The following is a 60,948-nucleotide window of genomic DNA, read 5'->3' as shown; positions in this document are numbered from 1 at the left end:
CATATGATGTACATATAACCCTTCCAAGAGAGGTACAGATGAGTTCATTTGTTGCTAATGGCCATAGTGCTCTTATAGTGCATTTGATAAGGAGAGGCACAATAATACTAGAATACCGATTGGGCCACCTAATAAAATACATTTAAAAAACCCCAAAAATTAGTATGTATGATCAATTTTTACACCTTAGAATCTAAAGGTAAACTAAAAATAGATTAACTTTGATTTGAAGAACTCAAAAATAGTAATTATTATCATTTTCAAACTTCTATATTATTACTAAAGATAACTCACCTTGGGATTAGAGAATGGAAGAAGAACAAATAGCCAAAGAGAAGAACTGTGAGGATAGTAAAGTCAAAACAACACTTGATGTAGAGAATTCAAAAATAACTAACTTGCTACTAAAAAAGAGAATTAGAATTCAAAATATAAAAGTACTTTGTACACTAAACAAGTAACCAAAGAAAATAAGTTTAATAGTGGTAAACTTGGAAATTATGCATTAACAAATAAGTATTTTTCTACATATGTAGGAGAAATAAAATATATCTGGCCACATGTATTTCCTTACTTCCTCTTTATCCACATTTTTAAAAAATATTCCAAGCCCAATACACTGGAAAGTCTTGATACAAAATGGTGTTATCCTTGAGATATAGGTGATTATAAGTAAACCACTCCATGAGAGTTGTTTTTTTAGCATTCTCATTTTGGGCCACATTGTAAATATTATCAGAGTCACAAAAAGTAACATTATTTTCTCCAAATGCATTCAAATTCTATGAATGAGTACTCATACAATTTGAATGCATTGACTATGAGAGTCCCCATGTAGAAAATCCCTCTTTACATTCATCTGAAAAAGCTACAAATGTAGTGTAGGGCCATCATTTTGAGCAACCAATGCTAGTACAAAGCATAGGGTCGTCATTATGACCACAAGAGAAAAGACTTCATTGAAGTAAACACCATGTTCTTTCTTGAAACCCTTAGCTACCAATATGGACTTATAAGCTGACTTGGGGTGTCCAGGGATACTTTTCAACTTGTGTACCTACTTGCATAGCAAGGCCTTTTTACCACTAGGCAAAGGAACCAAATCTTATGCATACTTAGTTTGTAAGGAGTCAAACTCCGATTGCATAGTCATGTCCTATGAGTGACTATCATCTCTATGCATGGCCTCATCATAAGAGAGAGACTCACCTATATTTGTTACCATAACATAGTCCATGGAGGGCATAAAGCACTCAAGTTGATGTCTAGCTCTAGTAGAGCGTCTCAAAATAGACTGATCCTACATAACAAGAGGATCCTGGGCCACTAGAGCATCAACTATTGCAGATTGTTTGGCTAATTGTACGAGAGTAGGAGACTCCTCTTGAAAGATCACCCTATGTGCCTCAACTACTTGCTCAAGCTACTTATGCATCTTTTCCTCATGGAAAACTACATCATGGATGTGGATAATCTGGTGAGTCTGCCAATCCCATAGGCAATAGCTCATCTCACTTGCATCCCCATAACCAAGAAAGATGCATTTAAAGGACTTAGGATCTAGCTTATTGTGCTTGTCCTTGGGAAACATGGTAGAATGTCTCACAACTAAAGATGTGCAAATGAACATATAATGGAGGTTTCCCAGTCCATACCTCCTCTGCAACCTGGCAATCGATAGCAATGCAAGGGGAACTATTAATCAAGTGCATGGTAGTAGTAACTACCTCAGCCCAAAAGTGTTGTGGTAAGTCTACCTAGGTAAGTATACTATGGACTCTCTCTTGAATTATCATGTTCGTGCATTTGGTAATACCATTTTGGGGAGGGGTATAAGGGACTATCAAACTAATGCTTAATAGCCTATTCATCACAAAACTACTCAAAAGCTTTCAAGACATACTCATCCCCTTTATTTGACCGTAGGTATTTCAACCTATACCCAAATTGGTTCTCAACAAGAGCAAGGCAACATTGAAAGGTAGACAAGACAATCGATTTTGGCTTAATAGGATAAGCCTAGACCTTATGGGAGTAATCATCAATGAAGATGACAAAGTACTTTGTGCCACCTAGCGACACAGGGCATGGGACCGTATACATCTAAATGAACAAGAGCCAAAGACTCACCCATGTACTTCATGGTAGACTTCTTATGCATACTACATGTCTACCTGCCATATAAACAATGATCACAAGACTCAAAACATATATAGTCTGGGGGTGAAATATACTACAAATTGGTAAGCATTTTCATTCCTTTCAAAGACATGTGTTCAAGGCAGTGATGCCAAAGAAATACATGTGGAACTATAGCCACAGCCAAAACATGGTCAACTTACCTAGGTATAAACAAGGGATAGAGAGTACTAGACTTAGCACCATGTACAATAACAAGATTCCCACATGTAATCTTCCATGATGAATCATCAAAAGAGATGACATAACCTAATTATCCAAGGTGCCAACTGAGATAAGGCTCTTTGTGAGAGTCCGTACATGACATACATCATAAAGAGTAAACATGCTGCGTAAACCACCTAATACCAACTATCTTCGATACCATGTCATTACCCAAATAGACAGATCTCTAGTCATACTACGTTAGGAGTGAAACCACTCTCTATGAGGGGTCACATGAAAGGAAGCCCTTGAATCTATCAACAACACTGAGTATATCCTAACAAAGCATTAGTCAACTGTGAAGCATCCAAGGAAGAAGCTGCCAATATAAGATCATCATATACATCAAGTTGCACCACATTAATCTCCTCAATCTTGATAATGGACTTGTTAGGCACAATGTTGCGATCATCATTCTTGTCCTGCACTTTATTCTTTTCGTTGTCTTCGTGTATTTTATGGCACTATGGTCAAATATGACCTGCTTTTCCACACTAATGATGTGTATGACTAGACTTACAGCCATGGAATTTACTGTGAGACTGTCCGCGTGTCTTAGATTGAGACCTTTGAGAGTCTCTGCCATGGCCATTTCCATCATTTTAGTCTCTCATAGTCAATATATGTGATGTATGGGAAGCATCTACATTCTTTTTATTCACCTCTTCTGTCAAGAGGGCACTTTCAACATCCTACAATTTTAGCCCATCCTTAGCACATATAGCCGTACGGAAAGTTTTCCACGACTCAAGTAGAGTACCAATAAAAAATGAAGTATTCAATGTCTCCTTAAAATCAATCTTCTACATAGCTAAATGGATGATGATAGAGTAAACATCATTCAAATGTGTAGACATAGAAGTCCCTTCCTTCTTGTGAAGGCCCATCAACTGTTTCAGCTAATACATTTGAGATGCAGGACTCTACTTATTATAAAGATTCTTAATCTGTGTCCAAAGCTCATATGCAGCCTAATTTTCAGTCATCACGACACTGTAGTGAACCTACTTAAAGAGTAATAAAATGATTGTTGACTTGCATAACTCATCCCAATCCTCAATTGCAATGTTTTTAGATTTGGCACTCACATTTTTGAGTGGTCTAGCCTGTAATTTCTACACTAAAACCTACCATATATATGTCTTCCAATAGCTATAGTTGGTCCCATCTAATTTCTCAATATTGAAGATAGCACCGTCATGAGGACCACAAGCCATAATGAGACCAAGCAAGTGCACAAAGGGCAAAACAGGTTGATGTAATATCTTGCAAATGAGTTGTAAAACCATTGCTAAATCAAGAGGGAGACAAGAGATACTGCCAAAGTAATGAGGTGTCCACAAACTATATGCAAAAGACTGTCAAGACAAGGTAACTGCTCTCATAAATAGTGCAAAGAACTACAATCACAACATACTAAAAATAGAGTACAGTAGTAAGAAATCAAAGCCAAGTATGAGCTATCGCTGATAAATTGCAAACTGTAACTACCAAGGATATCTTGCGCAATGCAGGGTATGTATGAATAACTAGCAATCACAACAAACATGTGACCAATACTACCCAAAGTTGTCAACCTCAGAGTGTCAGAGGGGAATACATCTAATGGCATAACAAGCATGCATGTAGGAGGTCTTACGAGTAACAAAAGAGACCTACCAAAGGCAAACCTAACGGAGTACTAGTAATAGAAGCTCAATACATAGCCATGTCAAGTGTATGCATCACTAGCAACAATTTGATAGAGGTAGGTATCGGCCCAAAGACAAATGTCGGATTAGCCCACTAGGCATCCACTGCACACATACAATATGAAGAGAGTATAGACATGAAGTGAAGACCCCAGTGTGTCACTATAGGGAGCTTAAGCTCAACTGTAATCCAATGTGTAATATAACATCCAATGTCAAGTAAGAGACTCGATACATTAAAAGAAATAGCTCCCACTGAAGCAAAAGTTGAATGCCAAAATTGAGCAACAAGCTCAATACATCAAGCGAATAGCATCCAGACATCCAATATACATGTAGCATAAGTCAGAAGCATCAAACCCAGTAATTATATTCAAGCCCATAAATGTAGCATCCAATAATATTCAATACAATGAATGACTACCAATGTCAAAGCATACAAGCTCCAATCTCAGCTTGAGAGCATGTAATAAATATGTCCATGGACATACATGACAACCAAAGTATTGATACATCCAATATATGGTACTCGAGTAGCTTCAAAGCATAATGAGCATATTTTTTGCCAAATAACCGTTGATTGTCCACTATGAATAGCAGTTATATGATAGTCAAAACTGAGTGAACGCGAGCTCAATCAAAGCCGAAAAGCATCCCCAAGCATCAATGTAACATCTAGGTGTCAATGTCAAGCCCTAAGAGTATCACATGAGTAAACATAAGCTCAATGCTTGCTGTCCATAGTTAGTATATAGCAAATTGTTGTGAATACACAATCAGTGGTGGTTGAAGTTGGAAAGTTCAAATCCAATCCCAAGAGCCAACCAAGTTCTAGATACCACACGGGAGGCAGGAGAGGAGCCCAAGTTGCTAGGAGTAGGTGCTGCCCAAACTTGTGCAAACATGCCAGTTGATTATGCGTAGGTTGTTGTCTATGCTTCCCACAATATATCCCAAAACAATGGTCAATGTGGCTAGGGGAATTCTTGGAGCAAGCCTTTGGTCACTAGGAAGGAGAAGAGCACCAACTCATACCTCTCCAAGTTGAGCCATGGTTGCCATGAAATCTGTGAACTTTAGGTATTCTCCACAAGCTCAAGCAGTGAGCTCCTTAATGCTGGTGCAATGATTTTGATACCAGTTGAAGGGAGAGCCTAGAGTGGAAGCACACGAGTGGAAGCAAGAGCTATGATGGAAGGAGCAAGAGCAAGAGAAAGAGACAAACAAGGTGTGGGAACTCCAACAGTCATAATGTTTAACCGGCCTTTCCTTATTCAAATGTCACTAAAAAAATAAAGAATGAAGTGATAGTGATGGGTGCTTGCCACATGTAGCGTACAGGTGTGTAAGTTAGTATAATTAATATATGGGTGGCTATGCACATGCACCTTTACCCCCAACAAATAGTTTCTTATTCACTATTAAATTCGTCATGTCCTTATGTTTCTCATGGAAAACTTGTGTAGTTAAATCTAGCTAATCATGTGTAGATTGCCTAGGCAACAAAGCATTTGTAATTTCTTGCCACTTAGGATTACATATCATAGTAATAAACAAATCAGGCTTTCCATTGCTATGCATAATTGCCATAGCATCCTGATATAATTGGTACATGAATCTTAGTCCTCCTATAAAAGAATATGGCAATACTATTCTCTTGCCCACAATAACTCCACAAATATTAGTCCTAGTTACATCCATTGTATTCACCATATCTTTCAACCCCTTATACATTTCAGTTTGCAAAATTGTTTGATTATGACAAGACCAAGCTAATATACATGCTTAATACTATAATAAGCATCAACAATGTATTGTGATAGCAAGTGGCTACCATATAAGATACATGCACTAGTGTCATTGTGAATGTGAAGTTGAAAAGCATAATACTGCATTTGACTAACATAATCTTTGTTTGTGAAATATACAAGAAAGACATATATGCCTTATGTAGGTTAAATACATTAATCAAATGTTTCTAACAAGTGCAAATTTGGATATTGCAAAGTTCAAGTGTGTCATCATCACCTTGTCTAGGCATAATTGTAGTAACTTCACTCATAGTTGGAACAAAATACTATCTAGAAGTAGACTAACTCAAAGATTTCCATTCTTATTTCCCTGGAGGGATTTGTTTGCAAGTTTTCACCCATTGGTCTAAATGCTTGGGTATAAACATGCATCGTATGTTAAAGCCCCTTTAATAAGTGTGGCAAAAGCACAAACATAACCCCATGTGATTTGATAGCTCATGTTAAGTATCATAAACATAAAGTTGCACAAATTTTGGTACATGCCACTCATCCTCATTTGGAAGTAAGGAATCTATGTAATGATATATTGATCCATAAACACAAAAAGTATAATCACTTCCATTTTGAGACAAAAGCTCATCAAACTTTGCACCCATTGAAACCAACGCCAAAGCACTATTGTATGCATATATGTTTTTTTTTAAATTATGTGCACTATGGATGTGAGGCATCCAATGAACTATGCAAAGGTAAAGAGGTAGTTGTAAAGGCTGTAGAAGCATCTTTCCACCTTTACAACAATGCTTTTTAGTTGAAATAGAATATATATTTTTTGTTTCATATTTTTCCAAACTTAGCCATGCAATGCTCACAAAACCTCACAAATCGTACCAATTGCATGTGCATTTGGTTCTTTAAAGAGCAAAATCGTTGCTAATGGATGAACTTCCAAATTAGGTTGCATATCATGAGGAAGTGAACAAAATCTACCACTTGCAGGAAGAAACACAAGAGGGTCATTCCCATAATGCTCACAGAGCATCTCAATATTTGTATTATTTGTAGTTGAATCATTCTATTAATAAGAAATGGGAGATGCTGATACTTCCTCGGATAGGAATTCATCTAGAGAACGTCAAAATCACTACTAGCCATTGGGGGGCTATACAAGGGGGTTAAAATATTCAAGCGTCACTTATACGATGATGGGGCCGTCACATAGGTGACTATGTCATCGTATAAGTGACATAAAAAAATTTGTGAAAAACTTGGTGTCGCATAAGCGATGACAAAAGTTGGCATCGCTTAAGCGAATTTTAAAAGCAACCCAAAGAGTGACGTTTACACACTGCTTTGCATCGCTCAAGCGATGCTACAAATTTGTATTAATCGCGAGAGATCATTCGACAAGGGATCAATTCCGTGTGCGGGAGATCATTGGACAAGGAACTTCATTTGACAAGCTGGGAGCTTCACGAGAGATTATTCAACAAGGGAGTAGAAAAGTAGGTCAGCATCCACAATTCTCTCTCTCTCTCTCTCTCTCTCTCTCTCTCTCTCTTGCATGGAAATAATCAAATACACTTATTCCATGATTTTGATATTCATTCCAAAAATCATATTTTCTAGCATGAAGATCCTTTCCCATCATTACAAATCGCAACAATAGCATCCACAATTGTCTCTCTCTCTTTCTCTTGCATGGAAATAATCAAATACACTTGTTCCATGATTTTGATATTCATTCCAAAAATCATATTTTCTAGCATGAAGAGCCTTTCCCATCATTACATATTGCAATAATGCCAGTCCTTTTGTCCTTCAAGGCAAGACATGTGATGAGATTGATAATGATACGAACTCTTGTAGCATCGATAGAATGTCCAAGAGACACTACTCCACCACTAAGAATACTTCCTTTGCCAAAAAACGTAGTGGGTAACCCATAGACTATTTCTATGATGTGAACAAAATCTTTATTCTTTTGCAGTTTGTTTTCCACTCCCAACTGATTGATTGCATTTACCATTGTTCAATGCACTATTATGGCCTACATACAATTTTATTTTCCATTGATATCCTGGACTAAAGTGGCCATCTCTAACTTCATGTCACAAGCAATGGAATTGTTATGGAAAACTCAATCGAAGAGCAAAGCTTTACATTTGTTGAAAGCAACTTGGAGATGTGGACGCATCTTGCTTGGAGTTATTTGGTCAATGTTTTTTATTAGATAGATTGAGCTCTCCTTTAACAATGCATCTCTAGTCTGACATATAGTTTTTTTAAATATATAGATACAATGAGTGACTACACCCGTAAAGTGAAGTTGGCGATCATCAAGCTACAAGGCATTGGACTTTTTGGAGATACATTGTCAAAGGCCATGACAGATTATGTGGAGATGGATGATGTTGGTTTAGACAGGGCCATTGAGATTCTTGGGAGATTCAATATGCGCTTATATCTTGGAGAGGGTACATCCTCCCAGCCACATGCAGGAGTGGAGACTTTTTCTCATGCACACACTACAGTGCATCGGTAAGCTTCTCGATTGATAAAATAGTAATGTCATCATTTTTTTACATATATAATTATTAATATATATATATCTTTTGATGTCTTTGTTTGCTTAGGACTCCACTCCCAGATACATCACATCATGAGAGTTAGTGGCTTACTCCTAATGTACCTCCTCCTACTCAGGTGACACCTGATTCACAGGCTAGTGGCCGTTAGTCCCATAGGTATATCTTTTATGGTGATTACGGATTAAATATTAAGTAGTTTTTAAGAACTCACATCGCAATGTATCGTATGTTTGTATTGCATGTAGGCGTCAGCGGTATAGTAGCACACCACCAACACAATCAATTGGTGAGACACAACCAGTGCCCTAACCAGTACCGATATTGCACACGTGCACTGGCACTTTGGGTGTCACATGTGACATCACGCTTGATGGGGGTATCCTTCATGTCAGAGTCAGCATCACCTTTAGACTTCGGATGAGAGACCTCTACATGTCTTATCTACAGCGAGTTCATGTACCATGGGAGTAAGTATTATTTAACATAAAGAATATGAATTATAGATTTTTATTTGAATTACTAGTTGAATTTATTTTGCAATGCAGGGATCAGCTTGAGAATGACAAGAAATATGTCATCAACACATTGGAGACGGAGTTTGGGACATGATGGAGTCGGAAGTGGTTGCTCAAGAAAATGTGCAAACTCATGATTCATCAACATGACAATGCATGGTAAGTAGAGAGAGAGAGAGAAATGAAACAAAATGAAATGCTATATTTACATCTTCAAAAGGCCAAAATGACATATGAGACCAAAAAGTTACAACCAAAGAGCTCTAATACCAATGCCAGGTAGAATGGCGGTACTGATGGTTTGCTGCAGAACAAGTGTGAGATCATACATACATGTGGTCTCTCAATCTATGTCCATGAAGCAGCTAACAAGCATGGGGCCCATACTACTGCCGCATACATAAAAGCGGGGTGACCATAGTGTCATAAAGAGAGAGAGAGAGAGAGAGAGAGAGAGAGAGAGAGAGAGAGAGAGAGAGAGAGAGAGAGAGAGAGAGAGAGAGAGAGAGAGAGAGAGAGAGAGAGAGAGAGAGAGAGAGAGTAGGACTGGAGCAGCAAATGGGTAGTGTGGGGGTACTACAGCTAAGGGTATTGCAGGTATTCACTGAGGGTACTGCTGGAACTACTACCTGGAAACGATAGAAGACTACTAGCTTTGATGGTCTACAATTAGGCCAAGTCGATCTAAGAAACAATGCTTGATTGTAGGTACCGAAGGTTAAGATGCTAATACTGGGGTTGAAATGCGAGATAGAAGCCTTGGTAGAGGAGCGGAATTGAACCCTGATACGAACTTTCTTTCAGTGAACTTGAAGCTAAGATTACCCTGTACATAGCTAGAGAAAGAAAAACGAGTCTGAGGGGAATCGAACCTTGACACTAGCCATATGAGGCTATCACCAGAGACTCCCCACCACCCACCCTTGTTAGTAAGTTTTCAAAAGAATAAAAATCATGACTTCACAACAATGAATTATTTTGAGATTAAATCTTACCGATCCATGAGTTGACACGTAAGACTAATAGTCCTCATCGTCATCTTTGAGATTAAACATCAATAAAATTTAATCTTCATTATCCTTGTTGACTTCTTTGAACTCCTCTGTCGTTAAATCTGTGTTGACGTTCATTTCTTCCATAGGCTCGACATCCATTATTTCTTCCTCTTCTATGTCTGTAGTGTCAGATTCTAGATCGTTTTCATTCTCATAATCTACAATGTCATCATGATCAGAAAGAAGAATTCTACACCTCTCTAATGTCGATGTGTCTAGGTTCGAGGACACAATCAATTCATCCTAATCCGCTTCTTGAGGATCAACGCTATCAAACAAGTGTCAACCTCTAGGTTGGACATGCACAACTTGCCACCGTGGATGAGCATTTGTATTCTTCTAAAAGAATGCTTGTTCAACATGAGTTGGCAGAATGTAAGGCTCTTTTGCTGCACACAATAAATTTGAGGAGTCGACGGACCAAAATCCCGACCGTTCTCTTTTCATTGTGGCATTATTTCCTTTATACTCGGCATGAAACCAATCCACCTTCAAAATCACATGTCAAAATACATGAATCACAACTCTAGAATTATGTATAGCTTCTAGAAATCTACATGTCATTGTTGCATGAAGAGAGATTTCATTTACCTACTTGAAGATACGATACGATACTTCATAAATGTCTTTCATAAATGTCGACTATGGTTCCCACGTAACCAAGTTCACTGTCGACAAGATTTGTGTCTCTTGAACTTACATGTGATAATTGCTGAAAGAGGCAACAATGCAATAATCTTGAGTTAGATGTAAGTCGTCAAGCACTTTTATCCGAAGATGTTGTCCATAAGCCCACATGTTGGTATACATTCGAGCCTAGACCAATAAATAAATTATTAAAAAAATAAAATCCACTTGTTTAGTTTAGAGTTTTCAAAACCCAACAAGTTACTTGTCTTTCACACCCAATCATAAACTCTCTCTGTTTCGTTGAGATTGGCTCATGATCACTAACCGCTCGTTGCATACAGGTGTATAACCAATCCTTGAAAGTACGTACGCCCCGTCATTATTTACATCATGGGTATGACATCTGGATCTCCTCTTTTTACATCTGGAAACTCATTTGCTTGCAAGTTCCTCTTCATACTCATCAAAGAATTGTTGTATGCATTCACTATTATAGACAATGAAAGTAGAAATATCCAATTTATCTTGGACCTTAAGTCGAAAAGGGACTCCCTCGGACATTACCTCGTCCGACATGGTAGAAGACGACTCATTTGTCCATACACATGGAGCTTCAGAATCGGTTTTCTCAAGGTATTCACAAACGTAATACATGCATTCTTCGAGCATCCATTCCTCTGCCATAGAACCCTCTGATCTTGCTTTTTGACATACATAACCTTTCAATACTCCCATAAATCTCTCCCACATCCATCGAGTGCTCACAACACCAACGAGCTCTATCTTGTCCACTAGATGGATTAGAAGATGGACCTAGATATCAAAAAATGAGTTTGGAAGTTCCTTTTCCATTAAACAAAGAAGCTCTATACATTCAAACTTCTTTTGTGGAATTGACCCTTTGGCAATCTCTTTAGATGTAATCCATCTATCAGTGGTGCGCAGATCGGTCGCAGTATGCTCACGTAGTGAATCTCGGAAGGCCCCCAAGAACAATGAACTCTACCTTTTTGCACAAATTACAATGTAAAAAGCATGAACGACAAGAGCAAGAGACCAATTGGGTTCAATCTCCCCCATGCCTTGTGTGAGCGCTTCACAAAGCATGTATTTTATGTATATTTCCATCTTCATGCTCAATAATAGCCCAATTTACAAAAATATAACAAGCTTTTAGCTTTTGAGTTTGCTTTTACAAAAATAGGAAATAAAGCTAATGGACGGTGCCCATAGAGTCTGGCACGCCCAACACAATGTCCCAAATAGAAATAACATATCTGTGCGCATAGGCGCATACAAAATAATAATAAATAATCGATGCCTCAATAGACATGACAAAATATAGGCGTGGCGCCTATCAAAATATAATCCATAGGTCGAATACTCGCTAGACTCCAATGCTTTCCTCCGCCAGTGCTGCTATCTCTACACATCAACTGAAGCATTCACAATCGTTAGTAAAATAATACAATTAAACCGACAAAAGTGAATACCTAGCAGTCTTCAGCTACATAAATAAATCAACTGGTTAGAAATAAATCCTAACCTTAATTTATTACGAGTGCGCACTCTAAACTCATAAACGTTTATTAATTTAATATGCATTTTGCGGAATCACCCGCTATGGAATCACCCATGTATACACTAAATTAATGAAACACCCGAAAAGGACAGGCGTCCCCATCAACTTCTCGCACAAAGAATCCTCTTTGTGTATGAGCCCCGGTCATCAAAGTTTACGGAATCCACCGTGAAATATGCCTCCTGGCATCATACCCCCAGGGTGGGATAGCAATTGACCTCAATTGCTATTAGCTCAATGTGGAGCTAACAGAGTGGGGAAAGCATTTAAGTCTTTAGCGTGCATCCATTGTGCTTCCTCTACAGGATGGTTCTTAAATTTAACTAGATATCTAGAATACCTTCGGCCAGTTCTAGTAGTCATAAAGCCAGTGTCTATGATAGCTTCTGGTTCAAGTATTTCAGTCTCTTCCTCTAATAAAGGTGGGTTTTCATAAACAGGGTGGATAGGTAATTGGCCTCTAAATGGTCTTAATAAACAAATGTGAAATGTATTGTGAATTTTCCAGTGAGATGGTAATTCTAACTTGAATGCATTATCATTAATTTTATGAATGATTCTAAATGGTCCATAAAATCTAGGAGCTAGTTTGACAAGTGGATGTCTATCTACACTTTGCAGTCTACGTTTTTCTATTCTCAGCCAAACATAATCATCAACTTTGAAAGTCATAGCTTGTCTTTTCTTGTTGGCTTGTTTGGTATATGATTGCTGGGCTTTAGCAATCATATCTTTAACTTCATCAAATATACTGTTATGCATACTAGCAATATCATCAACACTCTGAATTCTATTAGACAAAGATGCAATAGGTGTAGATAATCTATATCCATAAATGACTTCAAACGGTGCTTTCTTTGTAGATGTGTGCGGTGTATTGTTATATGCAAACTGTAATAAATGCAAATGAGTGTCCCATGTCTGAGGTTTAGAGATAGTATATGCACGTAAAAGATCTAAAATTGTGTTGTTTGTGGCTTCTGTTTGTCCATTAGTTTCTGGATGAAATGCAGATGAGAAATCAATCTTTGTGCCTAGATTAGCAAACAGTGTAATCCAAAAATTGTTACAAAATCTAGAATCACGATCTGAAATAATCACTTTTGGCAATCCATGGTTAGTAAAAACAGTTTTCAAAAACAACTGTGTTGCTTGTGATGCTGTTAAAGTTTTCTTACATGGAATGAAATATGCTTGTTTACTAAATCTATCTACAACTGTCCAAATCATATCATGGTTAGATTTAGTATTTGGTAAACCAGTAATGAAATCCATAGAAATTTGTTCCCAAGGTTTAGATGGAATAGACAAAGGCATAAGTAATCCATACTGTTTACCATGATGTCTCTTAACTCTTTGACAAATCAAACATTCAGAAATGAAGTTAGATACATCTGCATCCATATGCGGCCAATAAAAATCTTCAGTTAACATACGTAATGTACATATGATACCTCTATGACCTTGATATGGGGGACAATGAATTTCATTCAAAACAAAAGATCGGAATGAAATAGTAACACACAGTCTCTTTTTATAAAACATAAATCCATCATTATATGAAAATGAATCAACAGGAATGAAATTATTTTGAACGAATTTATTCCAGTCAGAATGAAAAGTAATATCCTGGTGATATGTATCTTTCATAGCAATCAAAGAATCAAAATATATAACAGAAATATTATGAATGGCAGGTCTTCTACTCAATGCATCAGCCACTACATTTTCTTTTCCAGGTTGGTATTGAATGATAGGATGAAAACTTTGAATAAAGGAAGCCCATTTGATATGTCGGTCAGAGATTTGGGGTTGGCTAAGTAAATGTCTAATACTTTGCTGATCGATCTTTATCATAAATTCTGAACCCATTAAGTAGTGTTTCCACTATCTTAATGCTTGTACAACTGCTAATAGTTCGTTGTCATATGTGGAATATTTCAGCTCAGAGGGTTTCAGCTTACAACTAGAATATGCTATGGGATGATTGTCTTGCATAAGTACGGCTCCTATTCCTGATCCACTAGCATCGGTCACTATTAGAAAGAATGGTCTATTAAAGTCAGGCAACTGTAAAACAGGGGCATTGGTTAATGTATGTTTGAGTAAGTCAAAGGATTTCTGTTGATTTTCGGTCCATTGATAAACAATTCCTTTCTTCAGAAGTTTGGTTAATGGTAAAGCAAGTAATTAAAAATTACGTACAAACTTCCTATAGAAACTAGCAAGACCAAGGAATGAGCGTAACTCATGCACGTTTTTAGGAACATGCCAATTCAATATTGCATCAATTTTCTTAGGATCAACTTTAATTCTTTCAGATGATACAATATGACCTAAATACTCAATTTTTGTCTTAAAGAATTCACTCTTTTCAGGATTTGCATACAGTTGATTTTCTTTCAATAACTGAAAAACCAATAACAAATGCTCATAATGTTCTTTCTCATTTTGACTAAACACCAAAATATCATCAAAGAAAACAATTACATAGTACTGATATTTCAAAAAGATACGGTTCATCATTCTACTAAATGTAGCAGGTGCATTAGTCAATCCGAATGGCATGACTTAAAATTCGTAATGACCAAACTGTGTTCTGAATGCAGTCTTAAATATGTTAGATTTATCTAGCCTCACCTGATGATAACCAGACTTAAGGTCAATTTTACTAAATATAGAAGATCCTTGCAGTTTGTCCATAAGGTCATCAACTCTAGGAATAGGATACCTATTCTTTACAGTGATCTTATTTAAAGCTCGGTAGTCAATACACATACGATAGGTATTATTCTTTTTCTTGACTAACAATACAGGTGCACCGAATGGAGAACTGCTAGGTCGAATCAAACCTCTATTTAGTAATTCCTCAACTCGACTTTGGATTTCTTTTTGCTCTATCTGGTTGTGCCTATATGGTGCTTTGCAAGGTGGTTGTGTGCCAGGGATCAAATCTATCTTATGGTCTTCTGGACGTGAAGGAGGTAAACCTGGTGGTAGGTCTTCTGCAAAACAGTCCTTAAAATATGTAAGAAATTCATTATGCTAGGGTGCATATGATTTTCCTTTACTTGCAATTCATTCACCCAAATGAGATATGATTTACTACTCTTGCGTAATGCACGTTTAGCTTGAGTATGCGAAAGCAGTGGAAAAACATTAGATGCATGCATACCATATAATGTAATAGATTTTCCTTGAAAATTAATATTCATTGTGTGTGTGGAATAATCTATATCTAGGTTATGCTGGTGTCGCCAAGGCATTTCTAAAATAATGTCACTCGATTGTAATGGAACAACTAAGAAATTTCTTCTTTCAGTGTATGAACCAATTTGAATTTCTAAGTCTTGCACTTCTTGTGTACCATTATACCTAGTGCCTAAAAATGCAGCTTTTATGCGATAATGCGTAGGTACAGTCTGTAATTTCAATTCCTTTACTAATTTTGCTGAAATAAAATCATGAGTACTACCGTCATCATGCAAAATAGTCTTTTCATTTCCATGCACCAAACATTTCATAGTCAATAATGAATGTGGAGTAGGCATACCTGGTAAAGTATCGGAAGTAGTAGTAGTGTCGTCCTCATCTTCAGTGAAATCAGGCATATCCTCATGTTCGTCTTCGTCCATGGCTCCAAGATAGTTGATATGAGCTGGTGGCTTCTTTGAATGATAATTTGCTGCGAGATGTCCAGGCTGGTGACATTTATAACATACTATTGGCTTGGCTTTGGTTACATTATTTGCAATGGCGGGAAGTCTAGGTACATTTGGATTTGGCTGTGGAATAGACTTAGGATTTGGATTGACATTGGATGGTAATGCAGGTGGTTTAGCCCAATTCTTGCAGAAAGATGATGAAGAGAAACGACCTGGATTAAATCTTCTAAAATTGGAATTGAATTGTTTAGATCCATAATTACCATTGGCTTGGAATTGCTGTGGTCGTCTGTCTCTACCTCGTAGCTTATCTTCAGTGTCGTGAGCTAATGAAATGGCATCTTCAAGGGTAGCAGGCTTGAACATGTTCACTTCAGCGTAGTAATGCCCAAGAAGTCCAGACATATACTTCCGCTTATGTGTCGTCTCTGGTACATCTTCAAGCATGCGTAGCTGGAGGAGTGCATTCCAAAAACGCTCTGTATACTGAGGTATAGGCTCACGATCCCGTTGTTGGAGTAGATCCCATTGCTTGATAGCCTTATCATGAAATTGCGGTGGAAGGAAATTCTGCATGAACTTCTTCTTGAAATCTTCCCAAGTAGCAGGACATTCTATGCTCTTGTGTACTACAGTCCACCAAAGTGATGCTTTGTCTACCAAATGATTAGTAACACACTTGATTTTATCTTTTTCTGGATAGGTTTCCTCATGGAAATAGTCATCAAACTGACTAATGAATGATAAAACAGTCTTTCCTTCTCGTATGCCATTGAAAGTGCGAAATTTGAAACTTCGTTTACTTATCTTTGATTCCTTGCGAATGGTTTGAGCTTCAAGGGTAGCATCGATGGTACGTCGAATCAAATCTTCAGCTTGAGGTTCTTCTTTGTCGGTAGACGCTCTTTGTAATTTTGCCAATTGCGCTTGCAATGCTTGCCTAGCCCTTCATTCTTCTTCCAATTGCATCATGATTAAGTCCAGCTTTTGCTCCATCGTAGGCTCAGGTAGGTCGTCTTCAGCCATAGGATCATCCATATGTGGTTCCGTCATCCTGTAAAACTCAAAAGACCTTTCTCACTCAAAATCAGGTTAGTGGGATGAGCGTAGCTCAAATTCAGGATTACAAGGCTATGTGTTTTTTGGGTATTTCTTTCTCAATCTTCAAAAAATCTGCGATATTTCCTTCTTCGTATGCTGAAAATGCTTCAGCAAACCTGCGTATGGGTAGAATACCTTCTAACGAACAACTTTGCGGTTCGGAGTTTCTGCACAGGAATAGCCCTTCTAGGAGTTTTGAGCACAAGTCAGTTATGACTCCAGTTGACTAGTCTGACTTGCAGAGTTGCAGACTTAGGTGACTTGCAGAGTTGCAGACTTGCAGAACTTAGCCGACTTAGTGAACTTGCAGAACTTGACAGATGACTTGCAGAACTTGATTTCTGGAGTGTGGGACCTGGAGTTGCTGACTTGCAGAGTTGGAAGGTAACTTGTCTGACTTGTTTAAGCTTAATGAATTAAGCTTGGTAGATTTAGCTTATGGGGGGGGGGGGGGGGGGGCGTTTTTTCGTCGCCCGAAAATTTCGGAAGCCCCTCAGATACCTCGCGATGATTTTCTGAAGCTATTAAGCTTCTTATCCAAGCTTATAAACTCTAAAATTCAACTTTGAAAGAGAGGAGATATGGAATTTCTCACTGTATATCCATGACTTGTTGATAGAGATGAATGAGTGGTCCTCCGCCTGTATTGCCTGGTCCTTCGCGATCTGATAACAGAAACATGGGTTCTTGATCGCCAGAAGTCTGCCTGTATCGACGGTTCGCGACGAGATTGACCGTAGAGCCCGATTGTTCTAGGAGCTCCACCTTCGCACGAGATGGGTAGCGATTGGAAGCTCTTGATCTCAGCTCCGCTCTGATACCACTGGTGCACAGATCGGTCGCAGTATGCTCACGTAGTGAATCCCGGAAGGTCCCCAAGAACAATGAACTCTACCTTTTTGCACAAATTACAATGTAAAAAGCATGAACGACAAGAGCAAGAGACCAATTGGGTTCAATCTCCCCCATGCCTTGTGTGAGCGCTTCACAAAGCATGTATTTTATGTATATTTCCATCTTCATGCTCAATAATAGCCCAATTTACAAAAATATGACAAGCTTTTAGCTTTTGAGTTTGCTTTTACAAAAATAGGAAATAAAGCTAATGGACGGTGCCTATAGAGTCTGGCACGCCCAACACAATGTCCCAAATAGAAATAACATATCTGTGCGCATAGGCGCATACAAAATAATAATAAATAATCGATGCCTCAATAGACATGACAAAATATAGGCGTGGCGCCTATCAAAATATAATCCATAGGTCGAATACTCGCTAGACTCCAATGCTTTCCTCTGCCATTGCTGCTATCTCTACACATCAACTGAAGCATTCACAATCGTTAGTAAAATAATACAATTAAACCGACAAAAGTGAATACCTAGCAGTCTTCAGCTACATAAATAAATCAACTGGTTAGAAATAAATCCTAACCTTAATTTATTACGAGTGCGCACTCTAAACTCATAAACGTTTATTAATTTAATATGCATTTTGCGGAATCACCCGCTATGGAATCACCCATGTACACACTAAATTAATGAAACGCCCGAAAAGGACAGGCATCCCCATCAACTTCTCGCACAAAGAATCCTCTTTGTGTATGAGCCCCGGTCATCAAAGTTTACGGAATCCACCGTAAAACCTCACGGAATCCACCGTGGCACGGAATCCACAGTGAAATATGCCTCCTGGCATCAATCAGTGAAAGAAAGAAGATATTAGAGATGTTTTTGAATTAAGATGATATCAAATAAAAATTTATACTAAAAATTAAAGAGCGATAAATACCTTGCAAGCAATCCAAGGTGATATATTACATCTCACACTCCTCTTGTAGTACATTCATCAATAACAAGGGGTAGAACATGCTGCATACATGATTAATCCAATCAACAAAACAAGCAAGAAAATAAATAATTACAAAGATCTAGATAGATTTACCTTCAAACATTGTGCCAATCATGTGTTTTTAAACTAAATAAGCTCTTGTCATCTAGAGTGAACATGTTTCTACAAGATGCTCCATATCCTATAGACGTATGAATCGACTAAATCTTCTTGTTGATAGTCTCCAGCTCTTCTATTGTGAGCACCCATGGGCAAGCTCGTAGGTTGTCTCACGTTGAGTTTCATCATAAAGTGGCCATAGATTGGGCTTTGAGTTTCGATCCTTTAAGTCATTTCTTGTTGCCATTGTGTCTTTCAAGCCAACGAGGTGTTGCCATAACGAATGACCAACGTTCTTGAATATATGCATAGGATCAAGAAGATGACATATCTTCTAATCCTTCCAATATTCCAAAGTATACCATATCGAAGGACTTTGAGCTAGAGCACCTTTTCCTCTCGCTTCCTTCTTCACAGCATCATCATCATTGTCGCTTATGATCTCCGACTCTGGATTGATAACTGGTCCAAGAGTCCACTTTAGATACCAATCCTTCAGTGTCATTGGTATTGGACATCTCCCTTCTTCTACCTTTCCATTAAAATGTTATGGCTTGCCTTCTGTCTCATAGATAATGATCTTCAGATAAAAATCATCTATGTCGAAGATATATATTTTTATTGAGGTTCTTGCTATAAGTCAATCTCAACCAATCACCACAAATTGGACAAGATTTATAATCCTTGGTACATATCTTTGCATGGAAAACATAAGAAAGGTGATAAGCACAATGAATATCGTACAAAAGTATGAGACAATATATATATTTAAACCATTTACCTGAGCAAAAACCATATCTTGGAAAGATAGTCCATGCTAAAATGCCATGACAACAAGCGCACCAATATATAATAGATTCATCATAGTAGAAACAATCATAAATGGGTTCATGTGTAGTATTGAACTCTGTGCACCCCCAAGCACCACCAATAGAGGTGGCGGTGTACCCTCTGATCAATCCGAATTTGATTTTCAAGTACCATAAAAACATGAGACATTTATCAAATGATCAAAGTGAAAAAATTAATAAAAGTAACAAAACATTGAAATCTAACAAGTTCTTTGGTATATTCTAACGCTTATTATAATATGAAAAATAAATAGACGCTATTGTATGGTGGAGACAAACAAGAGGAGGGTTGATATGTGCATGGAGACATGGCAATACTTCTGCAAGGAGAGACGCCTACTCATCAGTTTTCCTCAGCAGAAGGTGTGTGTCTTTGCTAACCTATATTAGAAATAATATGAACTTTGCTAGATTGATTCTAACTATTCTCTAATCTATGTTATTTTGTTTAATCAAATTTACATAGGAGGTAACACAAAAGAGAGTGATAGATGGTCACATATTTAGACTAGGCCGGATGGCACGGGATGGATTTGTGGCCACATTTGTGAGTGTAGACCATTCAAATTTTAACTTTCAAAGGTAATATTATTGAATGCACGAATCAATAAGTTTTTGGTTTGACCAAAAACTATGGTCGTGCACCTACGACACAGGAGATGGAGTATGCCACATACTACGGCTATTGGGATTTGTAGGGGACACTTAGTGACAAGCCATATCCACTTGTGAGTATCATTGTTTTGTTTTTTAGTTTATTTTCATGTTAACTGTAATATATTCTTATTTGATTTCAGTAACTAATGCAGGAGCAATATGGTGAGGATGACATGACAAAGGTGGCTCGACAGGAGGCCGAGAGGTGACACCAAGAGGCTGAGGGGAGCAGCGGCTAGATCACTGGTCATGGTGGTGACGATCGTGGAGATGGGGGCAATGGTGGTGTTGCAGGTGGGGCAGGGGTGGTGGCACTGGTGATGGTGATCATGAGTCCGATACTAGTGACTCATATAGTGATGACTCATATAGTGATCGTGCTTAGGAATATGTTATGTATGTTTGAGGATGAGACTTTTACTGTATGTGTGAGGATTCATCACTATTCATTGTATATACATATGTGAGGATGACATTGTTTTATATATGTGAGGATTGATCACCACACACTCTAGACACATGTACATATATTTACTGATGATATATATTGACATATGTTCATTGCATCATTGAATTTTTCTATTGTCAAACAATTAATTATTTGTCTATTGTCTATTGTCTATTGTCTCTTGGAAAGCTAGATAGAGACAAATTAGAATGTTTATTGCAGTTTAGTGTTTTTCTATGTTAGGCTCTAATATTAACAAGCTTTTGATTTCCATAGTTTTTGCAGAGGTCCCAGATGCCACACTACATATCAACTTAAGCTAACTTTCAAGCTCAAAGATCCAAACTATGAAGTTTCAAAGCACGTGATTTCAAAGTATCAAGCTCACCATAAGCTATTACGATTACAATAGCCAATTTCAACTTATGTACCATATGTACCAATTGCAAGTACAAGGTTTCATTATGAAATCTGATACCAAATCAAGTACCAAGTACCAAATCTAACACTAAAAAGGTTTATTTGTTTCCATGTTTATTGGTTAAGGCACCACAAAGTTAGACCAACCAATCAAGTGGGCCAAGCACTGAATCTATACCAAGTAGCAAGTTATACCCAAATCAAGTATCAAGCACCGAATCTAGTACCAAATACCATGCACCAATTGCAAAAATGAAGTTTCATTGTGGAACCTGATATCAAATCAAGTACCAGGTACCAAATCCAACACTAAAAAGTTTTCTTTGTTTTCATGTTTATTGGTTAAGGTACTGCAAAGTTACACCGACATGTATTGAGTTGTACGAAATAGGGACAAAAAGGTTGAACCTAGGTATGATACTTGATGTCTTATAATTTTCAATATTTATATTTTTCTTATTTTTCTTTTTGGCTCATAATTTAGCAAGCTAATTTATCAGATGGTAAGTTCGCAATAATCTCTCTCTTTCTTTCTTTCATTCTATCTCTATGTATATACAAGAGTTGTCGGGGGCAACCATGATGAAATATGACGTTATGGAGAAGAGCTCACACGACTGTAGATGCTTTTGTATTTGGGAGTGCTTGAGCTTCACACCACCTAGTTCGATAATCTGTCATGACAAGGACAGATTTGTTTCCTGCCACAGAAGTAGGATGTGGACCAATGAGGTCCCAACCAACCATCTCAAATAGTTCACCTGTATCGGTGAGAGATAGTTGGGTTTCTGATTGGTCGGTTTAAGCTCTTGGCAAGTACGACAAGTGTGGTTTCTTAATCAGTGATGTAGTTGGTCGATCCTTTCATGTATTTGATTGTAAATTGGCATTCTTGAAGTGCAAAAGCCCATCAAGAAGCGGTCTTGGTGGGTGGGACTTTTGTAGAAGAGGAATGATGGGTTGATGGTTAGTTTCAATAGTGACAGTAGTTCCACGAAGATATGGGCGAAATTTGGTAAAAGCCCAGACTATTGCAAATGAAATTTCTACACTCTCTTCAGTACTTTCTCCAAGACCTGTAGATGTTCATCCCAAGTTGGGGTATGGATGAGGATATCATGCAAATAGACGAGGAGAACACCCTTGAGGATGAGATTGTGGAAAATTGAGTTAGCAATTCGTTGAAATGAACTGCCAGCATCTAAGAGGCCAAAAGGTATGTGTGCGAATTCATACAAGCCTGTAGGGGTTCTAAAGGTTGTTTGTGAGCATCACGAGGATTACGGGAAATTTGTCAATACCTAGAAAATAAATCAAGGGAGGTGAAATATCTAGATTTGCCTAATTGGTCAAGAAGATCATCGATACGATGTCGTGGAGCTCGTGCAAGAGCTGCTGAACACGGGGTTCAAAATGCTGCAAGGAAAGAGGCTAACAAGAAGATCTCAATTTTTGATGCCAAAGATCACTATATTGCTTGTCAAGTGAATTACAACAAAGAAGCTGCTAACTACTCTTGACAAGTAATTGCAGTTATAAGCATAACGCCTTAGAAAAATAACCTAAGATCCCAAGAAGACTGGCAAGCTCAGTTGAAAGGAAGCACTCTGAGTATCAAAGCCACTTTTGATTTCAATCACCATCACAATAACTCCATGTGAGATTCAACTCAAGGAACAATTTGCTTTATAATGAAGAAACCATGATCTTCCAAGGTGTCCACAGAAACGTGAGTAGATATCTGGATCTTCACAGGAGAAAACACCAATTGAGGAAAGTAAACTTGCTTCTCTGACCACCATGAAGGTTTGCCAAAGTCACGAGTGCTGTGACAGCATCCGCAAATCAGCACTGTCTAGTCCTTCAGTTCCTTCAAGAGATTTCGGACATCAGTCCAAGTTCAGCCGCTCTTGCAAAGATTCTCAGAGAGAAACATGCATGAAACTCCTATGAACAGAGCTCCCAAAGGTTGAATTGACGGTTTTTGAACAGGCCACATGCACAAGGATGGCCAAGGATGTAGAAGCCTTAATAAAGCAAGCTCCACAGGCGATCACACCACAGGGAAACACGTTTCCAGCATAGAATCGCATGTGACGGGATCACAACATAACCTTTGATACATGCTTTTTGTCACAATTGGCCGCCTGTGACATAGGATTTTTCATTTGGGTTGACTGATCCACTTTGTTATACAGGAGTTGCCATCTTCCACGAAATTTTGCATTCTTTCTTTTAACAATACAAAACTTGGTCGTGGACTCCCTTGAGAGTCATCTGGGAGATAATGCACGATGAAGACGGTGAAGGAGTTGCAGGCAACGGCATCCACCCAGAACCTCCATCCGACACCAGCAACTCCTTGCGCTCTGCAACGCTATCTCTCCCGTCCTCCTCCTCAGCACTAATCCGCCTTGATCTGCTTCACCCTCCACTTCATGATATTCCAATTGCTGCAACAGGCCGGGCACAGGTGATCAACGTCGGCTTTGTCAGTGATCAAACGGCGGACATTGAGCAGCCATAGCTTCTGTGGCTGTTGACGATGATCATTACTACAGAGCTGAATAAATATCAGGCCAAAATTCTGCGGGGTGGCCCAAGCTCTAAGTCCAGTTCGCCCAGCAACTTCGTCATCCAAAAGCATTAACTATAAGGCCTTGTTGCTTGTTTTCAAGGATCAGTTCAGCCAAGACCTCCTATAGTGCAATCGGTTTCAAGCTTGTACTTAGATGGAGCTCAATAGTTTTCCCATGTTACAGCAGAGCCTCGTAGCAGTTTCGGACACAAAGCAGCAGCTTGTGCCTATTATCTTTCCAGATCCAGATGTTCTAAATACCTTGATCCTCCCTCCTCTGAGCCTTCCCATCGATTCCACTCCTCGTCTTCTTAGATTCCCTGGTTTAGTTGCCCTGTACGTTTTTACAAAAACTCCATCACAAAAGCATATCCCTCCTCTTTTCTCTTGCATCCCCTGCTCACTTCAGAACAATAGCTTTTAAAAGCCAGCATTTCCCCTCCCGCACACAACTCTGGCCCATTCTGGATTTTAGCCAGTCGATGCATCCAAAACATGTCACAGTGTTTGCTGATCCCATCCTGTACATAGAAGCACCCAGCAGTAGTCTCGACGAAAACCCCCCAAAAAAAATCAAAAGCTACCCTTTTCTTTTTTTAACACTCGTATCTATTTTCCCTCCCAAATCCTTGTTTCCACCTTCTTCCACGACTTTTTCTCTTTTTCCAGCAGCATCCCCTCAATTAGATTCCCTTTTCTCTTCTTTTAGCTGAGCGGAAAAGAAAAACTCCTCTTTGACAAGAATAACTCTCATTTCTTTACACCCATAGAAGATCTATGCGCCCACTTTAATTTTGACCTTAAGGACGAACGTAGGGTATCTTTGGAGTCATGAATTGCCCCATTAACAGACAGTTTTGTGATGGGTGATCTACGCACAACTGCAACTTCGGCCTTGAAGATTGGATGGCAAAGTATTCCCTCAGTGCTTCACTAACACTTTGCTCGCTTTAGAACTTTTGAGAGACTTCTTTCAACTTTATGTCATGGGAACTTTTGAACTAAGATGATCGCTTCCACAAACCTTCCTTTGATTCTATAATTTCCTGCACTTTTCTTAGAGATCATCATTGAAATTATCAGCTTGATAATGTCCTTTGGCATCAGTTTTTCATATTTTTCTAACGCACACACATCGTGCATCCAAACAAAATCATACACATGCACTAAGGGAATATATACATTGGATGCGAATTATCAAAATGCATCACACAAACAATGAATCACATGTAGAAAATAACACAAATGCACAATGAAAGAAATGGAGGTATATACGACTCGGATGCGCAGCAGCACGACATCCACCCCCTCTAAACCTGCGCATCCTCCGGATGTGCCAACTATCCAGGATCATTCAAGTCCACAAACAGGTCGAGTCCATCTTCTGTTTCTAGTAGACCTGTTTCTCCATCAGCTTTATCATCTATATTCTCTGCTTCTTCTGTTTGTCCTTCTACCTGCTCTTCTTCTGTCAACGCTTCAAGTGCATATTCTTCATCTTCTCTTCTCTTGAAAATCTTGACTCGTTTTCCAGCAATGGGCACCCTCAATACTGTTCCATCTAATTCAGCCAACTCATAGGTACCATTGTCAAAAACCTGTTTCACTTCATACGGTCCAAACCATCTTTGAACCATTTTTCTCATGCTACTATGCTGATTTTCTAGATTACTGTCGTAGACTAGAACCCAATCTCCTTCTTTTATGGCTCTAGGCCTCAAGCGATGCCTTAAATCAAACATGTCTTTGTTTCTGAGTCGGGATGCCTTCAAACGATCAACTGCTAGCTGCACATCTTCTGTCCTTCTCTCTAGTTGACGAATCCGAAGAGCTAGAAGCTCTTCCCTTGATAAATTCTCATGCCATGGAAGAACACTCCAAGTGAGAGCACAAATTTCTGTAGGCATGACAGGTTTTTGCCCATACATCAACTCTGCAGGCATGTATCCAGTAGTCACACTATGTGTAGAGCGATCAGCCCATAACGCAAAAGGTAGTAATCTCGGCCAATCCCCAATCCGACCTCTACAAGCTTTTGCCAATGCTTTAACTATTGGCGGATGTCCTCTTTCACTCTTGCCATTTCCATCTGGATTAGAGGCAGTAGTAAGAGCCAATTTAATCCCAAGCCGTGAGAAGAATTCTCTAGCTTCATCTGCATCTAGCTCTCCGCGATCAGCTGTAATCTTGCCTATACATCCATACCTGCAAAATATTTCTTCCAACAAGAATTTACATACTGTAGTGGTGGTCTTCGTCCGCAAAGATCTACCTTCAACATAGTTTGTAAGATCCTCCCTAGCCAAGACAAGATATCTCATCTGCCAAAGTCCCACTGGCAAAGTAACCAAGTCTACCACCCACTTATAATGCATACATAGTGGATAAGTCGGATGCAACTCATCACGATGTCGCACTAAAGAGTAAAGCTGGCAGTCCCTGCAAGTCTCCACAAAATGAGAAACATCTTTATACATCCCTTTCCACCAGTATCTTTCTTTGATTTTCTCATAGGTAGCCCACACACCTCTATGACCAGCCCATGAACTCTCATGAAACTCTCGCATAATCTGTATCTGCATCGCTATATCACAAACTACTCTCAAGGACAAGCCTCCTCTCTTCTTTGGATGCTTCCAAAGAAAACCATCTTTCAAGAAATACCCATAAGCCTTCCTTCTAATTTTCTTGAATTCATCATCTGTCCAATCAGCTCTTCGAGTCAATGAACTTAGATACTGTCCAATTTGCAGCCACTCGTCAATATAAAGTTCTTCAATAAAGGCTTCAACAGTAGATACATGACAATCATGAACAAGGACAGAAGCAGCAAACTCTGTTTCATCATCTTCTGCAAGCATTAACTCCTCATCCTCATATCTCGCTCTAGATAGCATATCAACAACTGGATTATCTTTCCCTGCTATGTGTCGAAATTCTGGATTCAATGATTTGATATAGGCAATCCACCGAAGCATCGCTATATCTGGAGTCGAGCAACTAGTAATCATACCAAGCAAAGGCAAACAATCTGTTTCCACAACAACTGAAGCTCCAATAAAATACCCTTTGTCACACTTCAGTGCAGTGACTACTCCCCACAACTCTCTTTTGATCTGCGGATATCTCCTCTGTCGGTCATTAAGAACTTTAGCTCCAAAGCGGATTGCATACCTATTTCCATCAGCATCATCCTGTCCCACAGCCCAACCTATGCCAATAGGGCTAGTATCAACTGTCAACATGATCGGCCGTCCACACTGATAATCCGCCTTGCATAGAGTAGGAGCTGATTGCAACAGCTTCTTGAGCTTACGCATGGCTTTTGAATGCTTCTCATCCCAATGAAATTTCTGCCCCTTTCGAAGTAGCTGATAGAGAACATCTGCTATATGAGCAAAATGAGGAATCCAAATCATGTAAAATACGCAAGCTCCCACAAATCTCCGCACCTCTGAAGTAGTCGAGCAATACTCTGCAATCCTGTTTATGGCATCCACCTTTGCAGGAGAAGGCTTCCTGCCATAATATCCAACCATATGTCCAACTATGATGACTTCATTAACACCAAAGACAGATTTCAGCCCTGAAAGTGTCAAATTTACCTCCTCTAATCGTGTCAATATTTGCTCACAAGCAACCAAGTGGTCAGCCACAAACTGTCTACATCCACGAAAATCAAGACTTTCATTCTTTTCTTCTTCTGCACAACCCTTAATAGGCACATCATCTAGAAAAGGCATGGTATACTGCAGAATATAGTCTCGTAGAACTCTATGCATAGCATTCATCATATGAGCAACTGAGTTTGTGGCACCTTGAGGCAAGGTACACATCCTCACAAGACCAATAGGTGTCCGCATAGTAGTAATATCCCTGCTTTCCAAGGCAAGCTGAAACTGATCATAACCTGAATACAAGTCACCTAGAGAATAGATGGCTCATCCTGCAAAAGCCTCAGCAAATTCATCTGTATATCCTGAATAAATCTCAAAGTACAATTCTTATTTGGTACAGTAAACCACCTGTTAGAATAGGGTGCAGAAGAGGGTTCCAAAATCCCCATTTTAATCTTCTCATTCAGTAACTCTATCAGCTTTGGCAAGTGTGCTTTAGGCACAGGTATAGGACGTATATTCCATGGTACATGAGGAACAGTGAAGATGACCATAGGTGCAACCAATTCGGGACTAATGCAGCCAATTTGATGTGAAAAGAAAGCAAATGCCTTACCATGACGTCCAAGCATCTCTCTAAAACATTCTTTTTCCTCTGGAAGCAAAAAATCATCATTTCCAATCTTCAATTCTACAAGAGTTTCAGCTGTAAACTTATGTCCAATATTTGCAGGGTCTCTCAACATAGGCTGCTTCATAGCTTTTTCAATCTGTTCATCACTATCAGAAGGAAGCGGGCCTGCAACCGGCTTAACCTTCTTATCAATTGTTTTATATTTTGTGTCAACCTTGGCATCATTCAAGCACTCTTTTCTTTGCTGCAATTTCTGCAAATTTTCAGCAATTTTCAACTCTGTTGGCTGAAAATTTTCAGCCTTTCGCTCTATGGACTGCATGGGTGCAGCCTGAAACTCTGTATGCAAAAAATTTTCTGCATTCAACTCTGTTGGCTGAATGGATTCAGCCCTTGGCTCTATGGACTGCATAGGTGCATCCTGAAACTCTGTATGCAGAAATTTTTTTGCATTCAACTCTGTTGGCTGAATGAATTCAGCCCTCTGCAGCTCTGTTAGCTGATCAAGATCAGCCATAAATTCAGTTTGCTGAGTTTTCTCAGTCTCTAACTCTGTTTGCAGCATAAAACCAGAAATTTCCTGAAACATATCCAAGGTTTGCACAGGTATGATCTTTGAACCTTACATACATCAGTTTTCAGCATTGCTCCCATCTCAAACAATGTATCTGCATAAGACATCCCTTCATACAATCCATCTACATGCTCTTCTGCTTGCAAAATACCAGCATTCTTCAACTCTTTCTCCTTACGACCAATGTACTGCCTGGCAGCTCTAGGAAAATCTGAAATTTTCTGATAACTCACTGAACTATCTGAAGAAAAACCAACAAAATTATTGGAGAAAGATTGGCTGCCAGGAGGCGAGATCTCCTCTTTTCTCCGCTCCGTACCACTGGCGTCTCGCAAGACAGCGGTACCTAATGAAAATCCAACTCCTTCGCAGGTAGTGGTGCCTCACGTAAGGAGTCCCTGTTTCTCGGATGATTTACCCCAACAGTCATAAACTGAACAGCTCGCATACCATCTTTACTGCGTATCCGCGCATAAGCTGACCCGTCATCCATCACTTTCATTTCCATTCTTGCTTCTGTAATGAAAGGCTGTCCAAGAATAATCGGATAAGAGCATGAATCCTGAACAAAGCAATGATAATCCTCTTCAACATTACCAATAGAAATTCTGATACTCGGACAAGCAGCATACATATCACCAGAAGTATTATTGGCGGCTCTCATGCGCCAGCCATGCTCTGCATCCATAGGCCACTTGCCACTCTCATAAACACCTCGAGCAATAAGATTAATCTCAGAATCATGATCGACTAAAGCGACCAATGGAATTTGTTTCTCTCCAATCCTTACCACTGTCTCAGTGGTTGCTCTAGCCCAATGACTTCGCGAAAAATGGCTGCGAGGAATGAGAATAGGGGTATCATCATCTTCATACTGCATAGGCTGAACTATTTTCTCCAATTGCGGATTAACAGAAGCATTCTCAACCATCAGTGCATCATCATGCTCTTCCCCAAGAGCTCCATGCCACAGTCCCTATAAAGCAGGTCCCTCCATCGCATGTCGTTTCCTCCGCAAAAGATCCTGCATCTGATCCTGTATTTCTCTTCTAGCAATCCCAAGAGCTTCTCCAACAGTAAAAGTAACTTCACTATTCAAAATTCTTTCATGAAAAATCTTACTCATATCCGTCTGCATATCAAGGTCTGACAAGAGCTTGAATCCTGGCTCCTTTCTTGGTTGCCTCTTTTCTTTCTGCTTGTCTCCCATTGGTTGATCAGAACCTGTTTGAGCTGGAGAATTTGACATAGGTGGAGTTGTCACAGGTGGTGAAACAAAGTCACCCCCTCTAGTCTTTTTGGAGGTGCTAGGACCCTCCTCATCTCTTCTTCTCTTTTCCTCAACTGTGGCATCTAAACCCTGTGTTTTAGCCATATAAGCAAAAATAGAATACCTGTCAACAGGAGAATCCCATCCTGTTTCTCCTCAGATGCTGGAGCCCACACAAGTCATAGTAGATGCCTGAACTTTCCCTCTTCTCGCTATCTCCAAGGCAGAGGACCATAAAGCAGAGTCTCCATCAGATTTCTGCTCAAGCTGGACTCCAAAAGCTGAAGCATCTCCTCTAACACTCACATAAGCTGATCCGCAGCCATATCATCAACAAGCTTCTTCATGCCTCCCTTACCGAAGTTCGTGTCAAGAGGAGCGCCAGTCTCTGTCAGCCATATCTTCCCATCTTGTCCCCAGAACACTACATTCTTCTTACGTGCTTCCTGAAAAGCATCACAATCTCTGCAGTGTTGGTGCTCTGTACTATTGCACCAAATACATCGTCTCCCTTTTCTTTGACCAGCTAGAAAAGCAGTCGCTGGAGCAGGTGCTACAGCAGGTACTGACATAAGTTGCTCCTTTAGCTTACCAACTTCAGCTTTGACTGCTTCAATCGTCAAATCTGCCAAGCCTTTAATAACATCATCTACAGATAAGGGTACTGGAGCAGCAGGAACTGGTGGATTCACAGCAGAAGGAGTAGGCTTAGGCAAAGAAGTTGCAGCAGGGGTAGAAGAAGAAGTCTCCAAGGATTTTTCAGGAACTGATCCTGTATTACGATGCAGTCTTACTCTCCTGCGCTGCTTCTTAACAAGAGCATTCACAGCATCAATGACATGTCTCCACTCGGTCTTTAAACCTGAATCAGTAGCTTGATCTTCCAAAAGATCATCCAACTTTTCCTGTAAATCAGCATCTGCAGCTTGTAAAAATAACTCCACTTTCTGCATCTCCACAGCTTGCTGTTCAATCCCATCCAACTGATCATAGCGGCTTTCAAACTCTCGCAGAAGAGCGGTAACAGAAAGTCCCTTATTAGGCATAGAAACCCGTGCTAAAAAATTCATGCGATTCATAAGACCTGTATCCTCCAGGAAATATTCATCTTTTAATGCCTTCTTAAATTCAGCCCAACCTGCATGTGCTTCTTGAATTTTTGCAATTCGGCCTTCAAGAACGCGCACCACGATCCGCAAGAAGTAGCAGCTCCAAACATCTTGAGAAACCCCAAAAAACTTCATCTTTTCTTCATACAAATGCAGGTAAGTTGACACTTGCTGGCCATTAAACTGCTTCATCTCCTGTTGGACAGCTTTCAAGGCATCCATAGCATCATTGTCATGTTTTGCGTGAGCTTGCTGCTGCATATACATGGTAAATGACTGAAACACGTTCTTCATAACATTATCATCTGTCATCTCTTCTTGCGAGTCTCCCATCTTGCTGAAAAAAATGACGCAGCACTTTCACGTCGGGTTCACCAGAAATGTCGTGGAGTTCGTGCAAGAGCTGCTGAACACGGGGTTCAAAATGCTGCAAGGAAAGAGGCTAACAAGAAGATCTCAATTTTTTATGCCAAAGATCACTATATTGCTTGTCAAGTGAATTACAACAAAGAAGCTGCTAACTACTCTTGACAAGTAATTGCAGTTATAAGCATAACGCCTTAGAAAAATAACTTAAGATCCCAAGAAGACTGGCAAGCTTAGTTGAAAGGAAGCACTCTGAGTATCAAAGCCACTTTTGATTTCAATCACCATCACAATAACTCCATGTGAGATTCAACTCAAGGAACAATTTGCTTTATAATGAAGAAACCATGATCTTCCAAGGTGTCCACAGAAACGTGAGTAGATATCTGGATCTTCACAGGAGAAAACACCAATTGAGGAAAGTAAACCTGCTTCTCTGACCACCATGAAGGTTTGCCAAAGTCACGAGTGCTGTGACAGCATTCGCAAATCAGCACTGTCTAGTCCTTCAGTTCCTTCAAGAGATTTCGGACATCAGTCCAAGTTCAGCCGCTCTTGCAAAGATTCTCAGAGAGAAACATGCATGAAACTCCTATGAACAGAGCTCCCAAAGGTTGAATTGACGGTTTTTGAACAGGCCACATGCACAAGGATGGCCAAGGATGTAGAAGCCTTAATAAAGCAAGCTCCACAGGCGATCACACCACAGGGAAACACGTTTCCAGCATAGAATCGCATGCGACGGGATCACAATATAACCTTTGATACATGCTTTTTGTCACAATTGGCCGCCTGTGACATAGGATTTTTCATTTGGGTTGACTGATCCACTTTGTTATACAGGAGTTGCCATCTTCCACGAAATTTTGCATTCTTTCTTTTAACAATACAAAACTTGGTCGTGGACTCCCTTGAGAGTCATCTGGGAGATAATGCACGATGAAGACGGTGAAGGAGTTGCAGGCAACGGCATCCACCCAGAACCTCCATCCGACACCAGCAACTCCTTGCGCTCTGCAACGCTATCTCTCCCGTCCTCCTCCTCAGCACTAATCCGCCTTGATCTGCTTCACCCTCCACTTCATGATATTCCAATTGCTGCAACAGGCCGGGCACAGGTGATCAACGTCGGCTTTGTCAGTGATCAAACGGCGGACATTGAGCAGCCATAGCTTCTGTGGCTGTTGACGATGATCATTACTACAGAGCTGAATAAATATCAGGCCAAAATTCTGCGGGGTGGCCCAAGCTCTAAGTCCAGTTCGCCCAGCAACTTCGTCATCCAAAAGCATTAACTATAAGGCCTTGTTGCTTGTTTTCAAGGATCAGTTCAGCCAAGACCTCCTATAGTGCAATCGGTTTCAAGCTTGTACTTAGATGGAGCTCAATAGTTTTCCCATGTTACAGCAGAGCCTCGTAGCAGTTTCGGACACAAAGCAGCAGCTTGTGCCTATTATCTTTCCAGATCCAGATGTTCTAAATACCTTGATCCTCCCTCCTCTGAGCCTTCCCATCGATTCCACTCCTCGTCTTCTTAGATTCCCTGGTTTAGTTGCCCTGTACGTTTTTACAAAAACTCCATCACAAAAGCATATCCCTCCTCTTTTCTCTTGCATCCCCTGCTCACTTCAGAACAATAGCTTTTAAAAGCCAGCATTTCCCCTCCCGCACACAACTCTGGCCCATTCTGGATTTTAGCCAGTCGATGCATCCAAAACATGTCACAGTGTTTGCTGATCCCATCCTGTACATAGAAGCACCCAGCAGTAGTCTCGACGAAAACCCCCCAAAAAAAATCAAAAGCTACCCTTTTCTTTTTTTAACACTCGTATCTATTTTCCCTCCCAAATCCTTGTTTCCACCTTCTTCCACGACTTTCTCTCTTTTTCCAGCAGCATCCCCTCAATTAGATTCCCTTTTCTCTTCTTTTAGCTGAGCGGAAAAGAAAAACTCCTCTTTGACAAGAATAACTCTCATTTCTTTACACCCATAGAAGATCTATGCGCCCACTTTAATTTTGACCTTAAGGACGAACGTAGGGTATCTTTGGAGTCATGAATTGCCCCATTAACAGACAGTTTTGTGATGGGTGATCTACGCACAACTGCAACTTCGGCCTTGAAGATTGGATGGCAAAGTATTCCCTCAGTGCTTCACTAACACTTTGCTCGCTTCAGAACTTTTGAGAGACTTCTTTCAACTTTATGTCATGGGAACTTTTGAACTAAGATGATCGCTTCCACAAACCTTCCTTTGATTCCATAATTTCCTGCACTTTTCTTAGAGATCATCATTGAAATTATCAGCTTGATAATGTCCTTTGGCATCAGTTTTTCATATTTTTCTAACACACACACATCATGCATCCAAACAAAATCATACACATGCACTAAGGGAATCTATACATTGGATGCGAATTATCAAAATGCATCACACAAACAATGAATCACACGTAGAAAATAACACAAATGCACAATGAAAGAAATGGAGGTGTATACGACTCGGATGCGCAGCAGTACGACAACGAGATAATAGTGTCAGAGGGGTTTTTGTCGAAAGGTCGAATCTACTAGGAATCATAAGTAGAAGGAAGGAGAGATAGGAGATAGAAGAGAAGATAGAGAATACACAAGTGGTAAACACTACAAAGACAAAGCACAATGACTTGAATCAATATGTATTGAAAGAACCTAGAATCTTTGCACTACTCAAAAGCAATCTCCAGGCATTAGTTCTCCTAAAGCTTCTTCGTAGAACAAAACGTGCCTCAAAATTACAGTTCCTTCCCTACTGCTCGGAACCCAAATCTGATGGTTGTGTTGGCTCTGAAAGGGAGGTAAAACTCAAGCACACCTGGTCACGGATCTCTCAGATCACTCCTTCTTTGAGTTCAATCTGTAGTTTTCAGTTTGTTTACAGCGATCGCGACATGCGCGATTTCGTCAATCTGTCCCTCTTAAGAAAATCCCATAACTGGCTGAAAAAGCAACTAGCTTTTTGCATGCCATCCTAATCTAGAAGATTTTTCTAACTTTTTTGGATTTTTACAATAAATAATATAAAAAATTGACTAAAATTATCCAAAAATCTAGTGTTTTTGGGTAATCCATGCAACTCACACTAGTACTAATGGCTCAGATCTCAGATTGACTCTCTAGATCAATAAAGAAGTCGGATGATGATGCATTCCATACTTTTTCACACAGTGTCCTTATAACATCACGACATCCACCCCCTCTGAACCTGCACATCCTCCGGTATGTGCCAAAATCCTAGTTGTCACCAGATTTTGAGTCCTCCTCATCCTCTGCAACCATATCGTTTGCTTCTTCATCTTCCATATCTTTCTGGCTAGCCCCTATATCATGACCACTATTTTCTTCCAATTCTGGCAACTCATAGGCAGTAGATTCCTGCCTTTCGAATAATTTGATTCTTTTCCCTGCTATCGGAAGTTTGATGGCTGTTCTATCTAGTCCATTTAATGCATAAGTAGCATTATCAAACACCTGTCTTACTACATAGGGTCCAAACCATCTTTTGGAAACTTTACGCATGGTACTATGCTCGTTGTCTAAACTGCTATCATAAACCAATACCCAATCCCCATCTTGTATGGTTCTTGGTCTCGGTCTATGTCTTTTGTCAAACCGTTTCTTATTCTGTATCCTTGCTGCCCTTAACTTTGCAATTGCTGCCTCTATGTCTTCTGACTTTCTTTCCAATTGTCTAATGTGTAAGGCCAACAACTCCTCTTGATTCAACTCCTCCTCCCAAGGTAATACACTCCATGTGACTGTCATCTTTTCTATCGGCATGATAGGTTTTTGACCATACATCAATTCTGCAGGCATATATCCTGTAACAGCACTATGAGTTGTTCTATCGGCCCACAAAGCATAAGGGAGAAATCGTGGCTAGTCTTTTACCTTCTCTCCACATGCTTTTGCCAATGCCTTCACAATAGGTGGATGACCTTTTTCACTTTTTCCATTTCCTTTAGGGTTATAGGTTGAAGTTAAAGTAAGATTTATCCCCAACCGTGCAAAGAAATCATGAGCTTCATTTGCATCCAACTCACCCTATCTGCTGTAATTTTTCCCACACATCCATATCGACAAAAGATCTCTTCTAAGAGAAAAGTACGCGCAGCATTTGTTGTCTTAGTACGTAAAGCTTTCCCTTCCACTTGATTAGTCAAGTCTTCACGAGCAAGCACAATATACCTCATTTGCCAAAGACCTGTAGGTATTGTGACCAAATCCACCACCCACTTAAAATGAAGAGACAATGGATATGTGGGTTGTAATCCATCCCAATGTCTCACAGATGAATACATTTGACATGTTGTACATGTTTCCACAAAGTGAGCAACATCCTTATACATACCCTACCACCAATATCTTTCTTTGATCTTTGTAAAAGTACCCCAAACACCTCTATGACCAGCCCACAAGCTTTCATGAAGCTCTGTCACCAAAAACTCGCAATGGCATACCCTGTTTCTTTTTAGCATGTTTCCATAAGTATCCACCTTTTTAAAAAAACCCATATGCTTTCCTCTTGATTTTCTTAAACTCCTCATCTGACCATTCATCTCTCTTTGTTAATGTATTGAGGTATTGACCAATTCTCAACCACTCTCCTACATATTTTTCTTCCAGAAACACTTCTACACAAGATACAAAACATCTAAAGTGTCTCCTCTTTGTTGTCCAAGCTTTTGTTAATGCTGTAGAAACACCTTGCATTGCTAAATTCACTCTTGCTACATCATTTTCAGCCATAAGAAAGTCATATTCTTCCTCCTCATCCATCATCCCATCTTCATTCTCATAACTGCTCGAGATAACATGTCTGCCACTGGGTTATCTTTTCCTGCAATATGCTGAAGTTCAAGGTTCAAAGATTTGATGTATGCAATCCACCAGAGCACAGCAATGTCCGGAGTAGCACAACTAGTAATATACCCAATACCGGCAAACAATCGGTCTTAATGACTACATGAGCATCCATAAAATACTCCTTATCACATTTAAGGGCTGTCACAATTTCCCATAATTCTCTTTTAACCTGTGGATATCTTCTCTATCGTCCATTCTATACCTTAGCACCAAAGCAAATTGCATATCTTTGCCCTTCCTCATCATCTTGCCCAATTGCCCATCCAATCCCGATTGGGCTTGTATCAACAGTAAGAATGATAGGCTTTCCATGTGAATAGTTAGCCTTTCTCAATGTAGGAGCATATTTTAAGAGTTGCTTCAATTTCTTCATTGCTTTCTGATACTTCCTTTCCCAATGAAAAATTTGACATTTCCTTAGAAGCTGATAAAGAGTATCGGCTACATGTGCAAAGTGAGGAATCCATATCAAATAGAACACACATGCACCCAAGAATCTACGCACCTCTAATACATTTGTGCATACATCTTGCATTCTATCAATCCCATCTATTTTTTCTGGTGATGGCCTTCGCCCATAAGGCTCACACATATGCCCAACAATCAAAACCTCTTCAACTCCAAAGACAGACTTTTGTCCAGAAAGAGTTAAATGCACCTCTTCTAGACGTGTCAAAATCCTCTCACAATCCACAATATGGTCTGCAACAAACTGTCTGCATCCATGTGCATTCATCTCTTCATTATTTTCATCCATTGCACATCCTTTGATTGGAACATCATCTAAGGACATAGTCAATTGTGGTATAAAATCCCTGAGTGCCCTATTCATAGCATTTGTCATGTGTGCCACTAAGTTTGTTGCTCCCTGTGGGAGAGTACACATTTGTACTAACCCCAAGGGCGTCTTCACGGTTGTGATATCCTTGCTTTCAATTGCAAGCTGAAGCTAATCATAACCCGAGTAAAGATCACCCAAAGAATATATTGTTCTACCTGCAAAGCCCTCTGCAAATTCATCAACCACAGGACCTACACCCACATTTGTTACTTTATTGACCGATTGCATGTCTTGAATAAATATCAAAGCCTCATTCTTTTTTGGCACAGTAAACCAACGATTTGAGTACGGGGCTGAAGAAGAATCCAAGATCTTCATATGAATCTTTTCATTTAGCAAATCCATCAGCTTTGGCAAGTAAGCTTTAGGCACTGGAATAGGCCTCAAGTTCCATGGTACATGTGGCACCGTAAATATGACCATAGGAGAGACAACATTTGGATCCACACAACCTATTTCACTTGGCTAAAATGCAAATGTCTTTACATGTCTAGCCAACATCCGCATAAAACAGTCTCTCTCAGCAGGCAAAAGAAACCCTTCTGCACCAACTTTCAATTCCTATAATGTTTCAGATGTAAATTGATGACCTATATCATTAGGATCCCGTAAGCTTTGCTGCCTTATCACTTTTTCATTCATACCCTCACTCTTTGGTGGAAGTGGCAAAGCAATTGGTTTCACCTTTTTGTCAATTGTCTTATACTTTGTCTCCACAAGTGCTTCAACCCATTGTAATCCTTCCTGTTGACAAAACAACGCTATAACATCATACATGTCCAAAGAACATACTAACAACACTCTGTTTTCAGCCTCATTTTCTGTATGTATAGTTGCCGAAATTTCAACCATAGTGTCATTAATATTCAGCCCATAAAACATGCTTGAAATGCCTTCATTTTCAGCTAATAGTCCCAATACTCTCAATTCCTTAGTAGCCCGTTTCATAGATATGCATTTAGCCGTGCACATAGCTTCCATAGGCTTAAACCGACATGAATTGTTTGCTGTAAATTGAAAATTACCAATAGTAAATACATGCTTCATTTCATCAAGAGGCGAGTACACCCTCTAAACAGCACTAATTTTGCCCCGCATTACATCATTGCTTAATGAATATCCAGATCTTTGAATTCCCTTGCATTTGGAACCAAAGGAGACTCTCGAAGCGTATCTCGATTTCTAGGATGATTAACAAAAACAGTAAGAAATTGGACTGCTTTTCTCCCATCCTTGCTTTTGACTCTTGCATAAGCAGAACCATCATCAAGCACCTTTGTTTCCATACGCACACTTGTAATATAGGGCTGTCCCAAAATCACTGCATATGAGGAATTATCTTGCACAAAGAAGTGTTGCTCTTCATGTACATAACCAATCGTCACTTTTACATTAGGACATGCATCATAGAGCTCCCTTGAAGAATTATTTGTAGTCCTCATTCGCCAACCATGATCAGTGTCTACAAGCCATGCACCATTTTCATACAATCCACGCTCAATGACATTTATCTCAGACCCATGGTCAAGTAAAGCAACACAAGGAGTTTCAAGCTCCCCTATTTTCACTGCTGTTTCAGTGGTAGCTCTAGCCCAATGATTTCTTGTGTAGTGACTTCGAGGAATAAATTCTAGAGTCTCTTCTCCATATTTTTGCATTTGCCTTACTCCACCATGCATATTGCTACAAGACACTTCCTTTTAATTATGTCAATGATATCATCATGAAATTATCGCTTGGCAATGCCAAGCACCTCTCCCAAGGTAAATTCCACCTGACTGTTTAAGATCCGTTCTTCAAGAACCTTCTTAAGATCTGTGGTTATCTAAATGTTAGATTGCAACTTATATCATGGCTGCTTGTCCTTCTTTTTGCCCTCTTGTTTGTTATCCTGTTTTTGCTCCTGATTAACCTCTTCCATAACATGCTCGAGAGGTGGCTGATTTGCATCTTTATGCAGATCCACACTTCTTCTTGTCATACTTTTAGATGTCCCTGCAATATCTTCATCTCTTTTTCATTTTTCTTTCACAAGTACATCCATGTTTTGTACCTTTGCTAAATATGCATGCACTGAATATACATCTACCAGTGATTCCCAACCAGTTATGCCACGAATGTTTTGCCTTGTATGAGACATTTCACTATTAGTGACCTTTCTCTTTTCAGCTACATGTAAAGCATGTGTCCATATTTCAGCCTTTGGACCAACAATCACTTGGCCATGCATTCTATCCAATTGTAGACCAAAAGTAGAAGCATGTACCGCCGCATAAGCATTTCGGACAGCCAAGTCTTCCAACAACTTCTGCATACCTCCCTTTCCAAAATTCAAAGCAAGAGGCAATCTCGTTTCTTGTGCATGGATCTTGCCATCTTTCCAAAAGATAAGTTGTCGTGCCAAGGCCTCCTGATAGGCAGCATAATTCTTTCTGTCATGCTGCAGACTATCACACCACATACATCTTTTTCCAGGCTTAGGTGCTGCTGTCCGTCCCCTTTCCTCTTGTCCTTTTTCATCAAATTTTGCAACCTTCAATTGAAGATCCCCCATGTATTTGCCCAATTCATCTAAGACATCTTCTCTAACAGAGGGAACAATAGCAGGTACAGCCATAGGGTTAGCCACAGAAGTAGGTGGCTTACTGGATGCATCAACTGTCTTGCCCATAACAGTGGGCAAGCTAGAGACATGCAATCTTTCTCTTCTTCTATTCTTCTTTACAAGTGTAGTAACAGCTTCCTTGACATGTCTCCACTCTGTTTTCAAACCTGTCTCTGTAGTAGTCCTATCCTCCAGCAAATCATCAAGCTTCTCTTGAAGCTCAGGATCAGCTGCCTGTAGAAATAATTCAATTTTCTAACTTGCAAGAGCTTGCTGTTCTGCAAGATCCAAATGCTCAAATCAACTTTCAAATTCTCTTAACAATTCTATAGCCACAAGACCCTTATTGGGTTGTAAAATCCACTCTTGAAAAGTCTTGTGCGTAATCAAACTGGTGTCCTCAATGTAAAATTCTTCCCTGAGTGTCTTCTTGAAGGCTACCCAGTCAGCATCCTGCAAGTATAATTCAATAATCCATGCTTTCAGTTCATGAACAGTAACACGTACAAAATATCGACTCCATGCAGATTGAGCCACCCCAAAGAATTCCATCTTCTGAGCATAGGTATGTACATATGCAGATAGATTCGTACCATTGAATAACTTCACCTCACGCTCAACTCCTTGCAAAGCATTCATCACAACACTTTCTGTTTGAGTTGAAGCTTGCATCACCTATTGTTGTTGTTGTACCCGCATAAGCATATTCATATTTTGCACCAACTATTGCAAAACATCACTGGAGATTGTATTCAAAGATTCTCCCATCTTGTCTTTCCTTCTTTTGACGACCTTTCACATCGGGTTCACCAATGTCAGAGGGGTTTTTGTCAAAAGGTCGAATCCATCGGGGATTAGAAGTAGAAGGGAATAGAGATAGGAGATGGAAGAGAAGATAGAGAATACACAAGTGGTAAACACTACAAAGAGAAAGCACAATGAATTGAATCAATATGTATTGAAAGAACCTGGAATCTTCGCACTACTCAGAAGCAATCTCCAAGATTTAGTTCTCCTGGAGCTTCTTCATAGAACAAAATGTGCCTCAAAATTACAGCTCCTTCGCTACTGCTTGGAACCCAAATCTGATGGCTTCATTGGCTCCGAAAGGGGGGTAAAACCCGAAGACACCTGATCACGGATCTCCCAGATCACTTCTTCTTCTTCTTTCAGTTCAATCTGTAGTTTTCAGCTTGTTTATAGCAATTGCGACGTGCGCGATTTCGTCAATCTTTCCCTCTTAAGAAAATCCCATAATTGGTTGAGAAAGCAACTAGCTTTTTGCATGATATCCTAATCTAGAAGCTTTTTCTAACTTTTTGGGATTTTTACAATAAATAATATAAAAAATATACTAAAATTATCCAAAAATATAGTATTTTCGAATAATCCATGCAACTCACACTAGTACTAATGGCTCAGATCACATTGACTCTCTAGATCAATAAAGAAGTCGAATGATGATGCATTCCATACTTTTTCACACTATGTCCTTATAACATCACGACAACGGGTAAAGGTCATGGAAGATTACCTTATTTAAGGGGAAAAAATCAATGCAAAACCTATATGTGCCATCTTTTTTCTTCAATAAATGAGGCTCAAAAGCCCAATCACTACATGAAGGTTGAATGATTCCCTTTTTGAGCATGTTTTGAACATCATCATTAATCCTTTGTTGTTCCAATGGAGACCATCGTTGAGATGCCATGCAGATTGGGGAAGCATTTCCCGTATTAATGGAGTGATGGATTGGAAATTTGTGTAAAGTAGTGGATGGCGTGATGAATAGAGAACTGCTATGTGAGTTGGGGGGGAACTGCTCACCGCCTCCACTGATGTGGTGTGCGCAAGTTTAGTCCAGAACTGGCCCTTATTCCAGGTGTCCTCTTCTCTCTTTATTCCCATTTGGTCATATATCAAGAATGTCTCCACAACTAAACTGTTGAGGCCATTTTGGGAGTTATACCTACGTGGCAAGGTCCAGTCCTACAGCTTAGTCAGCATTACATCACGGGCCCAACCCTATGGTTGTTACTATATATATATGTGTGTGTGTGTGTATGTATGTGTGTGTGTGTATATATATATATATATATATATATATATAACTATATTGAAAAACTTGGAATTCTTCCAATTCTTAATTTTTTATATACTAGAAAAGTGGGAACTAATAAACATGTCTATATATTTATCAAAACCCTATAATGTAACCTATCATTAAAAAGCACACTAAAAATGGAATCTAATGAGCCATTGGGCTCATGCATTCAGGTACATGCGTTTTGTGAGTTTGATGTCTTACTACACTACTCTATGTATATATTTTAATTTTTTTTCAATAAACAAACACAAAGGTCTAGTGCCAAATTAGAGAGAGAGAGAAAGAAAGAAAGAAAGAAAGAAAGTTATATTAACGTCTTCTAAAGACCAAAACTGGCCTATGAGACAAACTGTGATACAACTGATGAGGTCCAGCTATCCAAAATAAAAGTGCTGAATGAAAAGCTAAAAACTGGAAACTGAAAATACAGTGCTGTGAGTGTGATAAGTGTCGTGTATGTGTATGTGCGTATGTAGCTCTGGTACTCCAGATAATGGCTACAAAAGGGGAACAAATGTCGGCTGTGATAGGGGAACAACTGTCGGCTGTGATAAAGTGGTGCGATGTGTATATGTAACAGATGCAGGGAGATATACTATCGTGGGATGTAGTAGCAGTCGTCGAAGTCGCTAATAGCAGGTGATCCCTCCTGGATGCAGGATGTGGTACATCGGCGGTGGAGAAAGAGCAAATTGGAGATCTGAGATCCAATGTGTCGAGTGTCGTCGGATCTCAGTCTGCTGCTGTCGATGTAGATCAAGAATCCTCCGGATCTCCTGTCGGTGTGGCTATGGGGTCCGAAACCCACGGATCCTCGTGCGGCGTCGGGTACGCTGGTCCTCAGCCTGCTGTAGTGTGAGCCCGGAGGTCTGGCTGGAGGCTGGTACAGTAGCTCTCACTCTGTCTGTCTGAAAGAACTGTGTAATAGTCATCTGGGTGGGCCCCTCTCTGACTGGGACCTGTTGTGTGCTCTGCTCTCTGATGTGCCATGCCTCTCCCAGAAAATGGCCAAATGATCTCTGATCCATATCAATCATACATCCCTGAAGTGAGCTGCTCAATGTGTATCTAGATCTCAACTCTGAGTATGCCGGGCATCTGAGAGAGAGAGAGAGAGAGAGAGAGAGAGAGAGAGAGAGAGAGAGAGAGAGAGAGAGAGAGAGAGAGAGAGAGATGATTTTGAGTATGTATATATAAATCTCATCGACCAAAAACGGATCAATTTCTAGTCATTGGGGCAAGGTGTCGCTTAAGCGACATTTGTCGTCACTTATGCAACACTTGTCATTGCTTAAGTGATGCGCAATTTTCCTAAGCACTTTCCTACCAACAGTGACACTAAAGGGTTGCTAGGTGCCTCGTTAAAGTGCTCGCATATGCAATGAACAACAACAACATCACTCGCGACACAGTGTGGCATTGCTTTATGATGCGTAAGCGTCGATAAAGATGTCGCTGTATACCCTATAGCTAGTAGTGAATGGCGCACTTGGCATCTGAGCCTGCATATTGCCTCTATGTGCATCATCTTGTTGATAGATTTCAAGATCGTTAAGAATCCTAACTAGAGGTTACATGATCATAAATCTAGCAATGGGAGGTGCTAATATACTTCCTTGACGTGGAATTCATCTAAAAGGATGGAAAAATGGTGCATTTGGCATTTGACCCTACATATTACTTCTATCAATATCATCTTATTGATGGATGTCAAGTTCATTAAGAATTCCAACTAGAGCTTGCATGATTGTATATCCATCTTATCTCGTATAGATTGTTACACGTGCTATAGTTCTATTCTAACTCTTGATGTGTGGCTACATTTAGCTCTAGTAATATTAAGAACTTGACTATATGCACTTAACCCTCCATTTGGATTTGTTTTATTTACATTACACCCTTGTTGACATGGCATGCCTAGCATTTGAACATTTATATTGCTTCTATGCATAACACCAACTTCATTACTTGTTTGAAATGGTGGTGTTGGATATGATCAATGCCCCACCCTCATTAGGTGCTACCAATGATCCATGGTGCTCAAAGTTGTAAGGCCCCCATTATGAGGAGAAGCCAAATGTGAGCCTGGACATTGGTTGAGTCCTGACTTGTATATCAGATGAGGTCTATGTGACCGGATGGCAAAAAGGTGACTGTTGTGGGTCTAATCTTTGGGTTAGACGGAGTGGTTAAGCTGGTAGCAACTCGAGGCACATTGCATTGAGTTGCGTGGTAAGGGAGTTAAAAGGGGCCCCTATTGTGGGGTCCGGGGGCCGCGGAAGCGGCCCCTGGCTGGGGGGTCCCAGGGGGGCCAGCGGCCCCCCTGGCGGGGGTCCGAGGGTAGTGCCCCCGGCCCGATGGTAAAGGAAATATTCCCTGGCCGACTAGTGGAGGCTCATATGGTAGGTCGGGTCAGCAGGCCGACCTAACGACCTTTGCGGGCTATAAAAGCTAAACCCCTTCGCAGCCATCACACACTCATCTTTCACCCAGTCAGAGTTGTTGTTCCAGCTAGCCTTAAGCTCTTCACCTATCTTCTGTCTAGATTGCCATCTAAGCTTCACACAGTGGAAGCGCACGAGTGGACAGAGCCATCTTTGTATCAGTTGTTTGGAGTTAAAGAATTTACTGATTCTCCTCTTATCTGTTGTGTACTCTCTATCTCTTTCTCAGATTCTGTTCGCTGCGCCGTGTAATATTTTACATGGTATCAGAGCCCAGGGGGCTCTAGAGATCGGAGAGCATGCAAGAGGCAAAGGCTTCAACAGCAAAGAGAAACGATGTCGACTCCGGGAAGCGGTTCTGGCGCATCAGGAAGCGCTGCAGGAGGTGGTGCTGCTGTACCGGCTATTCAAACACTGAGGATTCGTCCACCAACCTTCAGCGAAGGCAAGTTAGATGGTACAAACTACACCTTGTGGAAGTTCAAAATTACAACTATCCTTGATTCTTATGAGCTTCTGGAGACTGTGCTGGGGACTGACGCAGAACCACAGCCTACCCCCGACCCATCAAATCCTAGTGTGATGATTCCTCCGAATGCAGATCTTCTACGAGCTTGGAAACGAAGGAATGCAGATGCATTGTGTGCCTTAGTTACAAGCTGTTCTGACAGTGTTTTGACTCTGATTCAGCATACAACCAAAGCGTCAGAGGCTTGGAATGTACTAAGGAGTCAGTATGAAACACGAAACCAAACAAGGATTCAAAACTTGGAGAATCAACTAGCAGCGGAGAAGTTTGCTGAAGGAGAGACGGTTGAAGCATTCATCACTCGGATTAAGAATCTGCGGGACCAGATGGCTGGCGCTGGGATACAAAAGACTAGCGAAGAGCTAGCTCGGAGGTGTCTTCGGATTTGTCCACAAAAGTTTGATGGACTAGTAACTGCCCTTAATACTCAGGTGAGACCTCAAGCTTTGACTTTTGAGGAGTTTTGTGCATTATTAATGGAGGAGGAGTTGAGGTTGAAAGCCCGAGAAGGAAGCAACAATGGAGATGCTGCATTCTCTGCCAATGCAAAAGGCAAAGGTGTTTCCTCCACCAAAAATGATGGTGACAAAAAGAAGAAGGTCGGCAAGAAGAAGTTTCAAGGAGAGTGCTTCTACTGTAAGAAGAAAGGACATGCAATTGCAGATTGTCGTGTCAAGAAGGCAGATGAAAAGAATGGTACCCTTAAAAGTAAAGGGAAAGAGAGAGCCAATACGGCTGAAGCAGAGTTGGAATTATTCATGGCGACCATTGAGGAGGTGTGCTCCTCGGCGCAAGAAGAATCTACCACTGACTCTTGGGTGTTGGATAGTGGGGCCTCTCGTCACATGACCAACAAGAAAGGTCTATACAGTTCTATGCAGCCTCTACAAGAATCCATCACTGTGACGGTTGGAAATGATGCTAAATGCCCTGCTGCGGGCACAGGTACTATTTCTTTTGTTGCTGCAAATGGTGAAGTCAAAAAGCTTTCAAATGTGTTGTATGTTCCCGAAATCAGGAGAAATCTCTTATCAGTTGCTGCCATAACCGATCTTGGTCATGAAGTGAGGTTCAAGAAGACAGGTGCAGAAATTATTGATAGTGCTGGCACAATTGTTGGCAAAGGAGAAAGAAGGAACAACCTGTATGAGCTAAGTGCTCTTACAGCCACCGCTGGAGTGGGCACAAGTAAGCTTTGGCATGAAAGGTTTGGACACATCGGATTTGCAGTATTGAAGGAGATGCAAAAGCAAGGTATGGTTGCTCACCTACCTACAATAATTGAATTGAAGGAACCATGTGAAGCTTGTATGATGGGAAAGCAACAAAGAAAGGCATTTCCACAAGAAAGCAAGAATAGAGCACACGCTCCTCTAGAGTTGGTGCATGCTGACTTGTGTGGTAAGATGCCTACACAGGCCTTGGGAGGATCTTCTTATTTTATGTTGATTGTCGACGACTACAGTAGGAAGATGTGGGTGTACTTCCTTCGTGATAAGTCTCAAGCTTTTGGTAAGTTTAAAGAATGGCTAATACTTGTTGAGAATGAAACATGGAAAAGTGTGAAGAAATTTAGAACAGATGGTGGTGGTGAGTTCAACTCAAAGGAGTTTGAAGGCTTTTGCAAGAGCAAAGGGATCAAGCGTCAATTGACGACGCCTCACACACCTCAGTAGAACGGTGTTGTAGAACGCAGGAATCGCACCATTGTGGAGATGGCAAGATGCATGCTAAAGGGCAAGGGATTGCCTAACCATTTTGGGGCTGAAGCTGTTAATACTGCAGTCTACATTCTAAATCGGAGCTATACAAAGGCTCTCAAGGGAAAAACACCTCATGAGGCTTACACTAGTAAGAAACCATCTGTCTCACATTTCAGAATTTTTGGATGTGAATGTTATGCACATGTTCCAGATGAGAAGAGAAACAAGTTACAACCAAAAAGCAGAAAATGTATCTTCTTGGGTTATAGTGATGAGCAGAAGGCTTACAAATTATATGACCAAGAGGCAAAGAAGATCATCGTGAGCCGTGATGTGGTGTTCAAGGAGAAGCCGCATACAGTGGAGGAGGAGAAGGCAAGTTCTTCCACTTTATCATCAAGCGAAGAAGTAGTCCACTATGAACCTGTCCCGAGAGCTATCCCTATCCTTAAGGAGGAGGAAGCATCATCTTCAGATGATGAGGAAAAAGTTCACCAACCTGACATCACCCCACCGGAAAAGCCATTGCTGCGCTGGGTGAAGCAGCTCTATGACCACAATAATCCTATGCCTGCATCTGTTGAGGAGAAGGCAGATGGACCAAGGAGGTCTCAGAGAATAGAGGAGCAAAGGAGGGCTTCTGCTCACATAGTCAATATGGCCTTGATGGTTGAGATTATGAGAGAAGTAAAGGAGCCAACTGACTTAGAAGAAGCACTTGCAGATCCATCATGGAAGGCTGCTATGCAAGCGGAGTATGACAGCATAATGAAGAATGACACTTGGGAGCTAGTGGATCGACCAGCAAAGCGGAAGGTTATTGGCACCAAGTGGATCTGGAAGGTAAAGTACAAGGCTGATGGTACCTTAGAAAAGTACAAAGCTAGACTGGTTGCCCAAGGATTTTCACAAGTTGAAGGGTTTGATTTTCAAGAGTCATTTGCCCTAACTGCCAGAATGACCACTATTCGCACGGTACTTGCAGTGGCTGCCCATGAGAAGTGGCCAGTGTACCAAATGGATGTTAAGCCAGCGTTCTTAAATGGTGACCTCAAGGAGGAGGTGTACGTGGCTCAGCCACCAGGGTTTGAGGCCCCCCATTCTGAGAACAAAGTGTGTAAACTGAAGAAGGCATTGTATGGGCTGAAACAAGCCCCCAGAGCATGGTACCAGTCAGCGGATAGATAGGTTGTTTTTAAACCTAAACTTCAAAAGATGTGCCTCAGATGCTAACTTGTATCTTTACAGGGATGGTAAAAAGTCTGTAGTGATTGTCCTATATGTGGACGACCTTCTTATTACAGGTGACTATGAAGATATGATCAACCAAACTCGAAAGGCTTTGAGTTCTGAGTTTGAAATGACAGACTTGGGCTTGCTACACTATTGTTTGGGGATTGAAGTCTGGCAAGAGCCAGGAAAGATCTTCATCTCTCAGAAGAAGTATGCATGGGAGATCTTGAAGGCATTTGGCATGACCGAGTGCAAGGAGATAGCTACACCTATGGAGGTGAATGCAAAGTTATCCGTCGAGGATACATCAGCACTAGCAGACATTGGGAGGTATAGGAGGTTGGTCGGCAGTCTGATCTACTTGTGTAACACCAGACCAGATATCAGTTTTGCTGTTGGTGTTTTGAGCAGGTTCTCAAACAAACCTCATGAGAGTCATTGGAAGGCTGGGATGCGGGTCCTCAGATACTTGAAGAAAACTCTTGACTATGGTATCACATACAGTTTCGGAACTTCTCTTGTGGGGAACTGTGACTCAGATTGGGCAGGAGACATTGATTCCAGGAAGTCAGTTTCTGGTTATTGTTTCTCTTTGGGTTCAGGAATTTTCTCTTGGATTAGTAAGAAGCAACCAACAGTGGCATTGTCTTCTACCGAAGCAGAGTAAAGGCAGCTTGTTTTGCTGCATGTGAGGCCGTATGGTTGAGAAGGATTCTATGGCATATGGGAGTGCAGGATGAAGAACCAACTGTACTGAGATGTGACAATCAGAGTTGCATCGCCATTGCCAAAAATCCAGTGTTTCATGCACGCACCAAACATATAGAGATTCAGTATCACTATGTGCGTGATTTGATGGAGGATGGGATAGTGGAATTGGTCTACTGTCCAACAGAGGAGAATGGAGCAGATATCTTCACCAAAGCACTTACGAAGGATCTGCTTCAAGTTCATCTTCAGAGACTCGGCATTGGGCCGAGGAGATAGTTTACCTATGGGTGGACATTGAGGGGGGGTGTTGGATATGATCAATGCCCCACCCTCATTAGGTGCTACCAATGATCCATGGTGCTCAAAGTTGTAAGGCCCCCATTATGAGGAGAAGCCAAATGTGAGCCCGTGGTTGAGTCCTGACTTGTATATCAGATGAGGTCTATGTGACCGGATGGCAAAAAGGTGACTGTTGTGGGTCTAATCTTTGGGTTAGACGGAGTGGTTAAGCTGGTAGCAACTCGAGGCACATTGCATTGAGTTGCGTGGTAAGGGAGTTAAAAGGGGCCCCTATTGTGGGGTCCGGGGGCCGCGGAAGCGGCCCCTGGCTGGGGGGTCCCAGGGGGGTCCCAGGGGGGCCAGCGGCCCCCCTGGCGGGGGTCCGGGGGCAGCGCCCCCGGCCCGATGGTAAAGGGAATATTCCATGGAATATTCCCTGGCCGACTAGTGGAGGCTCATATGGTAGGTCGCGGTCAGCAGGCCGACCTAACGACCTTCGCGGGCTATAAAAGCTAAACCCCTTCACAGCCATCACACACTCATCTTTCACCTAGTCAGAGTTGTTGTTCCAACTAGCCTTAAGCTCTTCACCTATCTTCTGTCTAGATCGCCATCTAAGCTTCACACAGTGGAAGCGCACGGGTGGACAGAGCTATCTTTGTATCAGTTGTTTGGAGTTAAAGAATTTACTGATTCTCCTCTTATCTGTTGTGTACTCTCTATCTCTTTCTCAGATTCTGTTCGCTGCGCCGTGTAATATTTTACAGGTGGCTCAATACCAATGTATCCATACATATCTATTGCAAGATGATGAACCCATTGTAATTTTGCTCTAAATCTTGCACTATGTCTACATTTAGCTTTAGTCACGTTGAGCATTTGCCTATGCACACCTAAAATGTGATCTCTATTCATAGAATGCATTGAGAGTACCACTGTTATGGATGACCTAAGATAAAACAACAAAAAAAAGAATATATTGATATTAAGTTTCCTACAAAAATTAATATACATTCTAATAAGAAATAATGATAAGAAAGAATGTTAAATCAAAAGGTATACTATAGTATAAAACAATGTCCTATAATTTTTAAAATAAAGACTGATGTATGTTGTATCATCATATGTGCCTCAATGCATGAGAAACTAACTTATTCCTTCTAATGTTTTTCATTTTATGTACAATCATTAGAGAGTCATTGATTGATTGCTCAAAGCTCAAGCAGACCATAGTGATCCGGGTTTTTTACAACCCGGATTATTACCACAAAATTTTGGCCAAAGCCCCTATCAAGAGCTTACCATATTACTTTGGGTTTACTCTTCAAGCACTAGGTATGCTACATTGCTTCTCGATTACGATAACTCTAGCAAATGGGGGGAACAAGTTCTTAGAAGGCATGTCAATGTAAAGGGTAAAAGGGATGGTTATCTTAATGAAGATGAAAATGGATTACACCTAGGAGTTGAGTGAATGCATAGATTTTTTCAAAGGACTAGCCTCCAACTACATATGGGCTCCGTCTGCATCACTAAGATTTGGAATCTATCACCATCATTAGAGGACACCTCATCCTAGTACATAAGTCAATATCCACATCATGGTGTCATTTGGATCTTGCACAAAAGCTTACAAGCATGGACCCCTTTTGTCACATGCTTATATGTATTTATATACATATGGGGGACTAAAGTCAAAGTAGCTTTTAGAAGCCGTTTTTTATAATCTCAATAACTCCCAAGAAAAAGTGAATTTCAAGAAAATTCTCGCGAAGGCCGATCGGTTTCGACCTGGTCTACAAAGTTGCAGAAGAAACTTTTTCCAAATTCTTCACGGATTTGAAGTTACAAAGGCGCAGACTGCTGGCTACATGCAATTTTCTTCTCTCTTTCACCACACCAACTTTCCACTCTATCCTTCTTGTAAATATATTATAATAATGTGCTTTGGGCACCCACCTCTTGTAATCTAGCTCCATTTCTCTATGTTGTCTACCACCACCCTTGGCTTCTTGCATGATGACCAAGGTGGGGACTTGTCCCATTCACTATGCTCCATATTTTCAAAGATGCCATACATCATCTAGGATTATGTTAATCAAGAAGATTAGCTTAATCTAATCCCTCATGGAGGCTATATAAAGAGCCCATGGAGAATGAAGAAGAAGAAGGACAATGACAAGTCCATGAGAGCATTCTAGAATACCCTCATCTCTTTGAGGGAAGCTATGAGTGAGTTCTTTTATTATGTAGCATAATGGCAAGCTTCTTCTACCTCTTCTCCTCTTGTCTCCCTCTCCTCTCATCTCTCTCTCTTATATTACAATATGGTGTCTAGTACATATATTCTCTCTTGTAAATTTGTGTCTTGGTTCTCTTGATTCTCTTTGAGAAAAGGGAAGAAGGACAATGACAAGTCCATGAGAGCATTCTAGAATACCCTCATCTCTTTGAGGGAAGCTATGAGTGAGTTCTTTTATTATGTAGCATAATGGCAAGCTTCCTCTACCTCTTCTCCTATTATCTCCCTCTCTTCTCATCTTCTCATTCCATGTAGCATAATGGCAAGCTTCTTCTACCTCTTCTCCTCTTGTCTCCCTCTCCTCTCATCTCTCTCTCTCTTATATTTCAATATGGTGTCTAGTACATATATTCTCTCTTGTAAATTTGTGTCTTGGTTCTCTTGATTCTCTTTGAGAAAAGGGATGTCCTAGCCCATCCTCCCTTTGGCTAGGTGGTGCCCCTCTTTAGTTCTCTTAGTGAGGATTGGAGGTTGGATGGGTAAGAGGCAACCCGTTCATCATTTCAGCCCTCATTTTTGGTGCCCCCGCTGAGGACATTCTCAACCACAATTCTCTACCTCCTTATGTGGAGTGATACAACACATGGTGGTGCATCCTCTACAACAAGTTCCCCAAGTGGCTCTTCCTCAACGCCTTCACCAACTATTTTTGAAGCTGGTCAAAGTCCACGACTCTCAGAATTGTCTCCTAAAGAAGCTCAAGAAAGAAAGTATGCCTATCGGATGACGGCACGCATGCGGGTAAAAGGTGTTCACTTTAGAAATTCCATTATCTCACAAGGGAAAAAAAATATGTTGCCATCAATTGCTAGGTTCTCATAATTGTGATGAGTGTTTTGCAAACAAAGTGAAAGCCCTTTCGAGAGGTCCTCATCTCCAAATCATCAAATCCCTCTCTCTCTCTGGCCTAATCCACATCAAAGGAGGACAATTATGCATGAACGGTGTGGAGTTTTGTAGAAGTGCAAAGTATGGAGACTACCTTCAACTGTTGTTAGCTCGAAGGTTGGGTGTGGTTGAAAAGGTGGCCATCACACCTTATGAAATATATGTCGCCGAGGATGGACACACCAAGGCAAGAACAATCACTGGTGAGCAAATTCTCCGTATAGCAAAGTTGGTGGGTTCCAAAAAGAAACACTCAGGGAAAAATCCTTCATAATTCAAGAAAGTGCATTCCCTCTACTCCCTTAAGTAGTCTCCACTCATCATGAATAATAATAATGGCCCAAATTTCTACACCTTCCACTCTGTACAAAACATCCGAGTTAATGTATGCATCAGTAGGAAGATTTTCTTCCAGCAGTGTCTTGTCATGTACTTTGGGGCTGAAAGATTAAGGGAGATTCTTGTATCACCAGAACCTATAATCTTCCCAATGCTAGACTACAATGCATCCTTCAATGTACATGTATTTATCCTATTATAATAGTTTCTCATGAATCAGAACGAGTTGTATGGACCTATCCGTCCACTTGCTATGCAAACTGTGCATATTGTAGCTAGCACAAAACTTAGATTTCAAGGCATTATTAGGAGCATACTAGGGCCTAGACGTCTTGCTGAAATCAATGCATCTGTGAACCCATTCATCCTTCCCCTTATAAAATACAACTTAAGTCTAGACATTTTCATCTTCATACTCTACTAAGGCAACATGGCATTTCCAAGTTTTTTTGGGCGCAAAGGGGAGAAAGCTCTAGACTTTTTGGATGACTTAGAAATGGCATTCCTAGTCACAGGCCGGGATGATGAAGCAACCAAAGTATGGGCCTTTCGTTTAGTTCTAAAGGGTGATGCTCGAGTGTGGTATCAAGCTCTCTCAGAGGCTACAAAGGGTAATTGGGAGGATCTCAAGACCGCATTCATGCACAAGTACCAAGATATAGAGCCACCTGAAGATATTTGGAGACAACTCTCAGATCTTCGTCAAACTATAGCAGGGGAATACCAAACCTATGAAGGCATGTTTATAAAATTGTGGGATAAATGGACAACATCTTTAGCCGAGGGAGAAAGAGTACCTGATTGCCTTAAGAAAGATTGTTTTCTAGCCGGACTCCATCCTCTACTAAGGGATAAGGTCAAAGGAAAGTTTCCCACATCCTATGAAGAATCAGTCACTTATGCGAGGGAGAAAGATAGAAAATTGAAGTATCAAGCCCAGTTGAAGGGGGGAGTTGAGTCCATGCAGGTTTTACCAACCATGCCAAGGCCTAGAGAAATAGTAGAGGCCCCACCTGAACCGGAGATACCACAGCAAGAGCTCCTACAACGCATTACTAATCAACTTGAAAGCCTTTCGTTAAATTTGGTGCAAGGAGTACGACCCCCTCCCCTCATAAATGAAGGCAATCAAGGTCCAAGGAGACAAGAAAGAGAGTATGTTTGCTATAATTGTGGGGATACTGGCCATGGTATGTACTTTTGCCCTCATCCCAGGCGTTTTCCAGGAAATGGGTTTCAACCAAGAAGGAGGGGACAACAAGTGACACCACCTAGGGAAAGGTTTGTTCCACCGAATCCAGGGCCTCCACCACCAGTTCAAGTTCTCCAGCATCCTCGACCACTTGCAGAGGTGCCGCCCTTGCCTGTTCAACCGCCAGAGAATCATGATGTTAGGATAATTAGTTTAGATGAGAGTGATGTCAAAGGGAAGGCCAAAGTAGTAGAGGTTGAAGCAATGCCGGTGAAAAAAGCTCGGAGAATTGAGAAAATGGAGCCTACACCACCAAAGGAGGTTGAAAATATGGAAGAGGAGGCAGAGTCATCAATGGCTGCAAAGACACGCAACAGTAAAAAGAGGAGGGCTCGCTCACGTCGACACATTGAGCTAGATGATTTTTCCCTAGGTAAAGGTACTAGAGCTTATGATTTGCTTGCTGATGTGAAGAATCAAGGGCCAAAAATTTCATGGCCACAATTACTACATCTATCTCCAACACTGCGACGACAATAGTCAAAGATGGTAAGCATTAGACCCATGAAGAATAGACATGTGAATGCAATCCAGGCTAGAAAGATGAAAGATATTGTGCCTCTAGTGGAAGCCGAAATCAATGGGCAGAGAGTGTCAAAGACATATGTGGATGGAGGTGCAGAGATTTGTGTCATGACAGAAAAGTTGATGCATCGTTTGGGATTAGAGGTAAATGAAACTACTAAATTTGGGACCAAAATGGCTAACAATGTAGTAGTAAATTGTTTGGGAGTTATAAAGAAAGTCAAGGTAAAGGTGTGTGGAGTGCAATTGGAACTTGACATGTATGTGATGCCAGTGAAGGGGGACGGCTATCCGCTCATTCTTGGGCGACCATGGCTAATGGGAATGAAAGCCAGACAAGATTGGGAGACAGGGGCTTTAGAGCTAAGGCCACAAAAGGGGCTGCATAAAAAATGGAAGAGCACTATCTACAACATGAAGGAGGGCCGACAGGAGGATCTTGTGTTAGAGACCACCGCTGATGAATGGAGTTTCAGCGAGGGTTGGTCATCTATGATAGAGGGAGAGTCTTCTAATGAGGAGGAAGAAAGCTCTCTAGAATTGATGGGGATTACATTAAAAGGGCCTTCTAGTAGTGCAATTCCAGAGCAGCTTCCAAAGGTCGAGAAGGAGGGGTTAGAAAAAATGTTGGCTAAGGATCTATCAGTTGAGGAGAAGGCAGCCTACATGGAAGTGGTGATAAAACACTCTGCACTTTTTATTTCTGATTATGAACACATCACAGGTGTGACAGCAGTACAACATCACATTAATCTAAAAGAGGGAGCACGGCCAGTGGTGCAGGGACTACGACGATTGGGAGTAGTTCAACAAAACGCTCTACTCACTGAGGTGCAACGACTTTTAAAGGCAGGCTTCATCTATCCAATAGGGGACTCAGAGTGGGTTTCACCTGTGGTGGTGATACCCAAGAAGAATGGAAAATGGAGGATTTGTATGGATTACAAGCCGCTGAATGTTGCAACAAAGAGAGATCACTTTCCTCTTCCCTTTCAGGATGAAATACTCAACGAGGTGGCCGGGCATGAGAGATACACTATTTGTGATGGGTATTCAGGTTATTTCCAGATTCGAATAGCTGAGGAGGATCAACAGAAGAACACCTTCATTACACCTTGGGGTTGTTTTGATTACAACGTAATGCCATTTGGATTAACAAATGCCCCAGCTACCTTCCAACGATTCATGAATTATGTCTTCCAGCCATATTTTGGGAAATCCATCAGGGTCTTTATTGATGACTTTTGTATTTATAGTTCTAAGGCTTTACATCTAGGAAAGGTGGATGAAGCTTTCAACCGCCTTGCACAAATGGGGGGGCAACTAAACCATGAGAAGTGTCGCATTGGCGAAAGCAGTGTAACTTTGTTAGGGCATGTCGTAAGTGAGAGGGGCATTGAAGTAGATCCAAACAAAGTTAAGGCCCTATTGGCGGTGCCATCACCATCTTCTGTGAAGCAACTAACCTCTTTCATTCAGAAGGTGCGATATATGGGGCGGTTCATTCATCTCCTCTCCCAATTAATATTTTCACTGCAACAGTTAACCCACTCTGAGGAGCTTCTATGGAGTGACGAAAGCGAAAGGTGCTTTCACGAGGTGAAGAAGGCTCTTAGCACCCTTCCTATAATTTTACAGCCTTGTTGGGATCAAGAGTTTTTTGTCAACCCGAATTTTTGGGAAGATGCTCTAGGGGCAGCACTAATACAAAAGGATGCTAAAACTGGCCTAATGAGACCGGTTTACTTTTCTAGTAGAGTAATGACAGCATCAGAACGAGGGTACAAGATGGTCGAGCTGATGGTTTTGTCTCTAATGTTTGCTGTAAGAAAGTTTCGTCCTTATCTTCTCCCTACACCATTCACAGTGATCACGACAGAAGAGCATTTTCCCTATGCCTTACAGCACATGGATGTTTCAGCTAGAATCGCTAAGTGGGTGATACAACTCCAAGAGTTTGAGTACACCTTCAAGGTGGAGGATTCTACTCGAGCTTGCCTAGCTGATTTGTTGACCCATAGATGCCATCAAAAGAAGGAAAAGGAGAAGGGAAAGGTAAAAGAGGAGACACCTCCTCTTGAGGAGCCGCCACGGGTGGAGAATGCCCATGCCCTCTACTTTGATGGAGCCTACAAGCGTGTTAAAGACAAAGTGGCAGTAGGAATAGTGGTGTTCAGTCTCGAAGGTGACAAACTTTATGGAGAAGGTATTAGCTTGGAGGATGTCCATTCTAACAATGAGGCAGAATATCAAGCCTTGCTTTTAGGTTTGAGGTGGTGTCTCTCACATGGTGTCACTCGGCTTAATGTTTTTGGGGATTCTATGCTCATTGTTAAGCAAATGAAAGGAATTTGGGCTTGTAAAAATGATAACTTAGCAGTGAAAATGAGGGAAGCTAAAACTCTCATGAGAAAGCTACAGAAAGCCCAAATTTATTTTGTGCCAAGGCGCACAAATGGCGACGCAGATGCTCTAGCAGCTGAAAATTTGAAAGAGGTAATGGTGGGAATCATTACAGTAAAGCTTCCCTTGTTTCAGGGTAAGTTTCAACTACAAGATGTGCTTTATTTTCTCGAGCATGGTGAGGCACCTACACATATGAGTAAGAGTGAGAAAAGGTGGCTAGCTACTAAGGCCACTAAATACCGCTTGATAAATGATGTGTTGTATTGCAAAGGAAAGGATGCAGTGCTTAGAAGGGTGCCAACAGCAAAGGAGATTATAGATGTGATTTAGAGCTGCCATGAGGGGGTTTGTGGTGGACATTTTGCTCAAGAAATAACCAGCAGGAAGATTCTCCAAGCCGGTTTTGTGTGGCCTAGTCTACATCGAGATGTGCAACATTGGTGCCGCACTTGTGACAATTGCCAAAAGGCCGGACCAAGGAAGCTAGTGCATGAGGAACAAAATCCCATAACTACATATGGCCCATTTGAGAAATGGGGGATTGATGCAATAGGGCCACTCCCACGAACTCAATCTGGCAAGGAATGCATCATAATGGGAGTAGACTACATGACGAGGTGGGCAGAGGCTTCAGCAACTAGTAGGATCACAGCCCAAGAAGTGGAAAAATTTGTGTTTGAAAATATTTGTTGCAGGTTTGGCACACCTTTGGAAATTATCTCTGATCGGGGTCCTGGTTTTAGGGCGAACCTAGTAGGGGAGCTAATGGAAAGGCTAAAAATCAAACACAGGTATTCTACTCCCTACTATCCACAGTGTAATGGTTTGGTCGAAAAAGTGAATGGGCTGATTTGTAAGATAATTATCAAGCAGGTACACATGCACCCCAAGCACTGGGATAAAAAATTGAATGCAGCTCTTTGGGCCTACAGGACTTCATTTAGAACCTCACTTGGCTATACTCGATTTCACCTCGTCTATGGCCAAGAGGCTTTGCTTCCTATAGAGGTGGAACTAGCCAGTTTGCGTGTTTTAGTAGCGAGTCAAGAGAAGAATCAAGATAAGAAGTTAGAGGAAAGGATCTTGGATCTAGAGAGGCTGGAGGTAGATAGAGAAGCAGCAGTCCAACACTATTCCATGCAGGCTGAAGAGAGGAGGAAGACCTTTAATAAGAAGTTGGCAAGTAAACACATAAGGGAAGGATCACTTGTGCTACGCTATGATAACCGCTTTGATAACAGAAAGGATGCTAAACTTGTGTTCAAGTGGGAAGGGCCATTCATGGTCATAAGGAGATATCCAAATGGCAGCTATAAGCTAGGTGACATGGATGGGAAGGTTCACAAGACAAGGGTAAATGGATGGCGATTGAAACCTTATTTTCAAAGAAATATGAACACTTTGGAGCAGTCATTCAATGAAGAGCCACCAATGAGGGGGTGCAGTCCTCCTTGCTCTATTGGACCATCATTATCAAGCTAGAGGCATGAATACCTCTAGCCTAAGGGGAGAGCTAATGATCCGGGTTTTTTACAACCCAGATTATTACCACAAAATTTTGGCCAAAGCCCCTATCAAGAGCTTACCATATCACTTTGGGTTTACTCTTCAAGCACTAGGTATGCTACATTGCTTCTCGATTACGATAACTCTAGCAAATGGGAGGAACAAGTTCTTAGAAGGCATGTCAATGTAAAGGGTAAAAGGGATGGTTATCTTAGTGAAGATGAAAATGGATTACACCTAGGAGTTGAGTGAATGTATAGATTTTTTCAAAGGACTAGCCTCCAACTACATATGGGCTCCGTCTGCATCACTAAGATTTGGAATCTATCACCATCATTAGAGGACACCTCACCCTAGCACATAAGTCAATATCCACATCATGGTGTCATTTGGATCTTGCACAAAAGCTTACAAGCATGGACTCCTTTTGTCACATGCTTATATGTATTTATATACATATGGGGGACTAAAGTCAAAGCAGCTTTTAGAAGCCGTTTTTTATAATCTCAATAACTCCCAAGAAAAAGTGAATTTCAAGAAAATTCTCACGAAGGCTGATCGGTTTCGACCTGGTCTACAAAGTTGCAGAAGAAACTTTTTCCAAATTCCTCACGGATTTGAAGTTACGAAGGCGCAGACTGCTGGCTACATGCAATTTTCTTCTCTCTTTCACCACACCAACTTTCCACTCTATCCTTCTTGTAAATATATTATAATAATGTGCTTTGGGCACCCACCTCTTGTAATCTAGCTCCATTTCTCTATGTTGTCTACCACCACCCTTGGCTTCTTGCATGATGACCAAGGTGGGGACTTGTCCCATTCACTATGCTCCATATTTTCAAAGATGCCATACATCATCTAGGATTATGTTAATCAAGAAGATTAGCTTAATCTAATCCCTCATGGAGGCTATATAAAGAGCCCATGGAGAATGAAGAAGAAGAATGACAATGACAAGTCCATGAGAGCATTCTAGAATACCCTCATCTCTTTGAGGGAAGCTATGAGTGAGTTCTTTTATTATGTAGCATAATGGCAAGCTTCTTCTACCTCTTCTCCTCTTGTCTCCCTCTCCTCTCATCTCTCTCTCTTTTATTCCAATATGGTGTCTAGTACATATATTCTCTCTTGTAAATTTGTGTCTTGGTTCTCTTGATTCTCTTTGAGAAAAGGGAAGAAGGACAATGACAAGTCCATGAGAGCATTCTAGAATACCCTCATCTCTTTGAGGGAAGCTATGAGTGAGTTCTTTTATTATGTAGCATAATGGCAAGCTTCCTCTACCTCTTCTCCTATTATCTCCCTCTCTTCTCATCTTCTCATTCCATGTAGCATAATGGCAAGCTTCTTCTACCTCTTCTCCTCTTGTCTCCCTCTCCTCTCATCTCTCTCTCTCTTATATTTCAATATGGTGTCTAGTACATATATTCTCTCTTGTAAATTTGTGTCTTGGTTCTCTTGATTCTCTTTGAGAAAAGGGATGTCCTAGCCCATCCTCCCTTTGGCTAGGTGGTGCCCCTCTTTAGTTCTCTTAGTGAGGATTGGAGGTTGGATGGGTAAGAGGCAGGGTAAGAGGCAACCCGTTCATCATTTCAGCCCTCACATAGTAAACTAGTCAATTATGTACCTCAGTCCAAAACAAATAATCAAGAGTGGGTTTTGACACTAAATAGAAAAGGCAAACATGTTCACTTACACACTCATCAGAGTGAAAATTGACCCTTAACTAGTATGGCAAGGATGCAATCGTTATGCCCCAAACCCAATTTAATGTGTTTCTAGAGCTTTGCTTAGGGCTCAAGCTTCTATGTTGGCAACAAGCACATTTGGTTATCAAAGCTCGCATGTAAAACTACCCTAATATGCCCACAGCAAAAATCTTGGGACACCAATCCTTCACAATCAAGGAGACAATACCACAACCACCAACACCCAATGCTATACCTCAACAAGCAACAAGCCTATGAGCTCATTGCGCCAGATTATGAGCTTTAACTTTAGGAAATGGATAATTATTATTTAAACTACTATAGCTTATCACAATCTCCAGGTAGTTCTATTATAAAATTTTCTTCTTTTTTAGATAACCCTTTACTTTTTTTTAAAAGCCTCACTACAACAACACAAAAATACTATGGATTTTCTTATGCCTTAATAAAAAATTGATGGATCTCTCCATCTCATGTATCTTTATATAAATTAAAACATAATAGCTATTTGTTTAAACCCTAATTAGTCCTTGAGATTGGTTTTCCCCACTATATATCTCATGTAATCTATTCCTAATTTTAGTTTCCCTATTATTATGTCATAATCATAAACAATTGGATCTTCCTTATGTTATACCCAATAATGCACTACATCTTCCCTTCAGTCATATTATGCTCTTCACTTAAACCTAATAATTAAATATAATTGTCTAGATTTGTATTTCTTGGCTAGAATGTGTGGCCTAAGCCTCTCTCTAGGGCCAATCATGGCCTTCACTCCAATGCTTTGTACCAACCATAATCAAGGAGGTCTATACCCATGCTATACTACACAAATGTATAGTATCGGGATAATGATCCGTCTCCCACTTATAAATAAGGAAGTCTCCAAGACATCTTTTACTCTTGATGTGTTGCTCCCACCTCTTTAATAGCTTATCCACTTCTACATAATTTATAGAAGTCTTTCAACTAATGTTAAGAAATTTGCACATCATGGACACTAATAAGATATATTTATAAGGGTGGACATGGATAACAACTAGGTGAGGTCTTAGATACCTACAATATGAATCAAAATTCATGGTTCTCACCTCTTCTTCTATATGGATGCATGTTCCAATCTTTGCGTTTACCTATACTGTGCTATACTATTACTGGTTTTGTGGATGTTGTAAACTACTGCAAACAATGAATCAA

At 40.6% G+C, this 60,948-nt stretch overlaps 2 pseudogenes; one reads left to right on the top strand and one right to left on the bottom strand.

Annotated features, from left to right (window-relative positions):
• Positions 1-8,150: 8,150 nt before the first annotated feature.
• LOC148027578 (uncharacterized) lies at positions 8,151-20,831 on the top strand (annotated as a pseudogene).
• On the bottom strand, positions 9,974-10,456 carry LOC148027579 (uncharacterized; annotated as a pseudogene).
• Positions 20,832-60,948: the final 40,117 nt, after the last annotated feature.

This window comes from Lygodium microphyllum, chromosome 12, assembly GCF_053477565.2.
Source record: "Lygodium microphyllum isolate KBCC chromosome 12, Lygodium_microphyllum_v1.1.10, whole genome shotgun sequence".
Classification (NCBI taxonomy): domain Eukaryota; kingdom Viridiplantae; phylum Streptophyta; class Polypodiopsida; order Schizaeales; family Lygodiaceae; genus Lygodium; species Lygodium microphyllum.
This window is presented reverse-complemented; position numbering and strand designations above follow the sequence as displayed.